At 36.5% G+C, this 60,948-nt stretch overlaps 1 protein-coding gene and 2 long non-coding RNA genes across 3 annotated transcripts; 2 read left to right on the forward strand and 1 right to left on the reverse strand.

Moving 5' to 3' along the window:
- Positions 1-4,938: 4,938 nt before the first annotated feature.
- Positions 4,939-17,609, forward strand: LOC115926758. Its single transcript, XR_004065251.1, has 3 exons — positions 4,939-5,039; positions 15,737-15,908; positions 16,931-17,609. It is a non-coding gene; the product is annotated as an uncharacterized LOC115926758 (long non-coding RNA).
- A 9,301-nt stretch (positions 17,610-26,910) lies between these two features.
- LOC105440491 lies at positions 26,911-37,380 on the reverse strand. The gene is made up of 3 exons (XR_004065252.1): positions 36,915-37,380; positions 29,259-29,386; positions 26,911-27,279 (listed from the first exon to the last, which is right to left on the reverse strand). It is a non-coding gene; the product is annotated as an uncharacterized LOC105440491 (long non-coding RNA).
- Positions 37,381-38,935: 1,555 nt separating this feature from the next.
- Positions 38,936-60,746, forward strand: LOC752787 (deleted in malignant brain tumors 1 protein). The gene is made up of 6 exons (XM_030991133.1): positions 38,936-39,017; positions 46,158-46,466; positions 46,556-46,864; positions 47,138-47,509; positions 48,785-48,854; positions 58,754-60,746. The coding sequence occupies exons 1-6, from the start codon at positions 38,936-38,938 to the stop codon at positions 58,950-58,952; spliced, it is 1,341 nt and encodes a 446-aa protein (XP_030846993.1). The 3' UTR covers positions 58,953-60,746.
- Positions 60,747-60,948: the final 202 nt, after the last annotated feature.

Below are 60,948 nucleotides of genomic sequence, written 5' to 3' on the forward strand. Positions count from 1 at the left end.
GTGAAAGGACTTTAAATAATTAGAGATAATAATCCATTGGAAAATGTGAGCCCTTTCAAAATAAAAAACTTTGAACTAGTTATGTTCTATTATATTTGCCTTTACCCTCATTATGTCTTCGATTACAAATTAAACGGTTGCTAATCATGGTCATGATCATTGGAAAACTGCTTCCAAAAGAATCAGAAGTAACACATGTCAGTAAGTTTTGTTATATTGTTCTAAGCCATCGCTTGAACTAATTCTAGTAGATTGTAAATTATCATGGAAAGCGCGTAATAGAATGATAATAACGATTGCCTTAGTAAATTACAGTAGTATGCTGCAATACTTGATTAAAAGTGCGCTAAATACTTGTTCATATTATATCTTCTCATATGATTATATTCTATATGTATATTTCGTATTCAGGAAACATCGTTTGTTGCAGCCACAATGGAATTGATCCATATTACTTTGAAATGGAGTTACCGCCCTTGTGACCCCAAATAGACGTCATGTTAAACGTGTCCGTTAATATTGTTGTATATTGTGTCACAAGTATTCCATCATAAATAATGTGACGTATTAGCCATTCATTATTAATAATATAACATGACCTGGGCTTATCCTATTTTCTACTTGTATAAACTTTTGTTATTATCTATACAATTCAATATACTATAACTTCCTTTGTTAATAATCATGATTGTTAATTAATCGATATTTAAACAACTTTATGTTTCAAATTCTTAATTCATTCACGGTCGCCACATGTTTCCTCCCTTTAACTCAAATATAAATATTATTTTCATGAATAAAACATAATTTAAATTGGACGGACCGTAAAACTTCATTCAAAAATTAACTCTTCAATTTAGACATTAGCAAAGCCATTTACTTAGTGAAATGATATATATACCATACTGATATTCATTTCATTCAATTTGTCCATGTGTAATATGGTCGGGGGAATTTTTGAAACATTCGAATAACCTGTGTTAATATAACTTTCAGGAAATAATTTTTACTACAATTTTTTGTTATAGCAAAGTTTTAGCTGCGCCTAGTTTACAATTTTCATTAATCAATTCCCATTGTTGTACCGTATGAATATTATCCTATTAATAAAAAGTGCATTTTGGGATTAGTATATGTTACATTATATCTTACTGCATAGTTTAATATCGCCTTACTTGATACATGCCGACTTTCAATAAAAGTAGTATCATGACTCATATGTCATTTGTTTAATGTTCAGTATCTTGATTAAGCCGACATCACCTGGAGATTTTTGAAACGGATTTTAATGTTACATTTATCCCATACTAGTCTGTATGCGCCAGCGTGTGCGAGTAGATGCGTGTGAGTGCGAAGGTCCATAATTTTCATGTTTTCATTTATTCACATAATTTAGAAAAAGAGTTTTTCATCCGTGAACCAAGAGAAATTCATTTATTTATATTTTTACTTAAAGACTTACACTTTCATTGGGGCCAGGACCCGTTTTACTTCTGTTGTCGTCACATTTGCATCGATTGCGTATTAACCGTGACACGCTGAATCTTGCTGATAGGTTGATTACCTCCCCCTCCCCCCCCCCCCCCCGCAAAGATTTACCAAAAATGCCTCTCACCTCCGTCCATCAACAAATAAAATTCTTCCCCCCCCCCCCCAATTTAGAGGAGACCAGGACTGGTTGTTAAAGTATTACATTACATATTCGTAGTAGGCCAATGATATTATCCAATAGCTTTCTGCACGAGATAAGTTCTAGGTTCACAAGTGTACTTTATTGAAGACTGTGCTTAAACATGCGTGCGCAATCCCGTTCTGGCTCGAGGGCTATTAAGTCCCAGCGCGTTCTTGCCATACCTCATTTCCTTTCAACGCTTCAAGCTTTGCAGATCAAGACATTCAATTATATTATTGCTAATTGATGCTCGTTGTAACACATTCGTAGTGGGATCGAAGTACGGCAATTCCGTTCGTATAGTACGTCCATATCGTTTTAGTTAAGTTGTTACTCCGTCTAAAGCTATGGTCACAAATCAGAGCAGCGACCGACCGATCAGCAGCCTGCTCGGTCGCTACGGGAATTGAGGCATCGCCCGGCGATTTTTGGAGAAGTCGAGCAGGCTGTAGAGCCCCAGCGATGCCTGGGCGGTGACCTGTCGATTCCCGTCGGTCGCCGGTCAAAACTGGGCGAAATCGCGGAGCTTTTTCGCGCGGTGTCCCGGTAGTGACCGACCGGTGACCCTCCGATCGCCGGGCGGTCTCCCACCAGCCACCGGCTGATATTAAAGAAATTGCCCGGCGGCCGGCCAGTGTTCGGCAGGACTCAGAAATACGCCCGGTGCCTGGCCGTTCGCCGCCCGGGCACCGAACTAATCGAGCGTTCGCCGCCGAGCGATTTAGGTCAAAAATCGAAGCCGTCAGGTCAAAGGCTGCCGACCGATTTTGGACTCGCCGCCCAGTGACCGACTGATCTCCCAGGGGTGACCGGGCGGCGACCGCGACTGCTCGACAGCCTTTGACCTAGGGGGTTCGATTTTTGACTTAAATCGCTCGACGGTGAACGCTCGATTAGGTCGGCGCCCGGTCGCCGAGCGTAGTCTGGGTGGCGAGTGAAAGTGAGCAGGCGCCGTACGAATTTTAATTCCGCGCTAAAACTTCAGCAGCGACCGAGCGATGCCTTAAAAACGAGCGGTGCCTGGGCGGCCGCCGCTCGGTGGCCGGGCAAAATTGGCTAAAAACTCGCCGCTCGGCTGCCGAGCAGGCTACTTTTGGGTAATGTGACCATAGCATAATTGCAGGACGGGTACAATTTTGAACAGGCGTAAAGCTCTAGAGCAGTCCGAGCCCGTCCATGAAGTTCTTAAACAGATCGTCAACATTTGCTTCTACGTTCACTCCGTTCGCACACAGTTTGAGCCTGTTCAGCAACATTTTCCGGAACGTATAGTGAGAACTAGTTTGGCAGGCGATATGATCCGCGTTCTCAATGACATATTGAGCTATTGTGGAATAATTGCACAATGCATATCGTACTGCTTTTACAAAATATCCAGCTTGTGATAGGTATTGTATCAATAGCATTGAGTCGTAATTATATGTGTACAGAAGGGTGTTAAATGTGGCCAATTTGATGTAAATCTTATATTTTTGTTTAGATATTGGTACACGTTTTAAATGTCGTACCCTTCAAAATACTGACATAAATACTGTTTGATAATAAACATATAAATAACAATCTTTTGTTATTTATTGTTATTGATTCTTTGCTTATTCACAATCATCAAAGTACAATTATAAGTATGTTTTTAGAAAAGGCCAAGCTGATGACGTTTAGCCACATACGTATCTATTCTTTCTGCAGCAACCAGGCAAGTAGCCAATTTGAAGTTCATGTACAGGAATAAGGATATTTTTATTGGAAAAAACAAATTCCTTGGTTTGCTAATGTAATAATATATATTTTGTTAGTCTTAAATTATGATAATGCTTATTGTTGCTATTCAACTGGAAAGTATATAATTGTGAAATGGCCTACACATGTATTGATAAATGGTACTAGTCTTGAAAACAGAAATAATTAAATATTATATTAAGTCTCAATAATCTCTGATTGACTTAGCCCTCGGCAGGGCCTAGGGAGCATGAGGAATATTTGCGTGTGTCTAAAGATGTGGCAGTATATTTTGTCAGAGAGAGAAATTGACCATATACAACATCTCGTTTCAACATTCAACCATGTAACGTCGTAACCTGTTCATTATTAAAGACTACCTACTATAGTATACGCAGTAATGATTTTTTTTTTTTCCCATGTTGCCGGAAGTTAGTCTAATTTTCTCAGACATCAAATTGGATCGTGGGGTGAACAGAATAAAATAATGTGAAATTGTAGGCGCATCTTACTATTATCACCCGTTTTATTTCGTATATTTTTTATTTGATTTTATTTCTGCATATTTCCAAATAAAATATAACTGAATAACAAAGAACATAATATACATGTAAGGTATAATACAACATAAACAAACAATAATTTCTTAATGTCAAAATGTTTTTTGTACATAATATATGTACATATAATAACGAAACTTATTACTTCCATAACATATTATCATAAATTTAAAGTATTATCTGAACTATTCTGTTGGAAAAGTGCAGGAGACCGCAATCATAAGCAAAGCTTAACATTTCATTTATTTGGTCGCTTTATTTGTTCAGCATAAATGTTAGTTTCGACCATTCATCTAAAACACAGCCACATGTACATGGGTATCGACGGTTTCAACACTGCTAAAATAGACTAAGGAAACAGTTCCAAAGTCTTAACATTACCATAAACTTTTTTTTTTAATAGGATAATTTGGGCCTATTATTATACCGGTCAATTTTTATGTTTTTCTAAGACTGTTGTTCTAAATTGCTATACTCTTAATCAGAATAGACGTTGGATTGGAATATAACATTATTAAAGTTTATGATGGAGAGAAATGACGATGAAATTATAGGAAATAATGTTTGCGTCAAGCTTGTGAAAAGACTATTGCAGTCTAAATATACACGCCAATAAAAACTATAAAACAACAACATTATGTGATCTTTCTGATGGACACCACGGAAGTTCCGTGATTGACACACGAGCAACGAGGGGGGGGGGGGCGGGGGGTATTGAGCACTGCTTTTTTTTTTTTAAATCAACACCCCCACCCCCTTTTTTTTGTGCCCACCCCAGGGGAGGACGCCCGTCTTCATTTTGATTTGAAAACAGTTTTTGGCCAGGGGGGAGGGAACCCCTCTCCCCCCCCCCCCCCCCACCCTTAGATATGCCACTGGGGATAGCCGTAGGGTCGACGGTCAGTTGGAGTCGAGATGAGAGTCATGAGACACACTTGATCAGCTTAATGTCACAAATAGCGGTCTGCGTGTGCTTAGAACTAGACTAGTCTATTACTATTAGTTCATCGTCGATCCGTCGTCCCATGCCCTCCTCAGAGACAGACCACGCCACGGAAGCCGCTAAAATGGTGTTTTCGAGATGTTTTAAGGTAAGGTTTGTTTTGGTTTTTCCTTAATTGTCAATAAGAGTAGTAGATTAAATATATATATATCTTATCATAGCTTCATTAGTTGAAACTGTGTGCTTCTAACGCAGTATCCAGACTAGAGCTAGGGAAAGCCCCAAATCACCACCATTGGTTGAATGAATTGAGCCCGGCTGCGCCCGCCAGGCCGCCTGCCGGCGGTGGCCTAAGAAGATGAGACTATAACTTCGTTAGTCAGTTAATTAATGCATTTTAGTACAAGTACTCGTCAATCGATGAGCGCGAACCTAGCCTGCATGTTCCTGATGTTGGACCGATGAAAGCCTTGCCTTTGCTTTGCCTTTGGTCTCTGAAAAGTCTGATATCAATGGTTATGGTTGTTCTGCTATAGCCTATAGTATAGGACCTAGACTAGACCGAAAGCTTCAGTCTCTATACCGTCGGTTGTTCCACTGAGACTACGTCTGGCTCCACTAGACCTCCGGTTATAGAGACAGAACGACTGCCTATGCCAGCCTGTGTTGAACTTATTCCGCTAGATTTTAGCCGCTAGGCCCCTCCCACAAACTTGCCACGGCCGTATTGTTATGCCCCCAAAATCCCCCAAAATGTCATTTTACCTCGTCCATATCCAATTTTAAATTAGGCCTAGGCTATAATACATCGGTTCCACTTACTAATTTGATGGAAATAATCCGTTTAATGGTCCCTTTTAAGGAAATTATGGGTCAAAATCGACATCCATGTTGAAAATCTTGCAAGCCGTGTTAAACTCTCGTTGCCGTCAATCTCATCCCTTCTAGTCTACGCCGAAGGCAAAATGATTATGAAGGAAAAAACTGTGATAACGCCATTACGAGCGTGTAGATGGCGCACAGTTTTTCCTTCATTATCATTTTGCCTTCGGCGTAGACTAGAAGGGATGAGATTGACGGCAGCGAGAGTTTAACGGACGGCTTGCAAGATTTTCAACATGGATGTCGATTTTGACCCATAATTTCCTTAAAAGGGACCATTAAACGGATTATTTACATCAAATTAGTAAGTGGAACCGATGTATTATAGCCTAGGCCTAATTTAAAATTGGATATGGACGAGGTAAAATGACATTTTGGGGGATTTTGGGGGCATAACAATACGGCCGTGGCAAGTTTGTGGGAGGGGCCTAGCGGCTAAAATCTAGCGGAATAAGTTCAACACAGGCTGGCATAGGCAGTCGTTCAGTCTCTATAACCGGAGGTCTAGTGGAGCCAGACGTAGTCTCAGTGGAACAACCGACGATTATAGAGACTGAAGCTTTCGGTCTAGACCTAGACCTACTAATTACTACAGTGTAGGCCTAGGCCTAGGCCTAGACTCGGCTTAGCTACATGTAGCCTATACTATAGATCTAGATCTAAACATGATAAATAACTACGTCAGGCTCCTCCATATTCACTGACTGCCTCTATACAGAGCTGACTGAGTGTGGCTGTGGGGAGCTCAACAGGGAAGGGTAAGAAGTGCCCACTACCCCCCCCCCCCCCATGAGCAAACAAAATCCATATGATACAAGTACGCTGGTTTATTTTACACGTCTGGCGTGAGGTTTTTTCATAAACCAGGAGCTTGCGGGAGAGCAGGAGGAAGGGCGTGTTGGCGAGAGTCTCCTGCTACGAGCTGGTGGGACGGCGGGAAAAGTAGTGTGGTGGCATATGACTCCCTCCAAATGTGGGAGGGTTGGCGGCCCTGGGTTATGCAATGCAGTTTGTGTGTGCATGAGCGCCGTACCCATCCTGCACAGTTCAGTAGCTTCACAAACTGGAGCTGGACAGATACAGTAAGCTGAAAATAAGTCCATAGATCTACACCTCTACAAATGAAAAAAATACAAATGGAAAGAATGCAAACTGCCATTGAAGAACGTGATACTACAAATACACGCAAAATCTTGTCACTCCAAGCAAACGAGCAGGAGAATTACTCACGACGGAACTGAATTCAGTGTACATGTAATTGTAAGTGCTAACAATATGGCACAGATGCAATCATCCTCAAAGCAGTCATTGAGACCTTTGGCCTTGGCATCTCTCTCGCCAATAGACAGAAATAACTGTCTGGTATGGGGAATTTTGAAATAAAACTGACATTTGTCAAACTTCCCCATACACCGACACATTTACGGTTATCCTTGGCATATGCACAATGGAGGGGGTTGGGGGGGGGGGTCAATTAGAGATTTACTCCAGAATCTAGACAAAATGATATAGAAAAAAAATCATTGAAAACAAAATGAATCTAATTTTCTTATACCGGTACTATGAAAATAACATTAATTGTAGAACATCGAAATAGAAGGACTTACATGTACTTTCAGCTTATCTGATGCTTTTCTTGAAGCTTCTGTGCGAGTTAAGATGGGTGATCACACACAAACTGCATTGCATAGCCTCCCCTCACTAACCCGTACGTATAGAGACAAAATCTTGCCCAATTACAGCTAAATTCAACTTGTATACAAAGTGCATTGGTCTTTGAGTGGAAGAAAACTTACTGGAAAAAATCAATCCAAGAAGACCCTATCAAAAGAAAAATGCTGGTCTGCTATCCGCAACAAGATCCCATCCTAAACCACTGGGAGGACAAGTCAGGATGAGTTATTGAACTCATCCCCTTAATAAATTATAACAAAAATGTAAAAAAGCTAATCTCATGCAAAGAAGATCTTGATCATTTGCCTGCAATGGATAATTTAGATACATACCCCCAACTACATATTTGGCTGGTACATATCTTGTACAATGAACCATAGTGAACATTTCCCTTGCAGTTTAAAGCCCCTCTTAAGTGTTGGGAGCCCCAAATTTGCCAAAAATTTGATGACAAAATTTCACTTAAATTGTATCATAATGTGAAAGACAAGGATGTCATTTAAAACAAAAAGTTGTGTTTGAGGATAAATATTGATAAAAAAAAGAATACTTAATTTTGTTTTTCTGTTGCATGCAGAAAACGTACATTTTGTATTACTAATTTAGATGTTTTTTTTTCCTAATTAGGACAAATTAACATACATGTATAACCTTATTTCACTCAAGGAACCTCCATAGAAATTAATGAGATTGGTGAATATATTGGTAGTATTTGAGGTTTCATTCTCTAGCTTTTTCTGAAACATGGATTCATGAAAGTACTTCATTATTGTTCAATAAACAAGGTTACACTATGCCATGTTTACGGTATTTCAGATTCTCTTGACATTACTGTTAGAGATGACATCATGACTCGGTCAATGTGATGGTTATTTTATCTGACTGCTAAGAATGCATAAATGTTTGTAAGTAAGCAACCAGACGGCCGACGGATTTAGGTCCTCTCCGAGGAACCTGGTAGTGAGGATTAATGCCTTACCAAACTAGCACATCGCCTTGGTTTCAAACCCGGGTCACCGGATTACGAGACCACTGCTCTACCGACTGAGCTATTGCGCCTCCTCAAGTCAGATGATATTGAATCTCTTTTTACTGAAATAATCAAATTGGCAAGCTGATAGTAGTTAAATATTCAGAAACCCAAATCAAACATGCAAACATTTACTTATACACTAGATGATTACCGGTATATAAGGATTAATGTTAACATTGACCATATTTATATTTGTACATGTACATGTATGCCAAATAGTGGTAATGATTTTGTTGGTATGAGTTACTCACATTTTCTATACCAGGGTAACTATTAAACAAGACTGCATCTCTGATTGAACAAATCTTTACTAATATGTAATGATGTACATGTATGTGCCAGTATAACTCCTGGTATTCTTTATTGTGATGCAACTGATCACTTCCAATTTTCCAATTAAGTAACCACATACATAATAACTCCTCCATCTGAGTCCTTCAATACCGTCAAATCAATGATGACACTTAATTGGCCCTAAAGGTTGATGTACTGTACAATGTACAAAAATCTCCTGAAAAGAAAAAGGAATGAACTGAAAATAGCTGTAAAATACAACAACACCACCATTCTTGGATGACATTTGAGTTACTGTACATGTAGTTTGGTTGATAGTTGATACGCAATGAATTCTATGAATGCTTCTGAAGATAATTTTAAAAAAGTAAGAATGTGTAGAAGATATTTGATAAATTATTATGCAGAACCAGACTAAATTATTATCCAGAATAGTGCTGCGACCGTGTATAGGCACGAACCACCACTACACAACAGATAAACGAAGAACAAATAATCACCTGTTTTTCAGCATTATAAGAGTCTGAAGTCAATATTTCACAAAAATGTCATCAGTCTAAAAATAAAGTTTAAGTTCCACTGCTACTTCCTTGAATAATCATTTCCATACACTGTACGATTTTGATTCAATGCCGTTGAGTCTCTTCTCTTGTCATCATGCAAACAATGCCAATCATTGTGATCTAACTTTCCAGCGAGCGCAATGGTTTTGTGTGCAGTATGGTTACTACACCTGTACAGTTACAACTTTTCCAATGCCATTGAGTCTTTTCTCTTGCCGTCATGGTAATAATAATAGGCAATTTTTTTCAAACTCATTGCGGAATTAGAATCTGCGGTTCGTGTGCAAAATCGAGAAGATACTATAGTAACAGTTGGATGACCACTGAGAGCCCTGAAATCTAGAACGGGTTTTGGCCAAATCTACGGGCGTTCTCAATGACGCCCCAAGTGAATCAAGTGCCTCGATACAAACCATTTCATTCACCTGATAATAATAATAGTATTTAAATAGACAGAATCCAATCTGCATACATTAGTTGTTGCCACACTTAATACATGCAGTTTGCATTCTGACTATTGCGAATCCTAGACAGGTGAATGAAATAATTTGTATTGAGGAACTTCACAAAGACGTACAGTATGTATTAAATTTGATTACATTACGAAAATGGCCTGTTCCCTTCAACGCAATACAGTACAGACGGGACTACACGACTAGCACAACTTGTCTCAACCAAGCCACAAAACGGCTTTTTATCAATTTTCAACAATAATTTATCATCAAGTTTTAAAACAATTCATATCCATATTCATGTTGTTACTGTTCAGAAACAATAATCGGAAGAAACAAAATTCACCGAAGAGTCCTTTGTGCCAGGGGCGGATCTAGGGGGGTTAGGAGGTTTAAATCCCCCCTTTGGCTGGCCAAGGTGCTTTCTACCTCCCCCCCCCCCCCCCCCCGAAATATTGGTTGGCACTTTTTTCAAATTGAAAACAAATTTTAGTGCTCCCTACCCCCCACTAAGCAAAATATTGGTTGGTGCGATTTTTCAAATGTCAACCCCGCCCACCCACGCCATAGAAAAGAAGCTAGATCCGCCCGTTAAAATTCGTCATCCTTCGTTATTAGACGACAAAATTCTCATAACCATCTTTGGTACAAGCTCGCTGATTGGCTGTTTATACACTTGGGGCGTCATTGAGAACGCCCATAGATTTGGCCAAAACCCGTTCTTGATTTCAGTACCTCAGCGATCACCCTGCTGTTACTATAGTAGCTTCTTGATTTTGCACACGAACCGCAGATTCTCTGTCCGCAATTAGCTTGCGAAATACCCCTAATGTTTGTCGAACTGGCAACAACTAATGTATGCAGTTTGGATTCTGTCTATTGAAATACTATTATCCTTATCAGGTGAAAGAAATATTTTGTATCGAGGCACTTCACAAAGACGTTTGCATTAAATTTGGTTACATTACGAAAATTGCCTAATGGCATTGCAAATGCAATACCTCCGTAGAAATACGTACGCATTCACCGAAAAGCAAAACCACATATTGTATTGAGGGCAGTCTGTATGCGACGGCCGTAAACCTGAGTGCTCTGCGTCCGCGAAGGTCTGTATGTTGCTGAGCGAAAACTCGCTAATATGTCAATCATTGCGGTCTGACTATTCCATGAGCATGATGATTTTGTGTGCAGTACTGTTACTACTGTAACAACTTTACAGAGAAAATGGTTGTTGTGAATGCGCGCTGGATTGCTGGTCTTAAATGTACTGTACAACATACTATACATGTAATGTACCTAGCTGAAATACTGCTTTTGTTTTTGGTAAATGTCATAACTGTGTACACGCAAAGATAAACTGGCTGTGTGCACTGAATGGAAATTACACACTAAACTCACAGCACTAATTCCAGAAACAATTTAATGACAATAAAAGATATTGTATAAATACCGGTAATTGGAATATTATTGAAGACTTGCCTGGTAAAAAGGTTAAAGCCTTTAAACCATCACATGACACTTGGTGTTCAAGTTATTCAACACCAAAAGAGTACCGTATTTGAAGTTACAATTTTAATGCTTATTTTGTGACCCTTTTTTATCTAATTAGTAAAGATATTAAAGGTAATGAGAGCCATTAGCAAGTATTGATAGTAATAGTTTTTTTTATGGGAAATGTAACCCTAAAAGTAAGATGCTCTGAAGGAAACAGAAAAAATTTAGAAGCAGGCTGGTGAAAGTTTGAACAAACTCAGACAAGTAATAAGTAAGGTTTTAATGTTTGAAATTTGTAGTCTGTATATGAATTTCAAATTTTTGAATTGATGATTGGGCATGTATAGTGATGTAATGTTGGACCAATATCATTCAACACTTGCACATGTAATATGACTATGATAGAACCTCTTCATTTTTGGAGGACCTATTGAGCTCTCTGAATATATTTTTAGTACAGCTCTGAGAGAAAAGGGACTGGTATACTGTAAACTTTGTTTTAAAAGTGTGAAACGAATGGAGATTTACAATTATGTCCCAGTAGAATGACTTACAGGGTATTGTACATTGCTGGTTGTGAATGTTAAGTGATTACCACTTTCTAAAAATTTTGTTCTTCTTGTTTTAAATCAATTTCTTTGAACTTTCCTTTTTTTTTTTTTTTCTTTTAAACTCTCACCAATTTTTTCTCTGATCTTTCTTTATTTACGGATTCAACTTGTTATAAAGGTTGGTATATTATATGATCCAACAACATTATTGATACTTTGCAGCAGAAGCATGCAGTTGTACACTGAATATAACAACTCTATATTTTGATGTTGTTGCTGATGTGTTGTTCATCAAACAGCCATGAAATTCATCATTATAAACTTCATTCATCATCCAAAAGTCAATATTTAAAAATTGTAATGATGTTTTTAAATATGGAGTGAGTCAAAGTCATTGGCTAGGTCAATTGGTTAACAACAATATGGAATGAATAGTGATTACCTGTATTATTTTCATAACTTCAATTACTGAACAACTCTTAGTAGAAATTTTTTTAACACAGTGAGCAAATATTTCACCCAACAGCTAAAAATGTTTTTGTGGTTTATGTTGAATAGAAGTGTAACATTTTATCAACCCTAGAGATATTATTGTATTAAAGAACTTTTCAAATGTTGAATAATGAATATCCATTTTACATGTAGAGTGTATAAAAATACCAACATTTAGCAATCATACAACAAACATTCTGTGATATGAGTTCAGGCTCAAAACATAACACAATTTGTTAATGCATGGCAACAAAAATGAAGACACCTTATTGTTTATGTCTTGCAGTGTAGGAAATGATGTTATCTCTTATTGTGAAAGCTTTGTCAAAAAGCTGTATTACAGAATTTAAATACCTGTAGCTTTATTTTCAGTAGACAAGAATATCAAAAGACATCCAACTTCAGGACCTTGCCTATTCTGCAATTTTAATTTTAATTTTCTGTCAACATGATTGTATGAGTACTTTTAAAAGTTTGTTGTTTGTTAATTCATCATTTGCATAGCATTGCATAACATTCTTTAACCAATGAATTTCTGTTTACATTGGTGCCTAAATAATATGGATTTTGTAACTTTGATATGTGCAGTATACTGCTGAATGGGAAACATGATACATGTAAGTGACAATGTTGCAAAACAAATAGTGACTCTTAATATTAATGTTGATTCTAAAATACATACATGTACATTAATGAAATTCACAATGAACATGACGGACAAAGAAAGCGGACAAAATATACATTTCCTCATTCTACCCTCAACAATTGCTATGGTAGACAAAGGAACATCCTTTCACTGCTATTATGTAAAAATCTGTAGAACGGGTGTCACATGCATTTTGTTCTACACATTTTTACATAATAGCAGTGAAGGGATGTTCCTTTGTCTACCATATATAGCAATTGTTGAGGGTAGAATGAGGAACTGTATATTTTGTCCGCTTTCTTTGTCCTTAATTTCCATAGTGATTGTAGATTTCTGCACCTAAACAGATGTCTTGTTATCCAAAAGAACTGGTGAAACTCTCAAAATGATAACTCTCAATAATAGCACCACAATCAATTGGGTATCATTGCATAGAGAAATAGGTCTACACGTATTACAGAATAAAAAAGGATAGTATTATATTCTCATAAGTGATATTAACAAAAACCAACTTTCTAAACAGGGTGGATTGTTTCAGAAATGCATATTTCCTTCAAATATTTAATATCTGTGACATTTACATGCAATCTAAATTTGAAGCTCCATTTACTACCGGGTAGTTTGGTTGAAATTGGTTGCGAGTGTCTTTCTTCAAATCACTTTTTAAAGCAAAACAGGTTTTGATCTGAGGTATAATTAGAAAATTAAAACATTTGTATACTAATAAAAAGAAATAGATTAAATTCCTCTCCTGGCAGCTTCAACTCTGAAGTATGGATGAACTATGGCCTGTACCTGCAATAGAAGTGGTCAAAAGCCTACTATTTTGAGTAGTATAAAATTCTAATCTTTGGAAAATCCTGTTTCAATTTATTATACAATGTTCAGTGAGCTGTGAGGCTGCATTATAGATTTAAGTGGTATCAGTTACGATTTATGGGCCATTCCCTTTCTCCATCTCACTGAACATGTAAATAGTACCAGTATTCTTTTGGGCTATATTTAAAGAAATGTAAATCAAATCAGACTACCGGTAGTCATTCTCTTTCCATACAGTGATGAAGTGAGCAATGTGGTTCAAAATTCTGAATACTTTGTTTTGGTAATGTGATCTTCCAATGTCTTCCAATAATGGTTGTCTTGCTGACCCTGACTTCTAAGCAAATAGCCTACCTTTTTTTTAAATGGTACATTGTAGCTGCAATAGTTTTGAGAAAAAAATCTTGATATACACCCTGTACATGTAGGTGTCACATTAATTCATTTTCTATTTATGTAAATAATAGTAAGCATATCAACACCACCCTTATGTAAATAAAAATGTTAACAAAAATTCAGGGCAAAAACTTTTCCTCACAACAACACAGCCTCTCTAAATCAAATATGTTGGTATGTATTACATTTGATGTGATACATGTAGTTTGAATATCATGATGATACTGTACATGGTTATGAATAGCTATTATGGATCACATTCTTTGCCCCCAAGATATGTGAAATTCACCTATGTAGAAGATTTGGGATGAAGGGTTCTCAAATGGTATAGTTTGGCATAACCTGTCATTAATTGGAGCTTAACATGATTGTCATTTACATAATATTACTGGCCTTGAGGGAGAAACAAGGTAATACACCCTGTATTGCCTTCACTGATTCAGTAAGGGCAATACATGTACATATAAATGCATATCACTGTATCTCCCAAAAGATTATAATTATTACCTATTCATTTGTGAATCACGTACGGTCACTATACCCTACTACCGCGCCGCATGATAGTCTGCTCAAACTTTGCGGCGATTTTAGCTGTTTGAAAGGTCCAATATGGAACACAATCTTTGTACTCAAAGTGAATGGTGAAACCCGAAAGAGAGAAACTATCAGGAAATATTGCCCGCTCAAAACTGTTAGTTTGCGGACCGGGCAAATATGCATTTTAATGCATGGTACATGTACATGTAAAATTACCTGCTACTGTATACATGAAGGTAATAAAGCAAACAAAGATCAAATTCACTACTGGTTCCTGTAAAATTTCACCTAGAGAGTACATGTTGTGGATAGACAAACTACCAGCCATACAAGAATGTAGGAAAACCAAATCGAGTAGGAAATTGTTAGTTAAAAATTCAAAAATATTGCTTTGTATAATGTCTTATAATGTGACACTGAGAAAATCCTTTAGAATAGTGCTAGTACTCCAGTACACTGCTGAATCATTTTACATAGCAGCTCATGAAACTTAAATCACATTTTAGTCTTTTCAAATCCTCTGTGAAGTCCTTTTGACATTAGCTTTAATGTGGCAATTTTTTGTAGTACTCTGTACATGTACATGTACATTCAATCCTATGGTCATACAGAGATTGAATCACATTGTTATGAAATTTGAATTGCCTCCTATACAGGGTGTACATGTACATGTACTGTACATCTTCAACAATATTCACATACACAAGATTTGTGTAATTATCACTGTTTTGTATACTTGAGATGCTTTTCGCAAATATTTATTGGAAGATTTGTATATCCTTTGCTTACATAACATGGATTTCTTTGGCTTTGTCAAATAAATTTCTAATTGGTTTAGCATGTACACATGTAGACATATTGATCTATCACCTACACATACAGTACTGTACATGTATGTAGTGTACTGAAATATTATAAGAATACTTTCTTTTGATCCTGTAATGTAATCTGTATGATATGTTAGATATTTGATATAATTTTATAATTCTTAAAATGCTTATTCATTTTTCAGAGGGGCAGGTAGACACTTGATGACAATCAACGCAAAGGCACAAGGTCACTGTCAAGATAAAGGAGAAATGGCATGTGTACTCCACCGATTGTGAGAAGGGGCTCTTGATTATCCTTTGAAAAAAGTGGTAGATCAAGTTGATCCAGTGTAACAGTAGCAGCAAATCTATGAGGTATGTACAATGTAGATGGATTGTAACAAAAACTTAGGGGTGTTCAATGATCAAGGTACATGTATTTAAGACTCCTACCCCATTTTTTCACAATTTTTTTTATTGATGGCTATTAAGTGCTGCATGCATGTACAATGTAGTTTTTCAATGAATGGATGTAAAAATTGATGCTTTTGGATCATAATTGACTAATATGCCCATGTAGTAGACAATTTTCAAAATGTATTCAAATGTAAACATACATGTACGTGTACCTTGCGATGAGCTATTACATGTACATGTACATTCACCTGTTTTCTATTATTGTACCTCAATACCGGTAGTCAGAATGCAAATTGTGAGGATTAGTTGTTGCTACATGTAGGTTGGGTAAACATTATGGCCTGCCTGACCTAACAACACGTAATGTGTGGTATTGGTATTCTGAAAGTGTTTATTATTGAAATACAATTTTTCAAAGCAGGAGAATGAAATGATTTATTAAGAGGCAGGTAAAGAAGATGTTTTTGCATGAAATGTATTTACGGTATGAAAATGACCGATCAAACCAAACTCTTGAGTATATTTGTCTTTACTTAGAATATATACTAGTATATGATAATAACTCAACTTTGTTATTGTTTTGTTCCTGAAAGTCATTTCATTTGATATATGCTGTACTGTGACTTATCCACATAGAAATTGTAGAGCATTGCATATAATACAATTTATAGATTGTTATGTTATAGATAATTATTGGGGAAAAACAATGTGAACCTTTCCATTTGTTAGTATTGGCAATACAGTGTACAGGTACAAGATTACAACAATTGTAGAATACTTAATACTAGACAATATTTGTATATTATATTATATGATATGATAGTATGGTATGGTATGATAGGGAAAAAATTCATCTCGGAAGAAATTGTAGACATTTGAATGAATTGTACTCCAAGATATATTATTGTTAGCACTGTTCACACTGTTCTTGAGACCAAAAAATAAATGGAAGCTCTGTTCTTTATTTTTCAAACCAACAGATTTCATATGGGATCCCTTTAAGTACAAGGTCTACGCAGCTTCACACACGCACTGAGAGGGACCTGGCAGAGGCTAATAGCATGGCCCTTGGTATGATCAGCCTAAGGTTAAGGTTGATTCAACGAGACATTAAATGGAGATTTTTCAGTGAATATTTTTTTAATGTTTAATTCCAGATATTTAATTGTCTCAAGTAAAAAAATATGTGTTCACTAGTGTTGATTTGAAAAAAAAGCTCCTGCTGTGGCAATCGAAAAGAGCGCTATATTTTGATTTCTTACAAAGAAGTTTCAGAACCTATGACTATAAAATTTCACACTTTATATCTAAAGGGTTTAATTATTTAAAATAATTTGCAAGTTTCTTGGAGGTTACACAAATTTGAAAAAGTGTAATTTGTAAGAGTTTACAGAACTCAATATCACTGTATTTTGATGATATTTAATTTGGGTTTGAATTAGAGCAAACAATTTAAGATTATACAAGTTAAACAAATAGGGTGTGTAGTTTGATAAATGTGGGATATCCATTTGTTTCATTATACTACAAATTTTTGTGAAAGGTCGATCATCCACTATTGTTAGAGGAAACCTCACAAAACCTCACCCTAAAGAATAAGCGTAGGTATTCTGAAAAGTGAGATGTATTTCTGCCGGCCCTATGATGTACAAAATTCCTACCGGTATGTAGGATGCGAAAGTTAATGTGGTTAGATGAGCAAGTGTGCACTTGTAAAAATGACACCTGGCTGGAATGATCCCCAGGAAGTAGAGAATGTGCATACATAGTGTGCGGGTAAGCCTGAATCTGATGACCGGGGTAATAATATATCTGTAAAGCACTTAGAGACATCATACGCTATATAAAAGCGGAATCATTATTATTATTATTTTATTTTAGGCCTCAGATGAAGGAAATGGGTGCCGAAAGATATCCTTTGAGCACCTTATCTCTGCCAAAACTGCATTAATAATTTAGCACTTTATGTAAAGTCCATTAGATAATATTTATTTGATGGTATTATCGTAATGGCATTCAGGAAAAGTCAACTTCAGGTGTACAATCATCTTGCAACTAATAAACCTTATATGTGATTTAAATAGTTTGTAAAATGATTAGAATAATGATAAAAGGATATGAGAATGGTTATGGTATACCACTTATAAGCTTGTATTACAAGATGATTTCAACATAAAAAATAAACCCAAACAAGCAAAAATATTGAGCATTCAACCATACTATTTTTTAAAGATGTGTATGTACACAAGAACCAAATGAGATCACTTTAAGGCGCCACGGAGGCATATATTACATGTAGTGTCTTATAGCTCATGCAAAAGTTGGTAACCCCCTGCCTAACTATTTGTTCAGGTTTTTCTGATATGTGTTGCTAGATAGCAAGATGATTACCATTCTACAAGCTCCTTGAAATTATTTCTTGCAAAAGTTGAATACTGTACTAAAACATAAGAGGTGACAATTATTAGTCCCCTGTCATCATCTAAATTCCTATATGGCTTCTTTTCTTTTCTGTAACCATGTTAAATATCACAAACTAGTTATTAAAAGCTCCATAAGTTTTCTGAATTCAAAGGTGACCAAGTGCCTACCGGTACTTCATTCTTATTATTTACTTTGACTGGCCTTATTATCTCTTGTGCTATGTTTCAGGTGTGGGCAACACATCCATATTTGTGTGGGCGTATTAAACCTGACTGCAGCTATTGCTCTTTGTACATTAAATATGTAACAAATGAAAGCATTGTAAAGTTGTAAACATGTTTACGGCATAGCTTCTGTATGAGGCTATTGATATATCACCTGTGTAAATATATACATTATTTCAATAACATTTGCTATTTTTTGTGGGGATAATAGTGCTATACATTCCATTCAAAATATACAAACAGACCGGTTTTATTGTACATAGGTCATGCTGAAATATAATAGTGTAAATGAAGAAAAATTACCATGTAGTAAATATGATTTCAGGAACACGATGTTGGTTTGCTGCAATTCGAGAATTGCTGTGTTGACAATTGTTCCGGGCTTTAGTTTAACAAAATTGTAGGGTTAGGGTTAAGGTTAGATTAATATTTAAGCAAGATTTAGGGTTAGGTATAGTATTGGTCCAGGATTAAAGTTAGTAATTCATTTAATGTTGGGAACTATTGTGAAGCAATTTTAGTAGGAGCATGTGTCACAAAACTCAATTTTTCCTCACATTTTGTAGGAGGTATTATACTTAAGTATTCATCATGGAATACCCAAACAAAGTCTGTTTTGTATGTGCTTTATTTTTTGTTTGGTGTGCATGTTGATATTTCTGACTGTAGTAGTAGTAGTAGTAATAGTAGTAGTAGTAGTAGTAGTAGTAGTAGTAGTAGTAGTAGTAGTGGTGGTAGTAGTAGAATTAGTTTTACAAGCTCAGTTTTAAAAAGCCTCTCAACAAAACTTAATATAGACAAGTACAAATAATACACAGTACAATAGGTGACAACTTATTACTTATTCCATACTTGCAAACAAATTGATGATAAAAATAGAATAGATTCGTCATTAGTATTATTTTTTATAATTATTGTTAAGTGAGGAATATTCATATTTTAAATAGAAATCGAGACTGATTAATTGAGTGTGTGACAAGTAAATACTGAAGATTTGTTTGATTTTGAACCATATTAAAATGCAAATTTATTGCCTATTCATATTCTATAATGTAATTCATGACAGTCACACACAATATATGAGGATCTATCATAGAAACATAATTGAACAATACTGAAAGAGAGAGAAAGTGTCAGGGAGAGAACAATTTAAAGAGAGAGGGTTAAGTTAGAAAAAAAAGAAGAAGGAAGAAATGCATGAGAGAGAGAGAGAGAGAGGGAGGGGGTGGAGAAGAATGGAACAGATGAACTGTGAAGACATGGAGAAGAAGAATAATGATGGAAGTAAGACGACAGAGGGAAAGCGATTGTGTGTATAAGTCAGTTTGTGGCTCTGTATGTTGTAATGAGGGCATGCGATGATGTAGCATAGCAAAAGTGAGAGTTTGGGGTGTAGGAGTGAGTTGCAGGGCGTCGGACGGGGCCCGTAGGGTGTCGTATCATCTCCTTTTTACTTTCTCTTCCACTTCTTATCTTCCTTGATTTTCTGATTTTTCCCTTTCCCCCGTCTTTTCCCCTTTCAATATTTGGTTAGGCCTCCAATCTTCAACACCAGAGGGTGTGGGGGTAATCTCGCTATTCATAACGTCGAACTGCATATATAAAACACGAAGGCGGTAACTATTGATAAAAGCATGAGGACCGTTATTCATAATGTGAGATGAGGGTCGCTTTTCATAATTTATATTGGGGGTCACTAGGACCGCTATTCATAAGATAAATTTAGGGGCACTATTTATAATTAATGCAGAATGAGGGTCGCTATTCATAATATGAGAAGAGGGTCGATATTCATAATCCGAAAAAAGCGTTGCTTTCCATAATAAATACGCCACAGCCATAGGGGTGCTCCTAGCCAACAATTAACTCTCTTGTCATTTTGTTGCTTATTCATTTTTTTTTATGAATAGCGACCCCCATTCCGCATTATAAAGAGCGACCTTCATTCTGTTTTATGAATAGCTACTCTCTTCTCAAATGATAAATATCGACACTCTTCGATTAAGATTAGCTATCCTTATGAATAATTACCCTTTTCTCAAATTATAAATAGCGGTTCTTATAATAATGGTCCTAATAAATAGCGGTCTTTATGAATAATGGTCATTATAGCTAGTTGGCCTCGGGGGGGGGGGGGGGGGATTGGTGTCCGTTTATGTGTCTTGGATGAGCTTGGATGGGCTTGGATGTGTATTAACGGGGGGCACGGTGGGTATGCTTTTTTTTATTAAAAGTTGCAATTAGATTTAAGTAAAGATGATAGATTTAATTAAAGATGGTTAATTTTGATAATCGGGGAAACAAGATCGGTCAATCTTCATTGATTACTATTTGCAAATTAATTCATCCTTGCTGAACCTATTTAAAAACTGAATTTATAAATCATCCGAAACGAGCTGAACGGGTTGAACGTAAACCAATTTGTAACACTAATTGTAACATTAACCCTAGTCCTAAACCTAGATATAATCCTTAACCCTAGATCTAACCCGTAACCTTACCCTAGTCCTAACCCTTGTCCTAACCCTAACTCTAAACCCTGAACCTCACCCCAGTAACAACCCTCTCCCTGACCATAACCTCAACCCTAAAATCATTATTATTGATGGTGGATTATTCTGCAGTTTGCCTGATGTTTTAAATAAAATGCTACCCGCCACTTCCTTATTTGTGTCGATCGATCGACTTTACGGCGATCAAATTCAGAAGGGGGGATAATTTGGGTTTGTGTTGGATGCGTGTTACGGGGGGGGGCAGTATGGATATTTTTTTGAATTTTTCATCAACAATTGCATTTTGATTGAAAAATAGTTAATTTTGATAATCAGGGAAACAAAATTGGATAAAGACGGCAATCCTCAATGTATTAATATTTTCAAATTATTTAATCTTAAATTTAACCTGCTTAAAAAAAGGATTTCTAGGTAATCCAAAATGAGCTGCATGGGTTGAACAGAGCAACACTAATTGTAACCTCAACCGTAGTCCTAAAATTGCCCTAACCCTAGTCATACCCCTAACCCTTGTCATAACACTTAACCTTACCCCAATCCTAGCTTAACCCTACTTCTAACCCAGCCCCTGTCACTGACCCTAATCCTAACCCTAATTCATTATCATGGATGGTGGATAATTCTGCAGTTAAGCCCTATAGGCCGTTTTAGCTGATGTTATTAATAAAAATTAATGAACCCCCGCTCCTTTTGTATATGTCCGATTAGACGACCATCGATCAAATGTCAAAACAAGAAGAACAAATATTTTCTTTAAATGGAAGATTATCCTGATGAATAATTTGCAGATTAGGCATCATGCAACAAACAAAACTGTTAAAAAATTCTTTTAAATGAAGCCAATTGATAAGTTTATGACACTAACAAGAAAAAGCGGAAAAGTACCCTTTTTTAAACCATTGGTATTAAAAACGTAAATACACATGCACTTTGAAATATCATGATAGAGAGTGTTGTTATTATTCAACAATCATGATATGCGACCCATCCCGAAATTTTTCATCTGCAAAACAAAATTAAAGATAAATTTGAAGAAAAAAAATAGGGGTTTGTCTCAGTTACTTCGGATATTTTACTTCCAATTTTACAGCGACAGAATTATGAGACTACGTACCGTTGTTTAAAGTGGAAAAAGCCCTCTATTGACTCTTTTGCAATCGACGCAAATAAAGAAATTGAACTACGCAAGTGGCTCATAGTCTCTTTCTTCAGGCTCATTTACTATATGAAGCGTTATTTGACATATTCATTGTAAAGTGTAGAAAAGAAAGAACAAGAAAAGACAACAACAAAATGAAAGGAAGAAGTTTTTACAAAGCTGTTTAGTCGCCGCTATACCCGAATATAGTCAAATTTATCGATTATCGTTATTTGCTGGATAAAAGCACAATTTTTGGTACAGGGCTTCGTTAGGACTTACTAAACGATATTAGGCTAAGAGCCCCCGGCAACAAAATCGATTAAAGGGTGTGGGGGCGGGAGCGTCTTTTTGGAGCCCCCAAATAATTTTACAACATTGATTTGTTGCTGTACAAATGCCATTTTTGGTACAGGGCTCCCTTAGGACCTTCTGAACTATATTAGGGAAGGAGCCCCGGCAAAAATATCATATAAGGGTGTGGGTGGGGGCGTCGCCTCGTAGCCCCCAAATATTTTATAAGATAATATAACATTGGGTTTTTGTGAAACCCATGGGGCCCCCAATCGCACATATATGAATAATTATGCCGGGGGCTTCTACCCTACCATCATTCAGCACAGGCGCGGATCCAGGGGGGGGGGTAGTGAGCACTATTTTTTAAATTTGTTTTGCTCCCCAAAATTAGAAAATCGCGCCGGCCGAAAATTCGCTCAGTGGGGGGGGGGGGGGGGGTGGAGTGTCGAAAATTGAAAAATTTTCACCTTAAGGGGGAGGGGGGGTTCGGGCTCCCCGGGCACTCCCTGGATCCACCACTGATTCAGCAGGTCCTAATGAAGCCCTGTACCAAAAAGGATGACTGTACTACAAATCTCAATGTTATAATACCTTATGAATTTTATGTGGTCTACGAGGCGACGCCCCCGCCCACACCCTTAAATGATATGTTTGCCGAGGCTCCTACCCTATTATCGTTCAGTAGGTCCTAAGGAAGCACTATACACAAATTTTGGGCGACCTTCCACGCAAGCCGCCGTAAGTGGCGCTAGGGGGGCAGCTGGGGGCTTCTGGATAGCACCTGAATGGGAAAGTTGAACGAGAGCTCGTTCGTACTTAGGCCTGCATCTACTGAGAGTGCCTACCGTAAGATCGAACTCACGCTCCAGCTAGCTTGAATTATCTACAAATCATTCCGTCACTTCTTCAATACAATGTAACATGATAATGATATGTGTCTACGATTGCGACGCACGCCAATGACGGACATCATCTACCCATATCGTAAATGATAAATTTAGTGCCGAGCTAATACTACAATGATCGTTGCATCAGTTACAAGCATGCAAGATGAAAGCAAGCTGATAAATGATAGTAGAGCTCACATTGATTCGTATATACCAAAAATGGCGCTTTTGATCTGGCAAGTAACGGTAATTTCACTAAGCCACCTGAATATTAAGCTATTTTTTCACAAAATTTCTCGTACATTGATTGCTTGAACAACTATGGTGATTATTATTTGGTCATCAATGCCGATCAACTTATTGTTAAAATGTGACAAACATTTATCTTCATGTGATTTATACCGCCTTGGGAGAGAGAGAGAGAGAGAGAGAGAGAGAGAGAGGGGGAGGGAGAGAGAGAGAGAGAGAGAAGAGGGGGAGGGGTGATGATGACATTGGTGATGACAATGATGACTCTCCCTGTTGAATTGCACGACAAGGTTTATTTTTTTCTGTAGTTACATGTACTTATTTCGATTTAGTCATACAAAACATTTGAATTTAAAATGCACAATTAAAAGGTATAAGTTTACTTGTTTTTGATAAAGGAAATTGCTTTAAGGAGTGGGATATTATTAGTACATGCTTTAATATTATTGTATAAATATCATTATTATACATGTATCATCACCATCACCCTTGGTGCCATCATCATCACTACTACCATCATTTTCACCACCACCATCATCACTACTACCATCATCATCACCACTACTACGATCACTATCATCATTATCACCACCATCATTACTACCATCATTATCATCACTACTACCACCATCATCACTACTATACTATCATCACTACCATCATCATCGTCGTCACTACTACCATCATCATCACCACTACTACCATCATCATCACCATCATCATCACTACTACAATCATCACCACCAGCATTACAACTTTCATTATCACCATCATCACCACCATCATTACTACCATCATTATCATCATCATCACTACTACCACCATTACCACCACCATCATCATTACTATACCATCATCACCACCATCATCATCGTCGTCGTCACTACTACCATCATTATCCCCACTACTACCATCATTATCCCCACTACTACCATCATTATCCCCATCATCATCATCACCACCAACATCGTCACTATTATCATCATCATCTTCATCTATTCACAGTAAAGTTTTCAATGAATTCGGTGTTGTCTGCCAAAGTTAGCTTACAGTTTAAATTTTGATATTAAATATGCAAATCATGTAAGTTCCACTGCAAACCACCCTTAATGCTGTGGTTCATAATTTGAAGCAGTTGATAATTGTCATAGATATTACAAATTCAAAATTATTCAGTCTAGTCCATTTTCAAGGTGGCATATTTTTACAAGTTTTAACTTTCTTATTGTAATTTTAACACAACTATTGTGAGAACATGAAAACAGAATTTAAAATTCTTGATTTCAACAATTACACCGTAAAACTTTCATCCATTTGAAAACGTTACAACTACATGTACATTTATTTCTAAAAGGGCCCTAATTCACCCAGTCAACCTTTCATTCTTAAGTTACAAAAAAATGCATCCCCAAAAATCACATTTACAAGGAGTATGAATAATTCACTTGTTAACTCTATATTTTATATCTCAAACAATATTGTTGACATTTTCGTAGCACATGTACATTGCAAAAAGGACATGTACACGCATACAGTGTAAGCCCATTGACATAACATGATGGAACTGACAAGGAATATCCATTAGTTCACAGCATATGCTCTGAGGAAAAGTAGAAATATTGAAGAAATACATTGGTAAAAATGTAATGAACTGGATAATAATAACAAATTATGAAATATTCTAAGTTATTCCATAATACACATATATACATGTAATATGTATGTTAATTTCAATTAAACTGTTCTGTAGTTGTGATGTTATGTGGACAACCCTCACATTTGCTTTTATTGACGCAAAAAATACATTACAGGATAAGAGAAATGTAATTGCTTTGGAAATACTTTCTTGGCATCTACTAAATGTCCCTTTACTTGCTGGTTATAGTGAACAATACAAACAATGGTAATTAATCAATCAGCAGTTTTTCTATCTTTAAGTCCTCCAAACTATATTAGCTATAGAAACTACATGTACAAGATTTGATATACCCGAACATTTAGATCATTTGCTGACATTTAACAAAAAAGATCCATTACTTATTTCATCTGGGGACAAAATAGTATCTCATTTGAAAACTTACATTTTAGTTGATACGTATAGAGAATATATGTAACAATCTTACCTCAATCTTACATTATTCTTTACACTACCGTTTTGGAAAATTATGACATATTTTTTTTTGTAATGAACAAAGTATTATGCTGAATCATAAATATGCAATTATTACAGCTTTGATACCAAGGAAGAATCATATGCAACAAACAAACATGTACATATTCACATCATTATGGATACTCATGATTTTTTTTTTTTTAAAGCTATCCTCACACTTTTTCCTTCTGAATATACAATGAGGTATAACATACCTTTTAGATTCAATGGCGATTTAATCAATTCATAGTGAGCATGCTGTAAATATATTCTTACTTGACCAACTATACCTGCATGTATCATAATGCAAATGCATTTTTCTGAAATATTGAAAATAAAAGAGCACTGTTTATGTACTGTTAAGCCAGGATGTGAAAATAATTGCACAGGAAATGACAAGAATGGTTGATGATACTTTTTTTTGTTTGGTAACATGCATTACAAAGACATTAATGTATGGAAATTCATAAGTATAACATCCGTGCATGTCAGTTGAAGGAGTGTTCTAAAATTCCCTTTTTAGGAAACTTCCAACTTTAATTTTAAGACTACAACAAATTTAAAGCGTTTTGCTGCTTTTTCTCATCAATTGATGTACCTAGTAACATGCTATTAAAGTAAATCAATGCGGTTGTAGTGAAGAGAAAAGAATTGCACTAACTCGTACATGGATCCTGACAAGATTCAGATAGTTAGACAGTGAAATTTTTATGACTTACATTTTGATTTTCAAATGACAGTGTTTCTCCCTTTTACATTTTAATGTTTGATGAAATTAATAACAAGCGTACTGAACTGAAATATTGCCAATTAAAAAGCATTGTTTATGTGCTACAGTATAAAGCAACATTCCTTTTGAAGGAAAGGATAAATGATCCAATATAATGTCTATCTGATTCTTAGCTTCCTTCACCTTCACCTTCACCTATCCCACAGTCTGGCTGACCCTTGGGGCACCACTGAAGATTTATACTACCAGCTTCCTCCACTCCTCGTGGTTCTTGGCTTTACGAAGTATGATGTTTCAGTCAAGGTCACTCGTTAATGTTGTCTTCCCATCGTTTCCTCTGCCTGCCTTTTCGTCTCCCTCCTTGTACTGTTCCATGTAGAATAGTCTTGGCCAGTCCAAATGATCATGTGACATACCCATACCACTTTACTTTGCATCTTTTCACTGAAGTCAGGAGGTCTTCATACGGCCCTATGGTGTTTCCAATTCTGATTTTCACTACCTCGTTGGTTATGTGATCTCTATACCAGATACTGAGGAGTTTGCGGAAACATTTCATCTCCAGTGCCTGTATCCTTCTTTTAATGTCTGCTGTCATGGTCCATGTTTCACATGCATACAAAAATATGGACATATGGACAAGATCCTATAACCGATTTTGAATGGGTGGTATTCGTTTTCGACTGAAACACTGCACATGTGTGTTACTTCCAGCCTGCATAGAAAAAGAAGAAAATGATAGCGTGAATGGTAAAAATACAACAATCGCGTAAACAAATCAAAATTGATTCTATCAGGGTTTTACAAAAGGTCTCTAATAAAAAATTTAAAATCATATCAATTCTTTAACCTCCATGTAACAAATAAAGTGGGATAGACTTCTTTTTTAAATTCATGTATGCTCCAAAGCCTTTCTTTTAGGAATGAATGAATGCATCTAATTAAGAACACAAACTGATTATTATCGAACATGTCATTATCAAGTCCCTAGATATCATTCTTTATATACTGTACATTTATCTATAGAGAGAATGATTGGAAATTCAATTTTAAATATATATCTAAAGGCTATCCTCCTACATACGTGGAAAAGGTTCTCTCATACTGTAACCACTTTGACATATAATCTATTAAGAGGTAATGACCACATCATCTTGAAAAGCCTTGTGAGGCATTTTTTCTATCTACACATATAAGTTATAAAAAAAAACATGAATGGTGCCACTTGTTGATTTCCCCTTTCTGTAAAGGAGGTTTAATTGAAAATTGTATAGTTTAATAGAACCATGATCATAGATTTGCAGGATATCCTCCTGAATATGATAAAGTTTATGGGTGAGTGTATATTACATGTAGGTACATAATAATTACAGTACTGTTTCATCAGGGTTAGCATTAAAACAGTTATAAATCAAATCATGAAAACATGAAAATATGAACTTGCAAAGATGCATTACAATTAATCTATAACTATTTAATTATATTGCGAAAGTGTATTGGAAAAAGAGGGAATGTTCACTACACACACTGATGAAACTTGGTTATCAAAGGGGAAGTCTACCTTGATATAATGATGGTTTTGAGAAAAGCAGAAAAACTACAGACAAAAAACTCAATGACCAAAACAACATGTCTGCAACTACCTAAAGAGAAAGGAAAAAAATCAACTACAGGCAATTTCGGAAAGAGTTCCATATATATAACCCCACTAAAATCGATGCACAGCTGTATAGCCTACCCTCACTCTCATCCTAATCCTAACCCAGCATACCCATATTTTTTCCTTCAATTTTAGTGGTGGTTACGTGTACATATGGAACTCTTGTCGTAATTTTGATGGCCTTGCAGGGTTCATCTTCTGAAACTTGCAAACATTACAAAGATGTATTTACAAAGATGTATTATAGAATCAGAACATAATTGCCGGAGTTGATTTGAAAGTTGTTGGAATGGTGTTAAATGCAAATTAGCATCTTGTGAATGGTGTAGACTTTATTTATTGACATTCCTCTTGCAATTTCTTTTTAAGGCTACAAACATTACTGTTATGATAATTGTAGATCTATCACATAAAAGATGACAAGTGACGTTTGAAATTAGATTTGGCTTCCTACATAATTAATCATAAAATGTCTCAAATTTATTTGCTTTGTGTTTCTGCTACGTGTATACATGGTGATGGTCTTTCTCTTGCTCCCTTATTACTCTGCAAGGAAAGACCCAGTATTTAACAGCTCATTGCAAAAACTATATTGTGTCTTGAGTGAAGCCCAAACTGGTTCCTGCTGCTTAGCCTTGGCTGCATTCTCCTTATAGTCTTCTAGCTCAGATCCTCTCTTCCACACTTCATTTCATTATCGCAATTTGTTCTTATATCTTATGGGTTACCGGTACATATCCCTAATCTATGTGAATCATGCATTATGTTGCTGACTGAAGAAAGCAATTTCTAAATTTGCAACTTAAAAGATCTAAGCATACGTCAAAGGGCTGGCTCAAAGAATACATAGAAGCCAGAAAAACAGGAAGGGGTGGGGGGGGGGGGGTTGGACTCAAATTCATAAGATTTCACAAGAGGACTTTATGAAAGCAGGTCATTTTATACAATAAATAAATATAGTTGTACTTTGAATCATCTTCACATGAAAAGGACTTACAGGTAAGTAAATGTTTTTAAGATATTGTTACATGTACCTGCTACTGCTACCTGGAGCTAACCCTCGTCGCTGAGAAATAGCCTTGAAGTATACTGTTTGGTTGAACGGAAATTCCATTTCAGCTGTATACTACCGCAAATGTCTGACAGTTTGCTCCAAAGAAGACTGTAGTTTGGGTAAGAGCAATAGTTACAATTAAGTATAAGTATACACATGTAAAGTTGCATTTATACAGAACTATTACAGTGACATAATAACAATATTGCAACTTCCTGCGATCAAAAAGGGGAAGAGAGAGGTAGCTAGAGTGATTGAAAGTAAAAAAAGGGAAAAAAAAGAGGGAAAAAGAGGGATAAAAAGGTAGAAAGAGAGAGAGAGAGAGAGAGAGAGGATATAATTGAATCAGGAGCTGCCAAGACATATACATTTCTACTCATATGAATCTGCATAATAATATACAATACAAAAACTACATGTAGGTATTGTTAATACATGTTCATGCAGATCTGCTGAAATGGATGATATAAAATCAATGTTTGGTAGTTGTTGCTTAACTTGAAATAAATATTTGAAGAGCTGCATGAATAAGTATATTATTTTCTTTCAAATCAATGATGGTATTGTTTCCAAGAAATAAGAGTGACTTAAATTGAAAGTTTGTTTTAAAATGTAGAAGCCACAGTATTCTTGTGCACTGATGCATGCAACATGCTATCTTTAACATTTGAAATGTGATACGTCTAGCAAAAACAATCCTAACTTAAGTTTGTGGGGTAGTATTGTTCCTTGTACACAAATGGTATTTAGATAATACTAACACAGCACTGCCAACAAAATGAATGGATGAGTACCGTTTAAAACTTTAAAATGTATCCAATAAAAATATTGTTGCATATTCTTTTTAGACAGTAGACACCCTGTAGAAAAACAAAAATCCTAAGATTTTACTGCAAGCTATAATTATTATTTCATTTGGCATTGCAACAATGGAAACAATAAATTACTGCTAAAATGTATGGACAGTCAGATTTTATGCAAATTTAGTCTCAAAGTTACTATTCAGTGCGTATAATAAAAAAAATGTACCAGTTCCAACTTTGGTAACTTAATTATAAAGTTGATGTGCACTGTAAAACTTACAGGTTGCAATCCACAGCAGTCATTAATTTTGCACAGAGGGGGGGGGGGGGGGGGGAACAAATTTCCACACCCAACCCTCTTTTAAAGACTAAAACCATAGACCGCTAAAACCAAGGAACGGCTCTACGTAATATGTACACTGTATACAATATATACCAAACTGAATGGAAATCATACCAGAGTTGAAGAATAAATGAAAAATAGATGTGCATAAGAATAACTTTGACATAGACACACACAAACAAAAATCCAATAACTTTTAAAAGGAAGACTGGCCAACTTTTAATGCTACATGTAGTATATACATGTAGGAGATTGCATATACTGTAGGGATAAGGGGTAATCTTTTGGAAATTGGATCAAAATAGAAAAAAAAATCATTTAAAGGAGAAAACATTATGCAATTAATATCTTTGTACAGGAAATAAATAAAATATATCAATAAAAAACAACTACAAACAAACAAAAATAAAGGATAATCAGCTGATTATTGTTGGAGAAAAACATTATCTTTTTAATATGCAAATTATACTTTAGTTTCATTTATTTCTATACAAATTCAGACAAATTGCAAAATATTATGGTAATGAAAGATAACTGACCATGGTTAGTTAAATCTTAGGTAATCAATAGTATTCAATGGTTTTGGATCCTCAGAGAAACATGTATTTTAACTCAAATTATATTAATTAATTTAGCTTTACCTAATCTATAGAACATAATGGAAATTGAATAGAAAAGCTGTATTTTCCACTCAATAATATGACTCTTCTGAAAATATGTGCACATGTACATGTAATGTACATGTAGGGTCTTACTATATTAAAGATTTGTAATAAATAGTTTTTAAAATGGCATAAGAATACGAAGAGGGAGAAAGTGCAACATGGATGCTTCACATTATACACTGTCGCTCATATAGTTGGAATATTTTTGTTTTACCCCACTTTATGGAATTATTTTTAAAATAATTTAAAAATAATAGATCTAGATAATAGTATCCATTCTCCGATTTTATTGAATAATAATTTGACAATGTGTGTTTTGCGTGACTGCTAAAGCATGTGTATGCTACTATGCTTATCAAATAGGGGACCTACGCCCTTAAGTCATAAATGACAGTAACGAGGATTAATGCCCCACAAAAGGGCACTAATATAGCACATCGACACGGTTTTGATCCTGGGGCCTCACAGTTACGAGGCCATTGCTTTGTCACTGAACCATGACTGTACGAAGCGGGGGCTAGGATAGGGGGCAGTTTCCATAAACAAAATAAAAAACAGAAAATGAAATTTATTGCATTTTACCCCGGTCCCCAACATAAACAAATCCTCTGAATGGCCATGCATTATGGCTCAAAAGCTGTTCAGTTTTCTATTAGAGGGATATCAGATGGATATTTAAAAAGGGGTGATGATGTTAATGCAGAGGTGATAGAGAAGGGCAGATTAGAAAATAATTCTGAATTCTGAACCTTACAATTTTCCTTCTACATACCAAAGTAATTTACATTTCATTTATTTACTGACAAATAATTGCAGTCACTTTTGCAATCAATAATAGTCACTCTTTCCAGTTTATTATTTTCATACATGTATGATCTCCTTTTCTCTCTCTTTAAATATCTCTCTCTCTCTCTCTTTCTCCTTCTCTCTTTGCAGCTGCAAGTTCCAGGTACTGTTTTGTTTTAAGTTTGTGCAATGTTAAGCACCTAACAGGAATAAAGGTACATGGGTGTCATTGGAAATAGGGTATTAAGGAGGGTACTTTTGACAGACTTTGTTTCAAATTGGCATCCCAAATATCTAGCTACAGATACGGGGTAATAAAGTGGACATGTACATGTATGTAAAAGTAGCTGCACAAATCTAGAGTCTGCTTATCGTGCATTTTATAGAATGAAACGGGATAGTAACTTTGGAGCAAAATACTATAGAACATAAATCGGTTATACAAATATTAACACTTGGGATGAAGAACAGGAAATCTGAAAATTAATGAATCGTCATTGATGAGAAAAATAAAAAATCACATCATTTTATTCATTAGGTCATTTCATTGTGATGACGAGTAGGTGATTAGAATTTCAAAATGTACCCAGGAGAAATCTGCCCAGATAGAAAGCTTGTGACATATTTACATTCAATATCATGCAGCACTTTACAGTTTTCTATTCTTCTGTTTTATTATTTGTTTAAATTTCTCCTTTTATTGAGATAACCCTATGTTAGTCTTTTTTTCCTTCTGTTTTCCTCTTTCTCTCATTTTCTATGTTATTCCTTTTTTATTGTCTACATCTTTTTTCTTCTTTTTTCTGTCCTCGCTTCATGTTCTCTTATTTTATCCTTCTTTTATCTTTTACTTTAATATCTTCTATTCATATACTGTTTTTTATATTCTTCTTTCACTTTCCCCTATTTCTGTCTACATAGGATATGACTTTTCACTCAGTTTTTGTCTTCTTTCATTGGTTCTTCTCTCTTTCCCTGTGTGTGCCTTTATTTTTCTCATTTGTATCTAAACAGTTATCTTTGTTCTTCTTCCTTCACTCATTTTCTCTTTCACACCTTTTTCGCATGTATTCTTTATCTTAAATGTTATCATCCTCCATGTTTACAATCAACTATGTTTATCTTTATTTTCTCATTCATATCACCTCATGACTGCGAATGGTGGTCATGTTTTACATAAAAATGTAAGAAAACAAAAATGACATAAACTCACTAATGCACAGAGAAGTTGCCCACTAATACCTTCCATTTTTTTATAAAGAAGAAGCATCCAAAGAACAGGAAATCATTAATAATTGGGGATGTGTCAATTTTGGTGGTGGCCTACCTCTTTGTTGAAGCGTACTTAAAAACACCAGAAAAATCTCACAAATTAAAAAATATAAATCCTTTTCACGATTTAGAATCTTATTTCCATACAATTCCATAACTTGGATCTCTGTCACCTTGATCAAGTGAAATTTTGAGGCTTTTTTTTTGGGGGGGGGGGGGCTGGTGATTTATTTCCCTTGTCAAAACTCACACACAAGTTTGAGAATACTCACAGCAGTTGTACTCCACCATAGCTTTACAAAATGTACCTGTTGAAGAGGCTTCAATATGTCTTGTGTTCTAGTATTAATAGCAGGGATTGACCATTCATAGATATATAAATGTACATGAGGAAAAAATTATTCAAAATTTCCCTTCAACTCTGAAACACAAAATATGTACGTGTAGCATAAATTACAATACATGTATGGGTTGAAGAGTCCCTGAATTGAGTTTTTTTTTTAAATACAATGTAAGAGAAACAGAATGGCAAAAGTTTGAAATAAATCAGACCAATACTAAGAGTTATGAATGTTTGAAGTATGAGATCACTAAATAAATGTGAATCTCAAATTGGCAATTTGGTACATTCATGTAGACATTGATAACTCTTCTGTTTGTTGTCTACTTCACCTCTGAAACATACATGTAGCATAAATTACATTACATGTGTGAGTTGAAGAGTCCCTGAATTGGGTTTTAAAAAAATACACTGTAAGAAAAAGAGAATGGCAAAAGTTTGAAATACATGATGTAGACATGTATGGATAACTCTCCTGTTTGTTGTATACAAAACATAATCTTAAGTGCCTTCTTCCTTGTGGAAATTATCAGTTTATTTACAGGTCCTCTTAAGATATAAAGAACCTTCTGAGTCATACATGTACATGTTTTTTTTCTTTTTCATTTACATTTTAGTCATTCTGTGTGTTGGAACAAATGGAAAAGTTGTCCGCCACTACATCCTATAGACGTTACTGATTCAGCCAATTTGAAGAGCCCATACCTACATGTTTTAATGATTACAAATTTACAACTTCAAAAATGTGTACATGTAACTTTGTCACTTTTAGTCTGATTTAAATTTAAATCAAATTGTCCCCATTGTGCTTCTTATATTTGTTCAGCCTTCCACTGGTAGTTTGCTAATACTAGAGAATAAGGTGGATTTCCCTTTAACATTAGGTATATTAAATCTTCTGTGAGAAGAGAGATTATGGTGTCTGTTTTTCACTATTGCAGCAGTGCAGTGGCAGATCCAGATTGGGGGGGGGCCGCGGGACCCCCTCACTTGGCCCCATAAACAGGTAAATTTAACCTTTTTTTAGATTTAAAAAAGACGCCCCCCTGGAGAAAGGGGGGAGCAAAGGGGGGCCGGGGGGGGTGGTGGGTGTTAACTCGGTGCTCAACATTTTTTCACGAATTGGGCCCCCTTTCAGCCGGCCCCCTCCCTTTCTGCAGACTGGATCCGTCCCTGCAGCAGTGAATTCCACTACAGTCACATAAAGGTCCCAATAGTGTCAACAATTAATTTGGATAAACTTGCATAAATTTGCATAAACTTCCATAAATGTGAGTGCAACCAAGATGATCAATTACAGAACAGGGACAACCAACAGCTTGTTCGCTAGACTGGTTAGAATAGCCTTAGGGCTAGGTGATAACATGAAATATGATATGGATGTCACTAAGCCTTAATTGGCACCCATATCGAGAGTGACACACCAAATTGCTATCCCTCCAGTATCAAATATTTACATTTTTTGTTAAATGTTTGTATTATTTTAAAGTGATTTGTATGAGAAGAAAGAAGAGTTTATATTACTAGTCCTACAGTATAGTAATACTAATCATACTAGTATTAACAGCTACCACCAGTGGGTAAGGTTATTTTAGTGTGGGTACTTCTAGTGGTTATTATGAACAAATTTGAATTTTTGTTTTATATCAATTATCAGTCTTGATAGGGGTACGGGTATCAATTAAGTGGCTCGGTAACATTGCCTCAGATTCTGAAGAAAAAAACTCCTGGATTTAGCTCATGCTGCAATCATGATTACAAACATTTAGGTCAGTCAGGAATCCCATGACTTTACAAGCCGATTGCCTAGCTGTCTGATTATCAAGATATTTATGATTGGAAATCAAAATTTCATTTTTTGTTTACCTAACAGTTTTTTATTACATTCATGTACACTACAGTCTTTTGGGGAAAATGAGTAGACTATGGTAAAAATGGTAACTCAAACTAACAGATTTTTACTTCTTTGAGGCATTTCTATCATGATCATTTTGAAGCGCAATTTTGTTTAGGGCTTCAATATTACACCATATCACAGGCACTGATAACACGTAGGGCCATACAGCTCAGATTGAATATTATTAAATGATGGGTATAGGCCAAGTGATATCAATGTTATTAGATCTACAACCCGCGTCTATCAGCTACCATGAGCTGAGGATGCATGATGACACCGACAGTAGCCTATACGTGTGAAAATTTGATGCACATGGGTCATATGGCAAGATTATTAAGAAATCTGATTTGAACGTCATATACTACCTTACGTAAAGTCCACGCCTAAAATGCAATCATTAGAGTCACAGTTTTTGATATTTTATATCGTATTCCACCCAGGCCTGCAGGGCAAAACCACTCCAGCAAGGCTAGAGTCAATGCTTAGGCGTATTTTCCTCTAGCGCTGTTACATGTACGTGCTGAGAGGCAGCAATAGCACACGATGAACACATTGCACACAATTGCACACTAATGCACACAATGTATACAAAGTGGTTGATTAGCAAGTTTGACAGTAGACTCACGATTTGAATTTTTGAATTTTTCTTTCTAGTCTAGATCTATATGACTATAGACTAGATTCTAGATCTCTAAGTACATGTATAACTATAACATAGACCTAAGTTGAAAAAATTGTATGCTATTTAGGTGTCATCAACTCCCGGCCCCCCCCCCCCCCACTCCGAGAACGGATGGACCCCATGCGTGTTACCAAAATGTCCTTTTCGTAACAAAAGAAAAAGGTCGACCCGTATTGACTTTACCCCGGAATGACCGCATGCGTGTTACCAAAATGTCCGGTAAAGGGGTACTTTTCGTGCGACAAAGTCCGGCCCGAGAATTGTAAAAAAAGGGGTGTATTTGACTTTTCACCCGGAGATTTCTTTAAAAAGGGGGTGTTTTTTCTTTTTTCTCTCATCTTTTTTGACTCCTGAGAAATTATTCTGAATTTAGGGGGGTGCATTGAGCATTTTTCCTGATTTAGGGGGGTCTCCAAGGCAGGAAAAGCCTGTGAAAAGCCCGCGAAAGGGGGGTTCGAAAATGTTGGCAGTCCTCAGATAGGGGGTGCTTTCAAAAAGAGGGAACGAGCATATGCATACCCTAAATAACACTGAGTGGGGGGGGGGGGGCATCAACTATCACTAAAGTACCGATTTTGAGTGAAATCAGTTGAGTTTTGTACAGTGTAGTTTGAAATGCTGAAAATCAATATGAACAGTTTTTAATACACAGCTGCACAGCCAGGATAGTAATGCAGCTATGTGTGGGCAAAACCAGGGACATGGCTCGTGATGTCCACCAGTCTAGGTATCCTGCCGGGCGGGAGCGGCGGGCCCGGCGCACCTGGTAGGGCTATTATTTCCATTTGAATGTGCAAGTTAGATTTATTTAAAAAAAGAATAAAATACGGTGTTACTGTAGAACCTACCTTAATCAGACGGATGGGCACATAATAGAGACCTATCTTGATGTCAGGATACTAATGTGGTCTAGTTGTTTCAGTCGGGCAACCGTGTTCGTGAAAGAGAAGAAAGACAGCTGCACGATGCGATGGAGAGTTAGCTCGAGAGCGGGCTGCCGTCGCGTCCGGGGCATGCATCGCAGGCGGTCAGATCCGAGCTTCCAGCGTGCAGGCCGTGGATGCGCCAGATTCAGAGCGAGTGCTAGTTTCTCGAAACTGCCATAAGTCTAAGCTCGTGGAGATTTGGTAGAAACACGTGTTAGATCTCTATCACACGTTTCAATACGATGTCTAAAAAGTTAGACTTAATGACGGTTTCGTGAAACCTCCCCAGGTGTTCGGTGTCGGGGATCTGGGCAGCGTTTCATGAAACCGTCATAAGTACAAGTCCAACGACATCCCATTGAAATGTGTGTATTAAGTTTAACACACGTTTCAATGGGATGTCGGTGAACTTGTAGTTATGACGGTCTCATGAAACGCTGCCCAGATCCAGTGGATGCCTGGTACTGGGAGGCGCACGCCCCCCCCCCCCTTTTTTTTCTCCCGAAAAAAATGTGTTCGCATACATATTCTGTTTAAGCATTTGGATAGGCCTCAGAATCTGCCAAAAGGCTAAGATTATCCGGGGACCGCATCCAGTTGAAGGCTTCATTCTCGCAATTTCGTTTATTTCAAGCTTCCTCCCCCCCCCCCCCCCCCTCCCCTGTAAAGTCTTTGATCTGCCCCTGGATGTATGGCCGGGTAACCTGGCGCTACAGTCGTTTGTAGAAAAAAATGTTGCTGGGCGCTGTCGCCTGGTTAATGAGTCTAACCACAAAAAGTAGGTCTTAAAATAGAGTTAATGACTACTGGACGCAAATCAAACACATGTTGGATGTGATACAAAAACGGGTCAATACATATTGCATCATTTTTCCAAAACTGGTCAATGACTTTAATGTCGCAGCTCGTATCGGGTGCGTTTGGTGTGATCGGGGCTTCACTTGAATGTCTTGATCTGCACAGTTTGAAGCGTGAAGTTGAACGGGAATAAGGAATGGCAAGAAGTCGCGGGGCCGTTATAGACCTCGAGATCGCACGGGATTGCAAACACTCTAGGAGCGCGTTCGAACGCACTAAGAACGAGATGAAGATGAGTTGAACTGTCTCTGAACTGGTGGTCTGGTTACAAACTAGTTAGAACAAATTGCGAACTAGTTAGAATGGTCAATGGTTTGGACGTAATGGAAACGACTTGTAAAACTAGTTAAAAACTAGTTAAAACTTATTATATACCCTACTTAAGAAATCCAGCCATCTGATTGGTCGAAATTGCAGTCGTGGTTTTAGCCATTCCCGTAAATAAACGAAAAATGCCAAACCTGTGTAATAGTTCTAGAGTAAATCAATAAAATCCCGGCAAAATTCCAGTTACCGGGAAAATAGTTAAATCTTGCTGAAATACCCATTGGTTCACGTGTTAAAATCTGGTTTGAGCGAGCGCGGATATCATACATTTTGTGTGTGCGAATTGGTCTCTCGCGCTAGCTTAATAAGACGTACGATGTCGATCGTTCTACTAAATCCGGCCTAGATTCTACTTATAGTTTCCAAACAACGCAAAAATGGCTGAAGAAACTCTTTCTAGATTTCAACAAATAAAAAGGTAATAAACAAGGTAATATGTTGGGAACAGAAATGATTTTATATGATATTTGAACTGTGAGTAGGAATTCTCATTTCGGAGGTGAGGAGGGAGTGTGTTCCATAGTTCAGAGCCATAACTTCACATACATGTACACATAAGTAAATATCGAAAATAAAATACAATATTTTTCTGTTTGACGTAATACTGCAAAAGTTTACTTTATGAGACATCATAACGGGCATAAATGATTTTACAGGCTTATGTGAAATAAAGTGGTAATATACATGTACGTGCTCGTTTGAGCGTGTTTGGGGCGTGCATTGATGCAGGTTCATGCCATAATGTTCTCTGTATCACAATGGCGCCGGTTGGGTGTGTGCGATTCGCTTCATGGTTAACATGTCTTCTTGCAGTCTTACAGTTGAATAGCTGCTACGGTCGTAAGTGATTTTCAGTAGCTTTCATATCTCATAAATTTGTACCGTTTCATTTGAATATTTTATATTTTTCATAGAAATCATATATATATATATATATATATTACTTGAACTTATAAAAATTGTTACTTTTAATTTTGATTTTGAATATTAACAGTATCTTGACCAACCACATTTGTTTAATCATAACTGTATATATTATTTCCGACAGCTTATTTGAACTTGTAACAGTTCTTATTACCAATTTGAATTTGTAGTATATTTACAGTACTCTTATTCAGCAACTCATGATTATTTGTATTCATATACAGTTTCTTTTCCGGCAGTACTACTTTATTTTTTTTTAAATATTTATGTTGATCCTGTTATTTCTTGTTTGTTTTAAAATATGTAATTTGATGTAACAGTGTAATTTTTTGTCACACATTATATGTTTATTTGATGTATTTACATTGTTTCAGATGGCCCCAATGTAAATCAGTCTTGTAACTGTTTGGGCTTTTTTAACCATGTATAAATAAAGATATCAATTCAATTCTATTAACATGTAAAATATTATTTAAATTACAAAGATAATTTATTTTGGCCGTCGTCTTCGGCAAGGAAATATATTTCGAACGTAACTTTTGTTTATGATGACACGTCTGATTTAAAACCATGTTTTAGAGAATAAATGTCTGTTTTATAATTTGTGTTACTTATTACGCAATACATATCAAAACCTGTCAAGAAGAAGGAAAAGTAAGTACCAAGACAATTCAAATCTTTAAAATACGCTATTATATTTGTTTTCTACTTTATTTCTGAAACCGGTCATAGTGAAGAAGAGAACTCTCAAGGATTTTTCTTTCGATTATTTATATTATTAGTTGTTTATTGCGGTGACGGAGGATTATCGACATGAAGTTAATTGTTCTATAATTATATATATTTTACCAAAACACGACAACGAATTCCAAAATCAATGTATATCAAAATGATTAAATCTTGTTACATCATCAGGAAACCTAGTTTTAACTACTGGTGTTACGTTGTACATAGTATACAACGAACTTATCGGTTATTCATATTTTCATTTTTATTTTAAATTTACATTTGCATTCTTTATCATTCTTCAGTGTCTTTTTTTTTTCAAACAGATATTTGAATTATCTGATATATTACAAAGAGAAGGATTAGTTACTCTGATATTTTACATCACATGTCATTCTGTCTGACTACGAGCATGACGATCTTGACCGAAATTGACAACAATTGACAAAATCATGAAAATTATACAAATTCTGGGATTTTCATATTCATCCTATTCACTCCCTACACTTAAGTAAATATCGCACACAGTTTGAGCCTGTTTGGCATCATTTTCGGGAACGTAGTGAAAACTAGTTTGGTGTGATAGGTGCTTCACTTGAACGTCTTGATCTGCAAAGCCTAAAGCGTTGAAGTTGAACGGGAATGAGGAATGGCGAGAACGCTCTGGGTTTTTATAACTCCTGAGTCAGGACGGGATTGCACACGCTCTAGGAGCGCGTTCGAACGCACTAAGAACGAGATGAGGAAGAGTTTAACTGCCTCTGAACGGGGTGGTCGGGTTAACAATTAGTTAGAACAAGTGGCGAACTAGTTAGAATGGGTTTGGACGTATTGGGAACGAGGTAGAACTAGTTAATAATGGGTTTAGCAGACTTCGGACTGGCTTGGACTGCCTAATCTACCCGATCTGAACTTAATATTAACTGGCTGTGGACGGGGGACAAACAAGATGGACGTATTGAGGACTGTTTACGAACGAACTAGGATCGTATTATAGACTCTTTTTTTTTACACCTTCTGCCCCGACCACAACCCGTTTTACGATTTTCTAGTACGGTTCCAGAATGTAGTAAAAACTAGTTTGGTGTGATGGGGGCTTTAACCATGAAGCAAGTCGCACACACTCAACCGGCGCCATTAGGGACTTTTAGATTTGCTTGGACTGATACATGTGACGTCCATTCAAGGCAGTGCATTAAAAGGACGTCGATCGTAGCAATCCCCATTGTCTTCGTGCGAATCTAAAAATCCCTATTGTGATACAGAAAACGTCATAGAATGAACCTGCATCAAAACACGCCCTAAGCACTGTCAAACAAGCACATAATTACATGTTCATGTATAATACCATTCTATTTTAAATCAGCCTGTTCAATCATTTATGGCCGTTGCCATGCGTCATAATATAAACTTTCGCAATCGTTCGTCAAACATAAGAATTTTTTATTTCATTTTTAGATATTTACTTTAAGTGTAGGGAGTGAATAAGGTGAATATGAACATCCCTAACAAGCCCCCGACACACCAAACTAGTTCTCACTACGTTCTGTAAAATGTTCTCAAACGTGCTCAAACTGTCTGTGAACGGAGTTGAACGTGGTAGCAACTGTTAACAATCTGTTCCATAACTTCATGGATGGGTTCGGACTGGCTATACGGAAGGGTGCTCAAGAATTTTGAGCCTGTTCGAAAATTTCCCCGTCCTGCAATCAGACGGAGTGACAACTTACTTAAACCGAGGAGGGCGTACTGCAAACGGACTGATTACCGTACTATGAACGGAATTGCCGTACTTTGATTCTACTTGAAACGTGTTACAACGTGCTGTGGTCGACCATCAATTAGGCCTACTAGCAGCATAAGCCCCCATCACACCAAACTAGTTCTCACTACGCTCTGGAACCGTCCTAGAAAATCGTAAAAACAGGTTATGGTCGGGGTACAATGTGTCAATAATGTCTATAATACGATCCTAGATTGTTCATAAACAGTCCTCAATACGCCGACCTAGTCTGTACCCCGTCCACAGTCAGTTCAAATCAAGTCCAGGTCGGGTTTGCCATTTCAAAGCAGTCCGAGCCCGACTTTATCGGTTTAAACCCGTTCTTAACTAGTTCTACCTCGTTCCCAATACGTATGAACCATTCTAACTAGTTTGCAACGTATTCTAACTAGTTTGTAACCCAACCATCTCGTTCAGGGACACTTCAACTCGACCAAATCTCGTTCTTTAGTGCGTTCGAACGAGCCCCTGAAGGCTCTAGGGCTATAAAAGCCCAGTGCGTTCTTGCTATTCTTTATTTCCGTTCAATTATACTGCTGATAATTGATGCTCGACCACCTCACGCTGTAACACGGTGCTAGTAGGGCCGAAGTACGGCAATTCTGTTTGTATTACGTCCATCTTGTTTGAAGTACGTTGTCATCCCGTCTAATTGCAGGACGGGGAAATTTTGAACAGGCTCTATGTTCTAGAGCACCCTTCCCATCCAAGCCAGTCCGTGCCCGTCCATGAAGTTATTAAACAGATCGTAAACAGTTGCTACTTCGTTCACCCCGTTCCCACACAGTTTGAGCCAGTTTGGCAACATTTTACAGAACGTAGTGAGAACTAGTTTGGTGTCATGGGGGCTTCACTTGAATGTCTTGATCTGCTGTTAATATCCAATACAAAGTATATTACAGTAATAAAAAGTTATATAAGGTTAGTACAGAGTTAGACATCATCAAACAAGCTAATATGTTGAAGTAGAATTTTTTTAATAATATTTGAAATGTGGGTGGGGTTCTCATTTCAGTGTTAAGGAAGGAGTGTGTTCCAAAGTTCAAGTCCAGATTAAACTACACATACACATACGTAAATATCTCCAATGAAATACGACATTCTTCTGTTTGATGTACCACTGCGAATATTAACATTATGACGCATTTTAACGGCCATTTATGATTACAGACTGATGCGAAATGGAATGGTATTATACATATACGCGTATGTGTTCGTTTGAGCGTCGTTGGGGCGTGCATTGATGCAGGTTCATTCCATAACGTTCTCTGTATCACAATGGCGCCGGTTCATTGGATGTGTGCAGGGGCGGCGATTTCTGTTAATGACCGGGGGGACGAAATGCGAATTTTTTTACGAGGATGTTATGCGAGGGAGCGTAGCAACCGAGCGAGATTTTGTTTGCAATTTTATTAGTCTAAACGCTGCACTCTTGGGCCTTCCAGAGCCTAAAAGTGTGTTGCAGTCATTATTCAGTATATGCTATACAATTTGTTTCGCACTTTTTCAAATTTGAGGGGGGACGATCCCCCCCTAGAAAAATTGAGGGGGGATGTGTCCCCCCGTCCCCCCCCCCCCCTGGGATCGCCGCCCCTGGATGTGTGCGATTTGCTTCATGGTTAACATTTCTTCTTGCAGTCTTGCAGTTGAATAGCTGCTACGGCCGTGAGCGATTTTCAATAGCTTTGATATCTCATAAATTTGTACCCTTTCATTTCATTTGTTTTATTTTGTTATAGTAATCATATATATATATAAACATTACTTGAACTTACAACAATTCTTATTTTCAATTTTGATTTTGAATATTTGTAGTTTCTTGACCAGCCACATTTGATTATTCATAATTTCATATATCATTTCCGGCAGTTTATTTGAACTAGTAACAATTTTTACTACCAATTTGAATTTGAAGTATATTTACAGTACTCTTTTCCAGCCACTCATGATTATTTGTATTCATATACATATTATTTTCCGGCGATACTATTCTATTGCTTTTTTTTTTTAAATATTTATCTTGATCCTGTTATTTCTTGTTTGTTTTAAAATTTGTCATTTGGTGTAAAATTGTCATTTTTTTTTGTCACAAATTATATGATTATTTGATGTACTACCATTGTTTTACACGGCCCCAATCATGGAAATCAGTCTTGTTACTGTTTGGGCTTTTTTAACCGTGTATAAATAAAGTTTTCAATTCAATTCTATTAACATGTGAAATGTTATTTGATTTGCAAAGACAATTAACTTTGGCCGTCGTCTTAGGCCAGGAGATATATTTCGAACGTAATATTTGTTTATGATGAAACGTCTGATTTAAAGTGACTTGGTAACATTGTTGAAGGTTGATGAAAAAATTGCTTAATTTGTGTACAAAATGTTACTTACTATATTCCTTCTACTGTACTAACCCTCTGACATGCAAAAAATCCTGAACAAATTCTCAAACCACAAAGATATCTATGGTTTTCTTTGAAGGAGTCAATGTACGACACCCTCTAACAGTGATTAACAGTTAATTATCCCAACCATTTTTGAATTTTCCCAACCGTTTTTCCATGAAAAAAAAAACATAAAACAGGCTATAAAAAATCTGTCAACACTTAAATGTCTGGAATGGAATGTAGAGCAAGTTTATTGCTTTGTTAGATTTCCATTCACCTAAAATGTAATTAAATAGTAATAATATAGTTGGGAGAATTAAGGAATCGATCAGATCAGTTTTTCCAATTTGTACCATGAATAATGATCCGTTTTCACTCAAATTTTCCGATTATCTTTAATTGTACATCTAGCATTGAAGTCACTACCTTAGCACCACTATCTCTCATCTGAACAATGTTACCAAGTCCCTTTAAAAACCTTTCTAAGAGAATAAAATGTCTGTTTTCTAATTTGTGGTAGTTATTACGCAATACATATTAAAAAAAAAGGAAACAAACTATGAAAATTCAAATCTTCATAATAAATTACATACACTATTTTTTTTTCTTCTATTTTATATCTGAAACCGGTCATAGTGAAGAAGAGAACTCTCAATGATTTTTATTTCGATTATTTTTATTATTATTTGTTTATTGCCGTGACGGAGGATTATCTATTATGCTTTGTCATTGGTTATAATTAATTAAATGTATAACTCAGGGGCGGATCTAGCTTTTTGCTAAGGGGGGGGTTTGACCAAAATAATGACGATGCGGAGCATCGTCCACGAGCCGCGAAGCGGCGAGCCGATTTTTTTGGGGGGTGTTTATTTGAACCCCGTAAGTGATGTTTTCCTGGCATCTATTAACACAAGGGAGACCATAAAAAGCAGTGCATGATAACGTCTTTTTAAATCAAGTAACAGTTAAATACACAGTTATATCCAGAGTTATCATGTGTTTGCTTAAGTTACCAGATGAGTTGAATATCTTCTCACAATATTTGCACTTGAAAGGGTTTCTCTCCAGCGTGCGTTCTTTTTTCTTTCTTTCTTTTTTTTTTTTCTTCTTTTTTTCCCTTTTTTTTTTTTTTTTTTTGGGGGGGGGGGGCCCGCCCAAGGGGGGTTTAAACCCCCTAAACCCCCCCCCCCCCGTAGATCCGCGCCTGTAACTCCTCTCTTAATTGGTCGGATGACCTAAGGGTAATTTTATATATCCCATCTTTTAATTGGTTGTCTTCGTAAGGTCCTCCTGGTTGGCTGGTAATATCATGTGATATCTTAGCCTCGTCAGGTGCCGGAGTATTTAAATGCCATGTGCGGGATTTCGTAGTTGAGTTTTATTTCATTCCGTTACCATGTTTAGGATGTGCTGCTAGTTTTACTCGTCGATAGGGCCGCCCAGCCTCTGAGAGAAGCAAGCTAATTTAAAATGTTCTTAAATAATTAATCCTCGTTTGTAACTACAGGAGCTTCGGCTGACTTTTATAATTAATAAAGTGGACTTCAACTGTATATCCGAGCTTTTTTCGTTTTTATTTAGTTTCTGAACTTGTCGTCACCGACTCATTACGGGCCCATTACAATATTGAATCCATTTTGAAAATACAAAAAAAATCCATGAGCACATTAAGCCTGAGCACATTTTCATGCACACACACACTCTATATTCAATACAAACTTTTGAAAATAACAGATTTCTTTTTACATTGGACTATTCATATATCAACTAAATAAAGGCGATCGGCAACTCTTTTTAATTCCCATATTTGTAATAAGTAGGGAAATTCATTCTTACTCTTCCAGGCAAATATTCATCTCTTCCGTACTATAACCGATACAGGTCCCTCATTTTATTTAATAGATTGGACATTTTAAAAAATAACACAGCCTACGTCTATGAAACATGAGAGGGGCACGTTAAACACACAAGGCAAGCTTCAGTAATCCGTCTTAGTTAGATTCGAACCCGTCTTGGTTTGACAGGCAAATGAGCCGACTCGCCTCCTAGATTTTATCCAGACATGCGTGCAAAACATAACTTTTCAACCAGCTTTGACAGACGCACCTCTTATTCAGTTATTTTCTATGATATTTCCCTGCTCTTTATTTCATGTTGCAGAGGCACCCGTTAGTGTACGACTTGTGAATGGTCCATCGCCCAATGAAGGAAGAGTAGAGATTTTGTACAATGACCAATGGAACACCATCTGTGATGATAAATGGAATAATGGTGAAGCAGAGGTTGTTTGTCGTCAGCTTGGCTATGGCACTGATAATGTAACACCAAGGAGTTTAGCCTACTATGGTGAAGGATCCGGACCGATTCAACGAGTCGAGTGCTATGGTTGGGAGGATAGCTGGGAATCCTGTACTGTGTCTTCAGGGAATTCCTCATGTGGCCATTATGAGGATGCAGGAGTAAGATGCGGTAAGCTGAATTTCAACCAGATATGACATACGTATCTTTCATTCAGTTACTTTCTATGATATTTCCCTGCTCTTTATTTCATGTTGCAGAGGCACCCATTAGTGTACGACTTGTGAATGGTCCATCGCCCAATGAAGGAAGAGTAGAGATTTTGTACAATGACAAATGGAACACCATCTGTGATGATAAATGGAATTATGGTGAAGCAGAGGTTGTTTGTCGTCAGCTTGGCTATGGCACTGATAATGTAACACCAAGGAGTTTAGCCTACTATGGTGAAGGATCCGGACCGATTCAACGAGTCGAGTGCTGGGGTTGGGAGGATAGCTGGGAATCCTGTACTGTGTCTTCAGGGAATTCCTCATGTGGCCATTATGAGGATGCAGGAGTAAGATGCGGTAAGCTGAGTTATACTTACTGTTCGCAGGTCGTACTTAAACAACGATATTTCACCATTATTTGCATAGTTTTATTCATATATGCATACATCTAAGTAGTTTGTGTTTTTTTGGTTAGCGGTTAAAAAATAAACTTTTTATGAAATAGAATTATAATTGAATTAACCTCTGCAAGCATAAAAAGCTTATCGTTTTTAACCAGCTATGAAACTTAGCACATCTAATTGAACTATTTCTCTCCAACATTTCCCTCTTTTCCACTTAATGTTGTAGGGACCGACGTTTCCACAACCTTAGATCCATTTCAATGGCCAGCGACAACCACAGACTATTACGGTGGAATCTATAACGTACAGCTCGTAAACGGTCCATCACCCAGTGAAGGAAGAGTAGAGATCTGGTACAATGGCCAATGGAACACTATCTGTGATGACAACTGGAATCTTGAAGAAGCACAGGTTGTTTGTCGTCACCTTGGCTATAGCACGGATAAAGTCGTAGCATGGAGTTCGGCCTTCTATGGACAAGGTTCAGGACCGATTCAACATATCCAGTGTTCTGGTTGGGAGTCTAACTTGGGTTCCTGTTCTCTGACTTCAGGGGATTCCATATGTGGCCATAATGAGGATGCAGGAGTAACATGCGGTAAGCTTTATATAGATATTCCTTTTGTCTGCCTTGCCTTAGGTAAAATATATCAAAGTTACCATCTATAGGCCAGAGGTGTAACAAGGATTGGGTATTCACATCAAATAAGAAAGAGAGATATTCTGATCGGATATCATCCTCGTTATCTCTATAAATCACAATGAAAGGAATTAATGTTCTCAAAAAGAGGCGGAGCGGGGTCCGGTCATTGAGGCCAGTTGCACTAGTGTTATGGGGTCATGGAGCAAGGGGACACTGGTCCAACTTGGTGAATAAAGGTCAAAAAAGCAAGACCGTCAAGTATTGTGAGGATGAGGAAAGGGTGTACTTATATTATTTTACCTCTCCCTCAATTTCTTTTTTTTTTTGGCTGGCTTTTTTCCTATTTGATCGGAGGCATGCTCCTTTGCAGCTAGGTGCACCATTGGGTCTCACCGTTAACCACATCTTCTGATGAATCTTTTTTTTTTCCTTTTTATCAGAGAATAAAGCGTGCACGCACTGATGTAGACTGTTAAATGACAAAATTATATTTTGACGAAAAGTTTAGAGCTGATCATGAGTTCTTCTTTTCTTATTTACTGAAATTATTCTAGCAACGTTCATGTTACTTGGAACTGGCTGTTTGCATGTATATACGTGTTTATATTGTACTTTATTTTTCTGTCTTGATGTCTTGTATTGCCTGTTATTTTTTTTGTAAGGTTTTTCCTTTTTATCAGACTGCAAAACAAATCAGTCAACTTGACTTTTTAACAAGTATCATTTAAATATTTGTTTACTCGGGTAACTGTCTTTTGGGGTCGATGTATATGTTCATGTGCGTTGTTTGTGCATAATTTACTACGTCGATCTTGATAATGAAATTCTTTATTGCCCTTTGTATGACATCGTACAATTGTTAGAATAAAAAACAACCTCGTCATCTGTCCTCAATTCACAAATTTAATCACAGAGCAAATGAGGCGTAAGGGTTGTGCATTGTATCATTCATGATACTGCTTATTCAATTCATAGTGGATGTGTGTCCTAGTATAGTAATTCATTCACTTAACTCTCATTCCAAGAATTGATCCTTCAAATTCCAGCCCGTCACTTTAATAGGTTCTCTGGCAAGACACTAATCCACTTATGCCGCTATCCACCCAGTTGTAGATGGATACCTGGCAACATGCTGGGGTAATAATAATTGCACGGCCTGCAGGAAGAGCAGTAATCTTTTGGCTCCCTTCGGTAAATTAGACCCAATTATTATTTTCATTATTATCATAGGTTACACAAACACCGGCATCACAAACAGAACAACAACATATAGAACATCTCCTCGGGTAATCGGATCAATGTCATTCGTCGGAGTATCCTTGTTTCTCCTAACCATCATCGCTATACTTGCTGTTGTGTTCGTGTGCAATCAACAGAAGGCTTCTCCTTCAGCAGCTATGGGAGTTCAGTTATCCACTCTTACCACTAATTCTGCACCTCAACCAGCATCAACCATGCCCATGCCTGCACCCGTCTCCGTCAATGTACCTATTTAAATGTCGGACAGAAACCCACGTTTGCTTATTAGAAGATTCAGACTGCCATTCTAAAAGGTGTGCCTCACAATTGTTTTCAGTTTGTCCTTGTGATTGCTCTCAGTTGTATATACTTATACATTCAAAATAATCTAGAATGTTATTGTAAATGTTACTGCTATCGTTTTATGGTTTCATTAAAATCTGGTAAGATGTGTTTGGAGTATTTGGATACAGTCTGACAACTTAAATAATAATTGTAATGCCACAAAATATATATATATTCAGTTGAATACGCATGTAGTATGTCGCATTAATATTTTTTTAGATGGTAAATGGTTAAATAAATGTTTATTTAGAGTATATATTGTAAATAAATCTGCTGAGCTTCTCATTTATATCTTACTTTTATTGTAGAATACCATCTATTAAAGGATGTTTTACATTTCAGAAAAATTTATATATCTCGCGCAAATATTATATATTCAAATCATGCGTAGCCCGTTATACAAAATATCTTTATAACGGTGTTCAATCATGGATCAATAAATGTGCCTTATTGCTCAATCAGTTATTCAAATCACATGCGCGATCTTCCACAGAGTAGATTTATATAACGTTACTTTTTTTTTTATAGCTTTTTATGTTCTATTATATTTGCCTTTACCCTCATTATGTATTTTGTTACAAATTATAATTGCTTATCATGATTCATGAACGTGATCATTGGAAAAATGCCTCCAAAAGAATCAAAAGGAACACACGTCAGTGTGTAAGAATTGTTACTGTAAGCAATATACTGTAACTTCCTTTGTTAATAATCATGATTGTTAATAAAGCGATATTTAAACGTGTTTATATATCAATATTCTTCATTCATTCACGGTCGTCTCATGTTTCTTTCCCTTAACTCAAATATAAAGAATATTGTCATTAATAAAAACATCATTCAAATGGATGGGCCGTATAACTATTATTAAAACATTTATTCTTCAATTTAGACATTAGCAAAGCCATATACTCAGTTAAATGATATTAATACCAGACTTATATTCATTTCATGCGATTTGTCCATGTTTTATGGTCGGGGAATTTCCTAGAGTAGACGTTCGAATAACTTTTGTTAATATAACTTTTAATAAGGATATCATTTTTACTCCAATTTATGTTATGGTAAAGTTTCTGTACCTAGTAAACAATTTTCATTGTTTTTTGTATCACGTTTTGAACTATTCGCAAATAATAAAGTCAATTCCCATTGCTGTACATAATTATTGTTATCCTACTAATAAACAGTGTATTTTGGGACTGTTTTCTGTTACATTATCTTACTGCATATTTTGGTATCGCCTTACTCGATAAATACCGGCTTTCAAAAAAAGTAGTATCATCTCTCATGTGTCTTTTGTTTAATGTTCAGTATTTTTCCATAAAATCAAAATATAATAGTGGTGTCTAACTTTCTCATTACATCTGTATCAGAAAGCGATGGAAATTCCACACAGTGGAAACTCAGTATAACGAGATCCTTGGGACTATCAAAATTACCTTTTCATAGCAGGAATCTCGTTATATCAGATTAAGAAACAAAAGAATTTAAAGAAATGGGACCGGAATATTTATTACCTTGTTATATTAGGAATATTGTTATATCAGATCTCTTTATACTGAGTTTCCACTGTAGATTTATTTATTATTTTATCTTACACAAAGGCAGGTGTTAATTATTGTGTATGTAATTACTCCATCTTTTAACAAAATCTCTAAACAGGAAATTCAGCTTTGAAGATTTTTTTCTTCTCGCAGAGCCATATTTTTGAAGTATGAATAAATTAGGAACCAGTACTAAATTGACCTTAGAATTAAACTTTAATAACATTAAAATACTTTCCATTTACTCATTTTGATAATAGCGAAAAGAATAATCCCCTCCTTAGAATACAATATGGTCGAGTAATGGTTGGGTTTAATGAAGAAAGGGCATAATTAAAAATATAGAACCGTTTCTGCGAGAAAAAACTATTCTTCAAAACTGAATTTTCTGTTGAAAGATTGTTTTCTTTTTTTCTAAAGCACTCATGGAAGTGGTTTTTCCATTAAACCTTGCAGAAAGCCTTTTTTCCATATTCATCAAATGTAAAAGCATGACTTAAGGCAAAAAATGACTGAAAATATTGGGGTTTTTCTTCCTCCTTTCGATTTTCATTTGTTTTTATATTACAAGAGGGATACCTTTTCTTGGGTAGTATGCCCTCAGCCATCCCCTGTAAAGTGTATCAGCCTTTACTTTGGCATTGATCCATATTACTTTGACTTGGAGTTAACGCCCTTGTGACCCCAAATAGCCGTCATGTTAAACGTGTCCGTTAATATTGTTATACATTGTGTCAAAAGTATTCCATTTAAATACATGTACTTGAATGCATATAATCACACAATGGTAGTCTTGTGCATCATATCAAAAGCTTATATCACACTACATTATGTTGAAGTATAATTCTAACACTTGCATGGTTATATCCATTGCTGGCATTAATGGGTTGTGACTTTTTTTTTCAAAACATTGTTGCTTCGTGAAGCGCGTATGGATACGTTTTATCAAACAATTTTGATAGCACCACACGTCTGCTTTATGGGAGGGGTTCTGGCCTTCCATTCAAGGGATGGACTGAGGTCCCTTTCTCCGACAATAGGGACTTTTAGATTTGTGTGGACTGATACGTGTGACGTCCATTCAAGGCAGTGCATTAAAAGGACGTCGATCGCAGCAATCCACAATGGTCGTTGTGCAAATCTAAAAGTCCCTAATGAGTCAAACAGCCATCGAGTCAAAGATGGGGTTATAGTAGGAAAACTGTATCAAATCCTTCCTAGCCTCCTTTACCAGTCTGCCACCGATGTAATCTAGAGACATTTTTAACCGATGACATTAAATCAATCAGAGCACATTGAAAAAACTTTTTAATTTACGTCCTAAAACAGTATTTTCATATTAAGAATTGATTAGGATTTACATCTTCACTCTGTATCCACTAGGTCTCCAATGTCATCAAAACAAAGTCAATGAGTTTGCTAGCATACTGCCCCGTTTCACACCCACCCACATACACTACCTGAAGAGAGATTTACGCCCTTTCACATGTTTAAGGAACTTTAACGATCGTCATCCTCCTTATAGTGATTTCAATGAGACACAGAGAGAGAGAGAGAGGGGGGAATAAAGAGAATTCTAGTTGAGACAACATATATAATATAAGTTTTGTAAAGATATATCAGTATTCAAACTAAAAAGATTGTATTGTATATATTCCATTGTGAAAGACTAGACTCACGTTCAATTTCTTATTTTGCACGACACCACGTACTGTGAGGTTGCTATTGTGACGTAGCGCAATGAACCTTGGGTATTGTGTGTATGATTTGTTTTATTTTATGTTACCATTGTGACGTTGTGTCTTGAATTCAAGAAATATTCAGCATTGTGCGGGGGGTACCACTGTGGCGCACCGCAATAGCAGGAACTCTGTGTATACTACATTTATAGTTGTTGTGCGAGTGATAATTAAGTCGTGCGTACTTACGTTCATTGCATCAAAATGGCACCCGGTAATATGCCATGCTCGTTTTGGTGGCGACTTATTGGCGTACTTCTCTGGTTAAATAGTGTGTACAGTCGTAAGTAAAATCTTATTACATACCTTACATATGTGTATATAATTGTTTTTGCTTTTGTGGCGACTTATTTTCGTACTTTTCTGGTTAGAGTTTACTTTCCCATAGTTTGTCATCCAGCCATGCAGTGGCGGATCGGGGGGGGGGGGGCCGGGGGGCCCGGGCCCCCCCCCCCCCCCCTCCCCCTTGAGAAAAAAAATCATGTAAAATCACGTGATTTTTACCTTGTTGGGGGGTTGGCCCCCCCCCCCCCCCCTGGCGCTCAAGGGGGGGGGGGGGGTGCAATTTGAATTTTTTTTTGAGGATCAAAAAAAAAAATGTGCTCACTACCCCCCCCCCCCCCCCCCCCCCCCCCCCCCCCCCCACTGAGCGACTTTTCGGCCGGCGCGATTTTCAAATTTTCGGGAGCAAAACAAAAAAAAGTTGGGCCCCCTCCCCTAAGAAATCCTGGATCCGCGCCTGCAGCCATGTTAAGTGTTGTTGAAACATACCATATTATAAGTAATAAATTATACCACTCATGTCATCAATCAAATAAAGTATTTTATCATCTTCACGATTCTGTATAGGCTTACACCGGTAGTGTAGTTAACTATCAATATTCGGTTTTTAAATCAAATGGAACATTGTGATTTTTTTATCATTATACCTACTATAAAGGCAGAACAACTGTTATGGTCTAAGGCATTTCGAAAACGTGTAGAAGATATACCAGTGCTGTCAATTGTCATAGGCATAAGCCTTGTGACGTAAAGTAGGCAGTATTCGGAGTGTAGGATATTGTCTTGCAATATCATTATTAGCTTGAAATTATATGACGATATTCAAATTACATTTTGGTGTAAATATGAATTTATTTTATGCAACCACTTCAACAAACCCGAAAATACTGTGAATAGCAATCAGTCACACTAATAATTACGTATGTATTTGCAGTATTGAAAATTTGTAACAGGATAGTGTTTATTATCAGAATTTGAGAATGAGAGGAAGGACCTGATGTATATCGAAGTGAATGCACGCTCCTTTTATGTGTCTTCATTGTGTCGGTATCTTGGGCCGTTGGCCCTTCATAGGGGAAATATAGCCGTACTCATTCCTCTTCTGACAATTTTGGATCGGCCCCTGTCTGGCTAAAGAGTGCAGTGTTGCATCTTGTCGACTCCGATTCGCAAAAAATAGAATTTAGTCGATAATCTTGTAGGTTGAGTTATGAATTTTTTTTTTTTTTTTTCCAAATTGCCCAAAATAAAACTATTAATGGACCCTTCAAGGCCACTGATGTTTCTTAGCTCAAAAGCCCTTCTGAAAGGTCGTGATGTGACATTGCTGAAAACTCTTTGAATCTTCCCCCCCCCCTTTTTTTTTTTTTGTATGCAGTCAAACTAGGAATGTTATGTGAAATAACACGAACGCAACCACGTCTGACAGATCAACTAAAGGAACGTGTGATCATCACACTAACTTATTACGTAATCTGAATATGAAGATTGTAGAATATATACATGTACCATTTATTGATCGTTTTAGATACAAACACTGTGATTGATATACTAAATATCAAGAAACACGGGCAGAGGTACATGGTTCAATAAGCATAATGTTTTGGCGGTAGCATTTAGTGCGATGGATGCCCATTAAGATACCAACTAACTAAAATAGGTATGATTTTAGTAAATGCGTTAAAAACTTTACCAGGTCAGCTTTAAGATAGATTCTAAACATCGGCTGATTGGTCTACATATTGATTGTAAATTATTATGGAAAGCCCACACCGATTTCTTATGTAAATTATTTCGAAAAAATGTTGGTGTTATCAAAAGACTTACACATTATTTCCCCTATTTTGTATGGACCTTATATTCTACGTTATTGCTAATATACCTAACTTATGGAACATGAGCGTTGATAAATTGAATCCATTTTAAAGATACAGAATAGAGCCATGAGGACACTAAACCTCTGCACATTTCCATGCATATACAAACTCTATGTTCCATACAAAATTTCGAAAAAAATAGACTTCTATTTTCGTTGGAATATTAATGGTTCAACCAACAAGGCGATCGGTAGAATTTTTCTATTCCTCTGTTTGTAAAAAGTGGTAAAATTCATTCAAAAATCCTATTTTCATCTCTCCATTATGCGTACAGTTTTTGCTCTCAAAATAAAAACCTAAACAGGTCCCTCATTTTCTTCAATAGATAGCAAAACTGGCATAGCCTACGTCTATGAAACATTAGAGGGGCACGTTAACACACAAAGCAGGCTTCAGTAATCCGCCTTGGTTAGATTCGAACCCAACCTGGTTTGACAGGCAACTGAGCCAACTCGCCTCCTAGATTTTATCCAGGCATGCGTGCAAAACATAGCTTTTTAACCAGCTATGACAGACGTACTTATCATTCAGTTATGTTCTATGATATTTCCCTGCTCCTTATTTCATGTTGCAGAGGCAACCTATAATGTACGACTTGTGAATGGTCCATCGCCCAGTGAAGGAAGAGTAGAGCTTTTGTACAATGGCCAATGGAACACCATCTGTGATGATTACTGGAATCTTGAAGAAGCACAGGTTGTTTGTCGTCAGCTTGGCTATGACACTGATAATGTAACACCAAGGAGGTCAGCCTACTATGGTGAAGGATCCGGACCGATTCAACGAGTCGATTGCTGGGGTTGGGAGTCTAACTTGGGCTCCTGTTCTCTGTTTTCAAGGGATTCCGCATGTAGACATTATCAGGATGCCGGAGTAAAATGTGGTAAGCTTATACTTCCTTTTCGCATGACGAGTAATTACTATAATCAGTAACAACAGAAAGAGGACACTCTTTATTTTTCTAAATTTTTCTCTTAAACCCTCAAAAAGATATAATAAGATTTGTAATTAGATTAAAGGAAAAATTTATACTTAACCAGCATTAATAACGATCAATTTTGTTAACGTCCACGCTTGAGTGGGCACCATCATTTTACAGTTCGAAGGTCTGATTAAGAAAATTGCAAAATAAGAGTAAGTAGCCATTCAATTATTGATGAACATGTGCATCTTTATTAAAGACCATAAATTTAACATAAATTTAACAATAGAAACAAAGAGTGAAAACATTGAGATGAATGATCTTTGGATGTTATCCCTAGTCTAAGGACTGCATGATTTTGATAGGCACGGTCAAGATGCTTCTCTTTTCCATCTAGGATCATGGAGGACGAGCCATAGGATACATGTATTGCTCATCAACATTTTAATGGCCACAAGCTCAATTTTTTGCAATTTTCTGTAAGAGACTTGTTAATTTATAAGTGGCAATGCTCACTTATGGATAAATGGTATGATTCGAATTACATATCATCTTTTTGAGGATTAATTTGATGTTACTTTAATATATGAACGATAAGTCAAAATTAAATACTTACTCGAAAATCTTAACTATAAATTGTTCCCCTTTCGTTTCTTGTTTTGCTGAGTGTGTTTCAGTAAAAGATAGGACTATTTTACATACATGTACAATAAAAACTATGGACAATTTAAAGTGATCGGTGTCATCTTTCTTATCACTCTAAAAGCGCAACACAAAAATTGATCTTGGAAGTGGCATTGGAAATGACATTGGTTAATTGGGGGAGACATGAGTTACACTACCGTAATTATTTCCGTTAAAAACAACTCAATGGCACTGCTAATACCCTCGGGTATGTCTCATAGAATTGATGTTCGAATTACATAATATGACTTTCTCATGTTCGCACATTTTAATAGGTGACGCATGAGGCTACTAGTTTCTATCCTGCACAATCTATACTTGGTAAATGATATAAAAGAAGACCGTGATGGTAGGTGACGGCGTTGTGTCAAGATCTGCTCGTCATTCCGTCGTCACCCTCTTTATAATGATTCAAATGAGTAACAGAGAGAGGCAGAGAGAGAGAGGGGAGAGAGAGAGAGAAAGAGGGAGAAAGAGTGGAGGCAGAATGGTACTAGTTGAGACAAAATATGATATAATATAAGTTTTGTAAAAAATACGTCAATATTTAAATTAACAAGATTCGATCGTACATATTCAATCGTGAAATACTCAGCTCGATTTCAATTCCTCTCTTTGCACGCCACCACTGTGAGGTTGCTGTTGTGACGTACGGGCAATGAACTTTGGGTATTGTGTGTACGATTTTTTTATTTATTTTTTTTTTTTGGGGGGGGGGTAATGTTACCATTGTGACGTTACGCCTTGAATGAAAAAATATAACAGCTTTGTGGCACACTGGAATAACAGACAGTTCGTGTATATTGCATTTATGGTTGTTGTGTGACAGATAATAGGGACTTTTAGATTGAGTAAACGAGAACGACGTGAACTTCCACTAATCATGCGTGTCCATGGCAAGCTGTTTAAAATTTATTCCTATTTCTTGATATCAAGAATTCAATTTAGCCTCGGTTAGACTCAAACCCACCTTGGTTTGACAGGCAACTCTGAGCCAACTCACCTCCTAGATTTTATCCAGGTATGCGTGCAAAACATAGCCTTTTAACCAGCTATGACAGACGTACTTATCATTCAGTTATTTTCTATGATATGTCCCTGCTCTTCATGTCATGTTGCAGAGGAACCGACTGTACGACTTGTGAATGGTCCATCACCCAGTGAAGGAAGGGTAGAGATTTTGTACAATGGCCAATGGAACACCATCTGTGATGATTACTGGAACCTTGAAGAAGCACATGTTGTTTGTCGTCAGCTGGGCTATAGCACCGATAATGTCGTGGCAAGGAGTTCAGCCTTCTATGGTCAAGGATCAGGACCGATTCAACGAGTCGCGTGCTGGGGTCGGGAGTATACCTGGGAATCCTGTCGTGTGTCTTCAGGGAATTCCTCATGTGGCCATTATGAGGATGCAGGAGTAAGATGCGGTAAGCTGAATTATACTTAATGTTCGCAGGCCGTACTTAACCCTAAAAAGGCCGGGCTATTTGAGGTCTTAGTACGGCCGGGGGGGGCATTATGACCCCCCCCCCCCTTCTTAAGATCTCGGCCGCGAAGCGGTCGATCGCCGCAAAAATTTGCACGCATTTCAAGTGAAGTGTATAGAATAATATCATAATTTCAATTTTTTGAAAAATTCACTCATTTGCATATTTATGGTAATTTATGCAAATATAGTCATAAAAATCACATTTTTACCCATAAGTCATATATTGTTCATATTTAAGCCATCTTTTTCACTACATATATTTATTAGACCATTCTAAATGATAATACGACAAAAAAAATTGGAAGAGCCAGCTTATTCCTTATGTTATTCATTGTTTTGATAATTTCTTATGTATTTCATTGTTTTTAACTTATCTATTTCATTGTTTTATTTTTGTTCTTACTAGAATTCCACTATTGTGACTCCCAAAACAACCACTTAAACTTTAAGCAAGACCCAATAACCCATGTTTGATCTGTTTTTAGGAAAAATGACTTTTCCATATGTTTTGTACATAAATCACGAAAATGAGCGATTTTCGGGCTGACATGCAAAGACAAAAGGTCACGTGACCTTGTAACCGTAGGTCCGATTTTCAAAAAAATCTTTTCTTTTAAAAGTTGCGCAAGACTCGAAAGAAAAAAGTCAGCGAGCGGCGGGGCGCCATCCATATGCGTTCCCGAGCAATCGGAAAAATCGTGGAGGGGGGCCCATAATGCCCCCCCCCCCGCCTTATTAGGGTTAAACAACGATATTTCACCAGTATTCGCTTTGTTTCATTCATAATAATAATAATTGTTTCGTTCTTTCTTTTTAGCGGTTAAAAAATAGAAATGTTATGCATTAGAAATACAATTGAATTAAACCTCTTCAAGCATAAAGATCATATAGTTTTTAACCAGCTATGAAACACGTAAACATGATGGAGCTATTTTTCTCTGACATTTCCCTCTTTTCCACTTAATGTTGAAGGGATTGACATTTCCACAACGACCTTAGATCCATACCGATGGTCAACGTCAACCACAGGATATTATGGAGCAAAACCAGGAGCATCTCCTCGGCTAATCGGATCAATGTCATTCGTCGGAGTGTCCTTGTTTCTCCTAACCATCATCGCCGTAGTTGCTGTTGTGTTCGTGTGCAGTCAACAGAAGATTTCCCCTTCAGCAGCTATGGGAATGCAACAGTTAACTACTCCTACCACTAACCCTGCACCTCATCCAGCATCAACCATGCCCATGCCTGCACCCGTCTGCGTCGATGTACCTGTTTAGATTATGGACAGAAACCCACGTTTGCTTATTAGAAGATTCCGACTGCCATTCTAAAAGGTGTGCCTCACAATTGTTTCCAGTTTTCCCTTGTGATTGCTCTCAGTTGTATATACTTATACATTCAAATAATCTAGTATGTTATTGTAAATGTTACTGCTATCGTTCTATGGTTTCATTAGAATCTGGTTAGATGTGTTTAGAGTATTTGGATACAGTCTGACAACTTAAATAATAATTGTAATGCCACAAAATATATATATATTCAGTTGAATACGCATGTAGTATGTCGCATTAATATTTTTTAGATGGTAAATGGTTGAATAAATGTTTATCTAGAGTATATATTGTAAATAAATCTGCTGAGCTTCTCATTTATATCTTACTTTTATTGTAGAATACCATCTATTAAAGGATGTTTTACATTTCAAAAAATTTGATATATCTCGCGCAAATATTATATATTCAAATCATGCGTAGCCTGTTATACAAAATATCTTCCAAACGGTGTTCAATCATGGATTAATAATTGTGCCTTATTGCTCAATCAGTTATTCAAATCACAAGCGCGATCTTCCACAGAGTAGATTTATATAATGTCAATTTTTGTTAAAGCTTGTTATGTTCTATTATATTTGCCTTTACCCTCATTATGTACAGAATTACAAATTATAATTGCTTATCATGATTCATGAACATGATCATTCGAAAAATGTCTCCAAAAGAATCAAAAGGAACACACGTCAGTGTGTAAGTATTTTTACTGTAAGCCATCGCTTGAAATAATTCTTGTACTGGATTGTGAATTATCATGGAAAGCGCGTGATAGAATGATAATAACTATTGCCGTAATAAATTACAGTAGTATGCTGCAATACTTGATTAAAAGTGCGCTAAATACTTTTTCATATTATATCTTCTCATATGATTATATTCTATATGTATATTTCGCATTTAGGGAACACTGTCTGTTGCAGCCACAATGGGATTGATCCATATTACTTTGAAATGGTGCTAATAACACCCTTGCGACCCCAAACAGACGTCATGTTAAACGTGGACGTTAATATCGTTGTACCGTGTGTCGCACGTATTAAATCACAACAAAATGTGACGTATTTAATAGCAATATGCATTATCAACAATAAAACATTACCTGTGCTTTTCCTATTTTCTACTTTTAAAAACTCATAAATTCAATATACTGTAACTTCCTTTGTTAATAATCATGATTGTTAATAAAACGATATTTAAACATGTTTATATTTCAAATTTCTTCATTCGTTCACGGTCGCCACATGTTTCCTTCCCTTAACTCAAATATAAAGAATATCGTCATTAATAAAAACATAATCCTAATTGGATGGGCCGTATAACTATCATTAAAACATTTATCCTTCAATGTAGACATTTAAAAAGCCTTATACTTAGTTAAATTATATGAATACCAGACTTATATTCATTTCATGCGATTTTTCCATGTGTTATGGTCGGGGGAATTTCCAAGACGTTCGAATAAATTTTGTTTATATAACTTAATAAGAATATCATTTTTACTACAATTTATGTTATGGTAAAGTTTCTGCACCTAGTTAACAATTTACTTTGTTTTTTGTATCACGGTTTGAACTATTCGCAAATAATAAAGTAAATTCCCATTGCTGTACATAATTAATGCTATCCTGCTAATAAACAGTGTATTTTGGGATTATTATCTGTTACATTATCTTACTGCATATTTTGGTATCGCCTTACTCGATAAATACCGGCTTTTAATAAATGTAGTATTATCTCTCATGTGTCTTTTGTTAAATGTTCAGTATTCTTCCATAAAATCAAAATATAATTGTGGTGTCTAACTTTTTCATTACACCTGTATCAGAAAGCGATGGATATAAATTATGTACAGTGGAAACTCAGTATAACGAGGTCCTTGTGACCATTAAAAAATACCTTGTTATAGCAGGAATCTCGTTATATCAGATTAAGAAACAAAAGA

The sequence above is a fragment of the Strongylocentrotus purpuratus genome, unplaced genomic scaffold (genome assembly GCF_000002235.5).
Source record: "Strongylocentrotus purpuratus isolate Spur 01 unplaced genomic scaffold, Spur_5.0 spur5_scaffold_2, whole genome shotgun sequence".
Lineage (NCBI taxonomy): Eukaryota > Metazoa > Echinodermata > Echinoidea > Camarodonta > Strongylocentrotidae > Strongylocentrotus > Strongylocentrotus purpuratus.

Coding starts and splice junctions, on each gene's coding strand:
- LOC752787 (XM_030991133.1), top strand. CDS start 38,936: ATGGCGCCGGTTGGGTGTGTGCGATTCGCTTCATGGTTAACATGTCTT. Junction 46,467..46,555: donor GGATGCAGGAGTAAGATGCG/GTAAGCTGAATT, acceptor TTCATGTTGCAG/AGGCACCCATTAGTGTACGA. Junction 47,510..48,784: donor GGATGCAGGAGTAACATGCG/GTAAGCTTTATA, acceptor TTATTATCATAG/GTTACACAAACACCGGCATC.